Source organism: Haliotis rubra, unplaced genomic scaffold, assembly GCF_003918875.1.
Source record: "Haliotis rubra isolate DU_JTF1 unplaced genomic scaffold, ASM391887v1 Scf92, whole genome shotgun sequence".
Lineage (NCBI taxonomy): Eukaryota > Metazoa > Mollusca > Gastropoda > Lepetellida > Haliotidae > Haliotis > Haliotis rubra.
The window spans coordinates 2097203-2169291 of NW_025767657.1; the positions used below are offsets into that span (position 1 = coordinate 2097203).

General features: G+C 39.1%; 1 protein-coding gene across 1 annotated transcript; it reads left to right on the forward strand.

The window, feature by feature from the left end:
• Window positions 1–2953: 2953 nt before the first annotated feature.
• On the forward strand, window positions 2954–44572 carry LOC124264370 (opsin-5-like). Its single transcript, XM_046699122.1, has 5 exons — window positions 2954–3202; window positions 35979–36161; window positions 36784–36891; window positions 38503–38828; window positions 40434–44572. Exons 1-5 carry the CDS (start codon window positions 3070–3072, stop codon window positions 40725–40727), a joined length of 1044 nt encoding a protein of 347 aa, XP_046555078.1. The 5' UTR covers window positions 2954–3069; the 3' UTR covers window positions 40728–44572.
• The last annotated feature ends 27517 nt before the right edge of the window (window positions 44573–72089 follow it).

Consider the following 72089-nt stretch of genomic DNA (forward strand, 5'->3'; position numbering starts at 1 on the left):
CAGTCTGGTTTCTTTCTGAATGCTTAACTGCGGCATGTATCTCATTGGTGAGGTGAGGTGAGGTGAAATTGGGTTTAACATCGTGTTTGAGAATATTTCGCTCATATGACGACGTGCATGCGTGTGTATGTGTATGTGCGGCTGTCTGTACTAGCCCAGACTGAAGCTGGTTTTATAGTGCTAGCCCACTGAGATACCATGCCGCAGTGAAGCATGAATACCCCACTACTGACTCCCAGCCGACCAGCCCCTGTTGTACCCATTAAAGTCTTTTGGTATGACCCGGCCGGGGATCGAACCTGCGACCTTCCGCTCTCCGGGCGGACGCCGTTCTGAATGTCGTTACAGATAGTTGCAAATATTGTGTATACAATTTCGATGCTTATGATGTAAGTCACGGGATTGTCTGGTCCAGACTAGATTACTTACAGAACACATAACTGGATTTTTTTTTAATGCGGCGTCAAAAACACAACTAAACAAACCGTATACAAGTACTGAGTAGAGTTAAGCAATGAGATTGGTTCCAACCTTCAAGTACTCGTTTAATCTCTCCTGGTGTATATGAACCGCCTTCATCAACCCATGCTTGTTGTAAGAGGCGCCTATCAGGATCGGGTGGTCAGGCCCGCTGAATTGGTTCACATATGTCATCGTCTCCTTATTGCATAGATCGATGCTCATCCTGTCAGGCTCGTTGACTGGTTGGCGTGGATCGATGCTTATGATGTAAATCACTGGACTGTCTGGTTCAGACTAGATTATTTACAGACTGCCGCCATAGAGCTGGAATATTGCTGAGAGCGACATCACCAACCTGATGTATGGTAATCTCTGCTGACGGCCTATTGATGGGATTTTGTTCCTGGGAATACAATCTTCAGTTTTTCCATATAAGAACCCTAACAGGTCCCTGTCATCAGTACCAGCATTGGCATCGTCATCATCATTCTCATTGTTTTCATTGTCGAGGCCAATTTTATTTAATTTATCTTCCGATTCTATGACTTTTTTTCCATTTAATATGAGTACTTACTAATCTTGGTTATCATTTAATTCCATTAGAATTAAATCAAATGTCACTCATTGTAAGTTTCAGCTCTGTTCCCGCCAGCTTGTTGAGGTTTTGAGTGTGTATGATCCTCAATACACCTTAATTGCTATTTGATCAGTTCTCAACTGATTCTGTACAAAATTCATTGTGCGAAACGATGTAAAAGATCTTTTCAAATGGCCAATATCTCATGCTACTTTACAGGGAACCGATAGGGTAATCGTTGACCGATAGTATGTTGTCTAATCTTTCAGTGGTCTTCTCTTCGCCATACCAGAAAGGCCATAGGCCCATGATACGTTTCTTACAATATATTTGTGCAGATGCTGTACATACAGATTACTTGAAATGAAATAAAATGATATGTATGATATGAGATATGATATGATATGATATGATATGATATGATATGATATGATATGAGATATAGTCAGGGCTAGGTGTACCCGTGGTATCGCTTGAATATTGCTAAAAGCGGCGTAAAACCCAACTCACTCACTCACTCATCAGACACTCATTACACCAAGACTAGGCCTTTTGTGGAAGCTTGACCGGCGATGTTACTAAGTGAATTCAACTGTCAATGCCTTCATTACTTTCATCACCGCCATAACGTGCCGTTCTGTCAATTAATCAACGCCGTATTGCCAGTCTGACATTGGCATCACTAAGCAAAAGTTTGTATTCACACCAACAGTAGTTGCAGCTTGTGTCATTAACACATCGTACGTTATCCACACCACCGATGCACACAGACGGGGATCCAGTAACAGTCTTTGTTCGTTCAACCGTTCGTGCTGTTACCCAGTTCTGTGCTGTACCTCACAAACTACAACGTACACGACAGTCGTGGTTTGCAGGGTATTGGTGAGTGAGTTTGGGTTTACTTTTAGCAATATTCCAGCAAAATCACGGCTGGGGACACCAGAAATGGGCTTCACACATTGTACCCATTGTACACATGTTGCGTCATACCAAAAGACGTTAAAATATGGTACTTGTTGGTCCCGGCCTGGCATTCGGCATTAATGGGTACAACAAGGACTGGTCGGCACGGTGTTTGTATAATGTGTCTGAGTGGGGTATTCATGCCTAACACTTGTATCTCAGTGTGCTAGCACTATAAAACCAGCTTCAGTCTGGGCTAGTACAAGCAGCCCCACATACACACGCATGCACGTCGTCATATGAGCGAAATATTCTTAAGTGCGACGTCAAACCCCACATTTATAAGCTCACTGTCACGTGATTTATTTGACGAATGCAAGAAAACAATGTTGACCGATTACTTCAATCATTTCAGAATTATTTGATGAATGCTAAAAAAACAATGTTGACCGATTACTTCAATCATTTCAGAATTATTTGATGAATGCTAAAAAAACAATGTTGACCGATTACTTCAATCGTTTCAGAAAAAAATCATTCGTTTGTAGAGAGCAAAATACGTTTAAACACGTTGACAACAATGGATAGATCTTTCTTCAGCTGATTAAACATGTCGCCACAGATCACGTAAACTAATTATCTTGAACAGGATAATCCATAAGGGTAATCGATAATCATTACCATCATCCGCTTCTGCCTTTCCAGTTGCCGTCCATAGCTCCATGGCTGACGATGATTTAGTCATTTATGTGCGCAATGAAACAATCCATTTCGTTTACTTAAATACATTTGAAATCTCTCTGTAGATAAGCGTAATTGAAGCTAATACCAATATTCGACGCATCTTGTAATGTATCATAATAGCGTCTAATCCTTTTTGAAGACATTAATCAAATTAACATAGAGAAAGATGATATAATGGAGACTGGCATGATTCCTTTGCATGACACGATCAAAGAGACAAATCCAAACAAATGATTTCATCGTCAATCTATATTTCCAGATTAACCGCCGATAGAGATCATTTTCGGGGATACCGGAAGTCACGTGATACAAATTGACATCCTTCCTCTGCATATTAAAGAGTGCAGCGCCAGTCTTGGAATTAGTGTTGGAGGTCTACTGAAATGGAAGAACCAATCTGCGGTACACCGCCATTGGAAAACAATTCTTTACCTGTCAACTGGACTCGTCATAAATATTGCTCTGGTTTGGAACCTTGGGAGGACCAAATTGTCGGGACATATCTTATACTTGCAGGTACGTGTGATTTTATCACCATGTTTTATTCTTGTATGTGTTTGTATATTTTTTTAGTCCTTAACGTGTTTTAATTTTTTTATTCTTGTACGTGTTTCAACTTTTAAATTAGTTTTACGTGGTTTAATTCTGTTTTTGCTGGAGCAGTAGGGTAGCCTAGTTTTAAAACGTTCGCTCGTCACACTGAAAACCAGGGTTCGATTCCCTACATGGGTACAATGTGTGAAGTCCATTTCTGGTGTCCCCCGCTGTGATATTGCTGGAATATTGCTAAAAGCCGCGTAAAACTAAACTCAATCACTCTGTTTTTGCTTCAACATGCAACCAAAAATCAAACATACTTAATACACAATTATCACTTATTCATGACATATAATGTACATTGTTGATTATGAAAAACATATAAACGAAATTATAAGCATACAATCGCAAATCAAAAGTGCAATATTGTGTACTTGGGTTTACTTCCCAAGAAACGTAGCAGGTGTCAATAAAACAAGAGATTGAGTTTTGTCTGTGACAACGACATATCTATATCACAGTTAGAAATTCTGTCAACGCTAAATAATGACATTGCTTTTAAGTATCGAACTGAGAAAGTGACTCGGTCAGAAGAACGTGTGGTGAAATAGACAAATGAAATTATATAAACAGTTGATTTACTGTCATAACATATAAATACTCGCGCCTGTGAGATATCAACAAAACATTAGAAAAATAGCTCACACCAAAGCCTTCACCGAGTATTCACCGGACAACCCGCTTCCAAGCTGTGCGAACCTATTCACTGCGCACGTGCTATGGGCGCAGCCCACCTGTTGAAACCACTTGAATTCCCCCCAAACGCTGGGGGAAAATTAGTGAATCGTTTGAACTACGATTTCGCGGGGTTTTTTTCATCGTGTTATTTTTCAACTTTATAAGTTGAATTTGCATTTTTGACGATTTGTTTCGGTAAGTCCATACGAAAGGTATTAGAATCTGCAAAGTTGTGTTTTACGTTGCATGTGACCTTTCACATAACCATTGAAGGTGAAGTTGAGATGAACGCTTATTTTTATTTCTATAAGTATAATGTACAGATTCAAACTGTTTTTTCTAGTCTCATAGCATTTGCAATCCACTGCAGTTAATGGGCAATGTACATCTTGAAATTGCCCTTTGGTGAGTATGGTTTTTGCTACCATACGTCTGATTGCTCATTTTAACTAATGTGATTTACGTATGTCTTGAGGGAAGCGTTATTGACGGTGTGGTTGGGTTTATTGTCACGTTCAACATTGTTGCGCTCATATAGCGAGGTTCATACATGAATGTGTTTTTGTAGCTAGACTTATGCTTGCTTTTCATATGTTTTATGATTTATTGGTGTGCTATCCCACTCAGACAGTATACTGACTCAAATCTAACAGCTTTAACCCTTAGGCAGGAAAACAACAAGTACCATGCATTATGAAGTCGGGCTAGAATCCCCAAACCTCTGCATTCCAGGCAGGCGCTTTATTCATTATAGCACTATCTGCTGAAATTCCCGCTCTAACACTAATTTAAAATGTTGATGCATGGAGAGACACGAGACGCTGAATACAGTGAGTAGCGAGTAACCCTCCTATGAATATTGCCTAGCATAAGTCAATCTCGCAAATTCGGTGTGTCGTACATTGTGTAAAGGCATGCAGCATATTACAGAATGCACAATGCAATCCACAAGTGATGGGGTGTTTGATTTTGGATTGCATATTCATGTCACTTCCTGTAAACCGTGAAGATCCGGGTGAGAATTCGTCTTCAGTAACCAATGCTTGTCGTAAGATGCAACTAACGGCATCGGATGGTCAAGCTCGCTTGCTTGCATTGGTTGACACATGTCATCGGTTCCCAATTGCGTAGATCAATGTTCATGCTGTTGATTACTGATTGTCTGGTCCAGACTCTATTATTTACAAACCGCCGCTATATAGCTGGAATATTTCAGAATGCGGCGTAAAACATCAAACCAACCAACACTTTCTGCATGGTCAGCCTTGTCGTTTTGACGTGAGGCGAGGAGGGCTCTGGCAGATCTTGGAGGATGAAATGTAAGAAAAAGTTTAATTAATGAAACAAGGCCACATAGCCAAGCGTTCCTTTACATGACCAATATATAGTGATGTGCACGTGGATTGGGACTTGACAAACATAACTTTTTTTCTGTATAATTACAAAGGTAAACAATGTCTTTTTGGACATAATGACAATTTTGTAATGATAGATTTATGGTAGGTAGAAAGAAGATTTGGACACTTGGAAACTCCCACTCCCACTTAATAATAATAAGGGATTAACTGTTTTTACATTTTTAGAACAATGGACAAAGAAACAAGGAATGATATTCCTTTTAGCTTTCAAAAAGATTACATTTTGTATATAAACTAGATAAACTGTATTCAACTAAAACTTCCGTACAGTCGGTCTATAAGCTAAACAGACGCATTTACATAGGTAAGAAAACGCTTTCACAAATACAGACAGATATTTCACAGGTCCAAGCAGCAATTTATAAGATGAAAACACATATGCGAAAGAAATATTATATGGAAATATTATTATGGCTTGTTATATTACAATGATAATTGTGGAATTCGATGTCCTTGTACCTTTGTTTAAATCAAGAATGCATGATTCTTCTAAAACATCGGATGATTCTATTGCTATATGGCTGAAAGTATGCCGGTAAGACATAAAATGTAAAACTCACTCCATTGCAGGCATCAGAATGTGATACCAGTCCTTTTACAAGTGACACACAGCAATCGTGGGACACCAATCTGTTGTGCAGGCCAAGGTTGTTTCGTTTCTGAAGGATAACCCGTTTCCCCTACTTCGTAATGCTATATTCTCATATTTTTTAACAGCAAAATGGCATTTAATTGGAAACACAATCCGAGAAAACACACATTAACCCAATATTTCATTCTTGAAGACTCGCGCTTGGGCTTCATCCTATAATACATTGACATATCCGCACTAAGATGGATTCTCGGAACAATTAAATGAGACACTAATGGGGTTATATGTTAACTCACTGAATCAGCTAATGTGACTTCACTCCAGTGTTTGTTAATTATTTTGAATTATACATGAGACACTGGACAGCTGAACAAAGACTGACGTGACCACGTGTACAGTTTTCCTAGTGTGTCCTTGGTATGGCTTTAATCAATACAGTGACAACTCGTTGAAACGGATTTTTTCTTTCTGGCTCTCTTGAGACCACGGAGAGTGTCTGTCCTAGTGACCTGTTGTTTACTGTAGGAGACGACCAATTGGCTTGAGCTATAAGTCATAACCGTTGGGCCTCGTTAAGATCCGGGTTAGAATTGGTCTTCAGCAACTTCAGCTTGTAAAAGGCGACTTATGGGATCGGATTGTCAGGCTCGCTGTCTTGGTTGCCAAATGTCAACATATATCAACAGCGTAGATCGATGCTCATGCTGTTGATCACTGGATTGTTCAGATTCGATTATTTGGGGAGTACAGTTCCAAATTTGGGCCATCAGTGACCAAGATGATTCCCGATGCAATTCCCAATAGCGACTTTTGCTGTATGCCCCTGCGTGTATTCAGGCGCGACTTATCGTGTGTTTCCGAGGCAGAATAGGCCCACTTTTTCCCGAACACCTGGTTTAATAAAAAAATTGATAATAATTAATAAACAAATAATCATAGTGTTATCAAATACTGTGACTCTTATTTGCTGTTACAGTGAGTGAAGCTGAAGCAATGTGGTTTCAAAGAATGATCCTTATTCCGCTATACATCGACATTCCCTGATGTGTCCACATAAATCAACGCGTTTAAATGATTGATGATCCCACGCACGATCAAGTCTCATTTGTGGTGTCAAGGCAAAATGTCCTTCATTTACTGGATTAATTAAAATTAGTTTAATTTTTAAGTCAGCAATATTGCACAAAATATAACGATAGACAGAAGGTTATCGGAAAATCTAGCCATTCTCGTAAGCTACATCCAAAAGCCTTACCTTCTCATGACGAAAATCCTGGTTCGATTCTACACATTGCTAAAAGCTGTAAAATGAGTGACTTAGTATAGTTTTACGCCGCTTTTAGCAATATTCCAGCAATATCACGGCGGGGGACACCAGAAATGGGCCTCGCACATTTTACCCATGTGGGGAATCGAACCCGGGTCTTCGGCGTGAATAGCGAACACTTTAACCACTTGGCTACCTCCCCGCCCCTACAAGCTGTGAAGCCTACCATGTAATTCCAACACCATGATATGGTTTGCCTTTTACTAAGCGAGTCTATATAACCTTTCTCGCTCTCACATAAACGCTCTGAGGCATCTATGTACTTTTCCCATTTTTTAGACATGATCCTGAACGCTATATTTTATTACTAAGACAATAAAACAACTTCACCGCTCTCACATTTACACATTCCTCCACTGATTACACTTCTCATGTTCGATGAGACAGGATCATGAAACACATGAAACGCATTGCTATATGTATTTTATTACTCCATTTTATGAGACAGGATCATGACACAACCAAAGTAATTTTCGCCTATCATTATTTCACAACACACCATCGATATAGAGTGTCCAAAGCAGGAGCATCATAGTCACCAATATCTTTTTCTTCTTCTTAATCTTTGAAATTTAGCATCGCTCGTATAGATTTCAACACGGAATCTATTTTCATGAACAGATTAAAAGGCGCTGTGGCCTCAGTGGCGCCCTCGAAGATGTTGTTATCTAACTGATTACATGTACAATTGATTTATGCACTGATATGCATGGTCACTGACATTGTGTAGCTGTGTGTTTCATTAGCTCCTCAGAATAGAAAGCATGAATATATGCATAGAAGGTGGTTTGTCGTTGGGGGGCGATTAACCTGATTTGGTGGTGAAGCTTGTTGACTTGGTTGCTGAACATCACCGTATCAAAACAGATGGTGAGGTGAGGTGAAATTGGGTTTAACGTCGTGCTTGAGAATATTTCGCTCATATGACGACGTGCATGCGTGTGTATGTGTATGTGCGGCTGCTTGTACTAGCCCAGACTTAAGCTGGTTTTATAGTGCTAGCCCACTGAGATACCATGCCGCAGTGAAGCATGAATACCCCACTCAGACACATTATACTGACTCTGAGCCGACCAGTCCTTGTTGTACCCATTAATGCCGAACGCCAGGCAGGGACCAACAAGTACCATATTTTAACGTCTTTCGGTATGACCCGGTCGGGGATCGAACCCGCGACCTCCCGCTCTCCGGGCGGACGCTCTAACCACTACACCACGGAGTCAAAACAGATGGATGTTCATGGTGTCAATTGCGTGGACTGATGCTCATGCTGTTGATCACTGGACTGTCTGGTCCCCACTCTATTTTAATAGACCGAAGAAATATAGCTGGAATATTGCCGAGTACGCTGTTAAACAACAACCAGCCCACCAACCTTCCAGGTACAACCGTATATGCTCTTCCTGATATTGAAAACTACACGCACGACCTTTGCTCAAAAGTTGTTGGATCCGGGGTAGACAGGTGGTGGGTGGGGGTGGGGGGTGTTTGGTAGTTCCGGCGTTAAATGAATGCGGCGTTGAACAACATTAAAACCAACCAAGATCATGGTGTCAAACACTGGTGTGTCTGGTGTGGTTTACAGGCTGGTGACATATAGCCGGAATATCACTGAGGGCAGCAATATCAGTAAGGCTTGATATGTGTGTCTTAATATATTGTGCGCATGGTAAAACAGAATATGATCTCCACTTCGTTTGGTTTTGTTGTTTAACGCCGCACTCCAGCTATATGACGGCGCTCTGTAAATACTTGAGTCTGGTCCAGACCATCCAGTGATTAAAAGCATGAGCATCGATATACGCAATTGAGATAAATGACATGTATCAGCCAAGTCAGCGAGCCTGACCACCCGATTCCCTTAGTCGCCTCTTACGACAATTATGGGTTGCTGAAGATGGTATGATATGGAGACGAATATAATATTCTGTTTATTACCGAAGTCGTCAAATTGAGGAAAATAAACCCAAATCTACTTTCAAACACAAGCTGGCTACCAGCCGTCACCGCATGTAGAACGCAACGTCACAGAAGAAACGTGACATCATAGCATTGTTCATCACTTAATTCAGTGATATTTTCCCTGGTATGGACATATTTGCCACCCCGATATGGGCAGGATCGGCATGGTCATATCTGGCCCCGGGCAAGAAATCGATATCTTGCCCGCTGAGAGGAGGGAAGATATCGATATCTTCCCCGTCAATTTTGTATACGACGTCACGGAACGTTAATGAATCGAATGACGTCACATCAAGAATGACGTCATAGATGACGTCATGTTAGATCATCCTTTGATCATGGTCGGGGAAAGGACGCTAGCGTCTTTATCACGACGATTGCTTCAACTGGAAGATTTAGTGGAGAGGGAGGAGGAAGTAAATATGGAAATCAAAACGAAGCAGTATGTTGAAAGTATGATACTAGCTTTGCCCCTGGAACAGGAAGCTACTGCGTCGATGACACAGATGTTATTGTCTTGTCCTTAGCAAAGAGCAGTGATATTGCAACCAATATTTACATCAAAGCTGGTACAAAACATCGCCAAAGATTCACTGATATCAAGAAAGTTACTGCGGTATTTGTTCAAAGCGTTTGCAATGTCCTTCCTGCAGAAGGAAGGTCAATGCATTGTAACTTTTTGTCAACAGCAAGGAATATCAAGATCAAGAAGCTTTTCAACAACTGGTGACTGAGTGATCAGTGCCGTCGACTCACTTCAAGCATTCACATGCCACCTGTGTGCCTCGGGTTTTCCATAAGGGATGTCAATCAATTGCGCTACCACTTATTTGAAGTGAGAAAAGGGTCAACTGAATAAGAACTATTGTCACCCTGCTTTGATTGTCTATCTATGTATGTCCCGAGAGCAAATTATCAAGCTGCAATATGGAGCAAATGTCTGGAAGCTGAATATCCAACTCCACGGGCAACAGATGGTCATGGATTCATGGAAGAAAATGGTCACGTAGAATTTGCTGGATGACAGGAGCTCTTGCTCCAGATGCTGTTCTTGAGTTCATTTCTTGCAAGTACACAACAGTCTGTAAACCGTTAAATTGTCAGTGCCTTATCAATGAACTGAAATGCAGTGTGTCGGGACAAGACTTGTGTCAACATGGTATGCGAGGACCATGACATGCCGAAGAGTGACACTGATGAAGCTGATGTTTATGATGCGGAACAGTGACTATCACTACACAAATTAAGGAACTTGAAGGTGCTTTCACTCTTTGAAATCAAAGACCTGTCTTCAGAATGATAATGAATTAAAGAAGTTTTTAAAAACGTTCTTTGAACTTACAATTTTGACTCTTACAAAATCAGGAAAAAATATGATTTAAAGATATCAAATAACAAAACTTAATATCAATTAAATCCTTTTAATCATGTTGGCACCAATTTACCTCCCTTTTTCATTTCCAACCTAATTGCTGAATTTTGCTCATGATTAAAGCTTGGAATTGACATTTTTCTGAAAATTTTGGGTTTTTGGCGGCCATCTTGGATTTAGCCTCCTTCTGAGTCTGAGCTACCAAATTGAGATTTCCATCATACTTTTCTGATATATAGAGACATAAAAGAATATATAAAACACTAAAACTTTTGGTCCATCTGAGTGGTACCAATATGTCAATTTTCAGATAGGAAGATTATTGAGATGCAACCCAAACATTTGGATATATATCTGGCACGTTCATGACAGTAACTGTCGTGGATTTACCGATCGCTGTCGACGATAAAGGTGTTGTATCATTCAATCAGGGCATGTCTATGCAACAGACAACACCCTGGAACTTCTTCACCGGCTCTAGTTTTCATGCTCCGGTACAATGTAGTTAATGTAGTTCACGGCGCCGCCAGGAAATACAAACGCATAATGCGTCCAATTATTGAAAGTGACTGATATGAACCGACAAAAGCATCTGACATACCTGAAAGTGTTTACCCTGTGTATTTCTATGTTTTCTGAGTTTATTAAATTCATTGAACGGAATATTTGTCGTTGTTGTTTGTATCAGTTATTTTTCAATAACCAACGTGTATTTGGACAAAGAGATGCAAAAAAGACATGTAACTGAAACAAATCTTAATTAAGCCAGGTATTAATTAATAAAAAGATTATTATACTTATATTTAATATCTTGTCCGATATCATCCCTCAACCCACTACGGGTATTTGTATATAAGATGTTGCGTTGACCTCGCATTGAGTAAACCTTTATTTCTTTCATATACATTCGAAAACAATTGACAAAAGGTGAGAACAAAATGTCCATGGTATGACATAGTTTCAAGATACAGTAAACTCCGGTTATAACGAATCATTAAAGTTTCGGTCAAAGTTGGTTATAAGCAACTAAAACATGCAAATGCCCGAGACCGAAAAACTGTTCGTTATATAAGTCAGTTCGTCCTAAACGTAGTTTGATGTATGTAAAGAAAACTAAGGTTATATCGAATGCAAAGGATCTACTGATCTTAGTTCGCTATGACCGTAGTTCGTTTGCATTTCGACTAAAATATACAGTGACAGGGATCAAACTGTTTGCTGTATCAGACATCTCGTTATAAGCGGGTTCGAGATAGGCATATTTTGCTGTAGTTCATTTGGTGCTTATATATTGACGGCACAGATAATACTACCACCGAACCACGGTAGTCCATCACTATCACTAAGTGAAAGGCCCAGGGCTACATTTGTCCAGATGTTTGACCTTTTCGAAATGACACACTTACATAAGTCCATCTTCTTCATCCTTGACACAGTTGTAATTGTAGATGACCAGGTCGTGGACATCACAAGGTGACGGTGACCTGAGAATATTGAGGGACCTTTAAGTGACCAGTGACATTTTACAGGAAATATTACTCCGATCATGTGAAAGTGATTGAAGTTTATAATTACCTCGACTGTCTTGACTTTATTGCTGCACAGGTTTTCAGTTTAATAATTGCTACAAAAACAAACAAGTCACGATACAAATTGTCATTTTCTCCGATAATGATGTACTTCGATAACGATGAACGATAACTCCCAGACATTCCACATATATAAAAACGGAAACATTTGCATTAAAAAGCAATAATAAAGTAATAATACTGTGATTTAAGGGACATAAGGTAAAGTTTCTTAACAAACCTACTGTGAGCAAATACCATAAATTAAATGTCCCGGAAGATGAATACCATGTTCTACTAATTTGTGATCAATATAGTAACATTAGAAGCATAAAATATACGCAGTTATTTTACGAAATAACCTTCAAAACATATATTTATCTAGCTATTGTCAATATAACCGTATATTAATTGAATATATTGCTTAAGTTTATTTATCATGCTATTATGAAGGGAAATTCCCTTTGCTGTTGAACATTGTATATACTTGCACTATGGGCCTGTGGCCTTCAGTTCTAAATAGAGATTGATATCCCCTGATAATACAATTCCCTAATCATAAGGTGTCTCTTTCTGCTAAGTGCTATTCATTGTACGACTGGGGCCATTTCATGAGTGAGTGAGTGAGTGAGTGAGTTGGGTTTTACGCCTCTTTTAGCAATATTCCAGCAATATTCTGGGACACTGGAGATAGGTTTAACATATTGCACCCATGTGGGGAATCGAACCCGGATCTTCAGCGTAACGTGCGGCCACGTTAACCATTAGGCTACACCACCGCCCCTATATCATAAGCACGTGTTTTTTAATCAGTTTATAATAGAGAAGATAAATTGTTCGCGAAAGCTTTTCAAAAGTTTTGAAAATTGTAATCTGATAAAAGTTATTTTTTAAAATATGTCAACAGGTTCAAATTCATTACAAGACAATAAACGCTACATTTTAAAGGTTGTACGGAGATGCTGTGAGCTATCTAAATATAACAATATGATGAATAAAAAGATTGTCTGTCAGCATGGTACATGTGTTACATGATATATCAAACTATTTTCATTTTAAAAGAGAAAATTACTTGATAACACGTGGACATAAATGTGAAGTTGAATATCAACGTGACACAATACCTTCAGTCAACCTCCGACATCTGTAAGTACTCCTCATGCTCGAGAATTAAAACACTGATTCATTTTTTAAATTCATCGCGTTCTTGTATAGGTATGACGCTATTGTGAAAAAACCCATGAATTTTCACAATCGTTATATGTTTTGAAAATCAGGAATATACTGACATCCGGAAATGTACCTGTAATAAGATCCCATCACAAAAGAAGATGTCAGGACATTCAATTAACCCCTTTTTACGAGACAAAGAGGCTGCACAGAATGTTTGAAGTCGTATTACTTGATAGTTTTCCTGTCCCAATTCTCACAATACCGTTTTGCCAAAAGGTACCAAAATTAAAACTAGTGGTTGATGATATGAGCACCGCCCGATGTCGTGAGGGTAGCATTACACAAAGTCACCTTACAAATCATTTTAGTTTGTTTGCAGGAGTATGTTACTGTGGACCAATTCTGTTTCAGAATGCCTAACAATGCTTAACAACCCGTGCAGATCCGGTTTAGAGTGTCGCGTTAAACCTAAACCAGTTAACCAAGTTAGTGAACGTGATCCTTCATTGCTTGAAGGATTCAGTGGTAACAGCAATGTCTTCCTTTCCTTGTGTGAACGAGTACAGTCAGATAATCCTTTTTCTCTTTATCGCATTAAGGAAGCTTTTACCTCCAAGAAGCATGCCGATCTTCAGCTCACATCCAGGCAATACGAGTGTCTATTACACACAGGATACGAGAACATTGAAGCTCTATAAAAATTACTCCGCATTTAGTGGCGATATATGTCATAGGCTACTCTCGTTCTTGGTTTAACAGTTACCTTTTCAGACCTTGATGCTTAATCTGAGTCCTTAGGTAAGTGATCAGATGAATTTATTTGAGAATGCTTTGGACTTTCAACAGAACCCAACGCAAAGGAAAAGGTTATACATCTGGACCTCCTTTTACAAAGCACTAAGGTGATCGTAAGTCATTAAGGTAACCTTAGTGCAATGTTAAAGAATAGGAGTTAAGGTTAACCTTAGTAAAGGTTGCTTCGTGAAAGAAGCCCCAGATATTTAAACTTTAAGGTTTCGAGAAGCGTTTTCATGTTTCTGAATAAGAGCACTTTTTGAACGCAAAGATGGTTCAAACAGTTGAAATACATGCTGAAATATTTTTCTTGGCCCACTGACATTTCTATAGATGTGCTTCAGTTCTTTGATTAAACACTTTTATGCATAAGAACCTTTCAGTGGATTCAACCGGATTATTATCAGCAGGATAAGGAGATTCCACACGACAGTATCTTGTCTGTTGTGGTTAAGTGTTGGCATCAGTAGATTTGCTAAGGTTTTTAACGATTTAGTTCATGGATTTCTTTCGTGGATTTTTTTTTATCATTTTGTCAACGCGTATGTCGATCCAGCTCAGAATAACAAATGGTTATGCAATGTCCGCTTGTTATGCTTATTGTTTAACGCCAGACTCAGCGATGTTTCAGCTGTATGACCCCGATCTGTGAATAAACATGTCTGGGCAAGACAACTGAGTGATTGACATCATGAGAGTTGATCTACGCAATTGGGATACGATGACATATGTCCACCGATCTCGTTAGTCGCCTCATACGACAAACATGTGTTGCTGAAGACGGTTGACATACACCAGACGACTGGATTGTCTGGTACATTCTCCATCAGTCACAGACCACATATCGCTGGCCTTAAACAAGAAACAAATGATACACTTTGATATATGAGACACAATTTTATGAAATTTACACCTTGCATTAGAACAAAATTATAAGACTTTCTGAAATAGAATTGACATGTATCCACCAAGTTAGTAAGCCTCACCACCCGATCCCGTTACTCTCCTTTACAGACAAGCATTGGTTGCTGAAGACCAGTTCTAACCCGGATCTTCACGGGTTGTTAAGCAAACCGATAGGCATTCTAAAATAGAATTGGGATACGATGACATGTGTCCACCAAGTTAGTAAGCCTGGCCGCTCGATCCCGTTACTCTCCTTTAACGACATGCATGAGTTGCTGAAGACCCATTCTAAGTCGGATCTTCACCAGTTTGGTTATGCAATGAAAGAATACAATTGCTGACTAGAAATAAGTCGAGGATTGAATTTCAAACTGTACTTCAAATAAAGTACAGGAAACAAGTGTATCCTACTCGCGGCTGTAAACACAGGTACACTCGGAATACCAGGACACTACAGTACTGATGTAAACATCAATGTAATAAACAACAGTGGACAGAAGAGACAACAATGGGCACACTAAAAGACAACAATGGGCAGACGAAGCCACAACACTAAGACACAACAGTGGATAGACAAGGAGACAACAATGGACACACTAAAAGACAACAATGGACATACGAACAGACAGAAATTTGCAGACGAAGTGAGGACTGTGAAAAGACTAAGTGACAACAGTGGACAGACTAAGAGACAACAGTGGACAGACAAGGATACAACAATGGGCTAACGACGAGACTACTATGGGCAGACTAAGAGACAACAGTGGACAGACGAAGGGATACCAATGGACTGACAAGGATACAACAATGGGCAGACGACGAGACTAAAATGGACAGACTAAGAGACAACAGTGGACAGACGAAGGGACAACAGTGGACAGACTAAGAGGTAACAGTGGACAGAGAAGGATACAACAATGGACAGACGAAGAGACAAAAATTGCAGACGAAGTGACGACTGTGGACAGACGAATAGACAACAATGGGCAGACAAGGAGACAGCAATGGACAGCCGAAGAGACAATAGTGGACAGAAGAGGACACGACTGTTGACAGACGAAGAAACAATAGCGTTGCCCTGCACATGGGGCATTTTGATGTTATGATACATACGTCTCTGTGGATAATAAGTTATATACGTCATGATATGAATTGCTGTAATCAACATTGGCACAGTCGAAGCACTTGCCTTTAGTAAATTCCAGTATGGCAACTAGTCTAGGTTCCCTTAACAACCCGTAAGTCAATGCTGTACAAAAGTGAAACAGCAAAGAAGCTATAATTCATATGAGACAATAGGTTGTTAAAACAGAGCACTCATAATCGCCAGCACACAAAGTCAGCCACCTAACTAAGTCAGCCAACGCGATTAGATGCCTGATTCTCAGAGTGTCGGCTTGGAGCTCAAATCAACAAAAGTACAGGAATCTGCACATTTCCGAGAAAGTGGAATCCTAAATGTAGGGTGTTACGTATTCAGAACTCCATGCGGTTTGCAAGTCGGTCAATGTAAAGGGTGAAAGATAAGTTCGAATCACGCTATGTATCAACAAGTCATATAATTTATGACTCTCCTGTTGCCAATGATCGAATGGAGTGTTCACTCTAACATCAGTACTCTATGGAATCCCAGTAGGGACATTGTCCCGTGTTATAATGTTTTGAGGCACATGTTAGACAGGGCGTGAACGCGACAACATCATATAATTTGACCTTGGGAACAGTTCCGTTTCCGCATTGTTGACCTTTTTGTGGAATATAAAATATAAATCAAAGCTCGACAATGCAACAGATGTCCAAATTATCGCATGTTGGTTAATTGTGACAGCTTTTGCTTGTTTTTGTACGGGCGAAATCGCAAGAATGTACCATAGGATAGGATGCCACACCCTTCACCGCTGATCATCATGGAAGTACGCGGTCCACAAATACTTGATTTATCTGCTTCTCTTTATACAACGAGAGACCATTCCTATAACCTTCCATTGAGTTTTCACACCTCAGTAGTAACCGTCACTTAATTTGATGGATGGTGTGGTCCTTCTAGTTCGTGTCATACTGTCATTGAAATGGGAGACTGTAGTGATTTGAATTGATTAGTGGCAAGTCTGGCAACCCACAAACACATTTCAACTGTAAATGTGTCAATGATGGATGCAACGGAAGAACAGTTCAAGCCTACCCTTTCGTGAACACATGATGTCATCAGACATAATCATCTTTCATACAATATTTTCATCACTATTCTGACTGGCTTGAGGCTGACATGATTTGACTTTAATCCTTGAAAAATCAAGGGCCGTAAGTGAAGGTTTGCGCGGTTTATTGTGGAGTCTTCTTAGGCAAGGAACCTTTTCGAAATTCTACCCCTCATAAGATGGTAATGATAACCTTGCAGCTTATGGTGTATACTGTCCAGGAAGGTGAAAATGAAATAACGATTGTACAGTGATCCATTGGTCTATGTCAAACGCAGGATCAACTTCAGTCAGACAAAAAAATTGTCATCAATTTTCACCATGTTATTTTTAATGTTGTTTCCTGCGACCAAAGCCTAGAAAAAAGAGGTACATAAATAGGCTCGCTTTCATGCTTATTATGCCTGTCGCAAGAGGCGACTAACGGGATCGGGTGATCAGACTCGCTGACTTGGTTGACCCGCATGTCAGCGCATCCCAATTGCGTAGAACGATGTTCATCATGTTGATCACTGGTTTGTCGAGATGCAGACTCGATTATGTACATACCGCCGCCATATAGCTGGAATATTGCTGAGTGCGGCGTAAAACAAACAACCAAACCAAACCAATCATGCCTATCGCATAAATATTTATACAAATATGTATCTAGTAATCTCTTGATTGATCAAGCATTCAGTGCCATTCAGCGCCATTGGTTGTATACTCCCCGGGGAGATGATAATGAATCGATGGATAGTGCTTTATTTACCGGGAAAGAAAAAATGTAGCATCCTGACTATTCACTTGGTGAATAGAAAGCTGCTCTCTGTGAATTGCTATATGATATATTATGTTAGTGTATACCTACTGTCTTCCCAACATGGGTACAATGTGTGAAGCCCATTTCTGGTGCCCCCTGCCGTGATGTTGCTGGAATATTGCTAAAAGCGGCGTTAAACCAAACTCAGTCAGTCAGTCAGTATACCTACTTTCACAATTGGGCGCCTTGTGGGTAAAGCGTCCGCTCGTCACACCGAAGACCCGGATTCGATTCCCCACATGGGTACATTGTGTGAAGCCCATTTCTGGTGTCCCCTGCCATGATATTGCTGGAATATTGCTTAACGCTAACCTTTACTGTTTTCCAAGGAAAAGTTTTCCATACCTGAGAATTGCGAGTTTCTACTGTAGGTACTTAAAGAAGCTCGGGCTGTATACTGATAGATGCAAGATCCTTGAGATTTTTAAACCACTCAGTTTCTGTGTAACCCTCCACGTTATGATCTGAGAAGGTTTCGAAAGGCGTCAGACGACTCTTGCTTTGGTCAACGTTTGTTCAGTGTTACAACATTCAAGGCCGCAGAAAACCTTTCTAAACGTCATATGCTAGACATGTGGGTGACATTTATATCTGAAATGTAAGATATGCGCTCGTGTTTTAGATGAACACTTGCCTTGCACTTGCATGTGTTTAAGATGTGCTGTTGGTGGGGAAGGATTGGGTAACTTTTTGAATACATCTCGCATCATCACTATTTGGTGGTGATTAACAAACGCATGCTCTTGAAAGAATGAATCCTTCAAAGAAGAGAATTCATATATTTATGGACATGACTATGTATATTTAGAGATTGTATTTATTTTATGGAGGAATTTGGGTTTATACAGCTGATGCAACAACTGTGACAAACACCTTAAAGGTTTCCTTAAGGATAATAAGATGTAACAAGATAAACAGAACAGCGTCATTTTGTGACAGCATCCAACAGTTTATGCATGAATTATATGAAGATGCAGCACAGTAATGTTTGCTGTTGAAGGTCGTTTTCCAGTATGTTCAACGACCCACGAGGATTCGTGTTACAATTGGTCATCAGCAACCCATGCTTGCCTTTAGATGCAGCTAACTGTTTCGAGTGGTCAGGCAAGCTGACTTGTTTGATGCATGTCATCGTGTCCCAGTTGCGTAGATTGATGCTCATGATGTCAGTCACTGGATTGTCTGGTCCAGATTCGATTATTTACAGACCCCATCATATAGCTCGAATATTGCTGAGTCAATCACGAATATGAACTCGCATGTGCACTACCACGAATGAAACCGTTCGTTCAGTCGTAGCACCACACCTTTAACTGACTTGCCACAGAGTGGACCATAGACTCTACAGGAAAATCCATTCTGGTAATATGGAACAACTAACGAAATAAGAAAGGAAAGACACTTTACGGATGAATACCTTTCTTATTTTTCATCAACTTCTAAAAACACCAGTCACACAGAACTAACGGAATGTATGTCCATGAACATACGAGTGTTAGTTTATTTGTTAGTTTGTTTACCGCCCTCATAGCGAGGGTTACAGTGGTGGAGTAATATTCCTTTTGAAACATCACGTTTACGTAAGACGCCAACATTGATCTGTTGCAATGCATTACTTGGTAAAGGTGCTCTCGTGTTTGTTGAAACAATTTGAAGATTAACAATATTACTGCGGGGAAAATGATAAATTGGACCTGATAAAATAATTAATTTGGACCCGAAGTGAAAACAATCATGATTGATATCAAAATCGTAAATCAACGTCGTTTTGAACAAAACTGCCAAAGTAATCGAAACTGGCTTCCCGATCCATTCCTTGACCTCGATCTAAGAAGTGTCATCTGGGACCTTGACTGCCCGGGGAAATAGGATACACCGACGACTCTACCGAGGGCTAATCGTGACCATCGTTGATACCAACGTAGCGTGACATTTGTCGAGACATGGCAAGTGTAAAAGATCTTCCGGGAAAGGACGATGTCTATATAACGCTATCAAGGTCATATGCCAGCGGCGTTTGTGACCTGTAGTTATACAACTACACGGTCGTTCCATTGAAATTGGAATCAATGTTACTTGAGATGGGTACAGGGTATCTCATCAAGAGGATCATATTGTGAAATGTTTGGTTTTTTGTTATAAAGAAGCTTCTTGTAGCAATGTTTAAGTTTAACTTTAACTTTAAGTTAAGAGTACTGTCTATCGTTTGGGATATAGCCTGAGGAGGAACTATTTTGAGATGAGGATTCCTTTGTCCTGAAGGTTGTCCTTACATATACTGAAGGAAACAAATAAGGGAAAATACAAATATATTCGTTTCCAGGCGTCTTCTCATATTTTATAGGCCTGTTACACTGTGGGTAAAAATCTAAAATATGTAAGGGAACACTTGTATTTACATGTGTCTCCTTATGCCTTTCTACATTATATTTTATCTGTCTAAATGGAGGCGGATGGTCGGAAAAGTTGTTCTCTAAAGTCGACATTTATGTTTCATTGCTAATATTATTGTTGTACTGCTGAACGTTAAAAAATATCTTTAATAGAGAAAATAAGAAAAATATTGTCTTACCGTATCTCTCTTGTATCTAGTAGTCTGTTAGTAGACTTGGGAAGCATTGATCCCCTTAGACCTGGGTATGAATGTGTCTTCCTAAAGTCATGGTAGTCTTAACATGCGATTAACGGGATTCACTGGTTTTGCTCAGTGACGTAACAGATGCATACTATTGTATCCCCATTGTGTCTCAATTATTTCCAGACCGAAGTGAAATAGCTGGCGTAACACCACATACAATTATACACAATGAATTTTCAGTAATAACCGCAATATACATGAGTAAAGTCAGGATGTCCTTTGGGTAGCCTAGCGGTTAAAGCGTTCGCTCGTCACAACGAAGACCCGTGTTCGATTCCCCACATGGGTATTGTGTGAAGCCCATTTTTGGTATCCACCGCCGTGATATTGCAGGAATATTGCCAAAAGCGGCGTAAAACCATACTCACTCACTCACAGACTCACCTATTTATGCGTCCGTACGAGTGTCGTATTGATGGTCGTAACCCGGTTAGACTCAGAAAAACCCAAACTCATCATTAGACATCAAATACGAAAGAAAAGCCATGACCTAAATCAATCTATCATTCCAACAGCTGCAATATCAGTCCTTGCGAAAGAATCTCGAAAAGGTCACATTAATACTATATTGTCCTTGATACCAATTGCTCGAGGGCCATGCTACGTAACCACCTACAATCACACCAGTGACCTTTCCGTGATATTCTCAGTTAACCTATATATACCACTGCAAGACACAGAAATACAAACCACGCAGAAACCTTTTGCATTGCTAGTAATACTGGTGGACTGTGATGGATGAGAGTGGTCTACATATACTGGACACATTTCCTCCGGCCAGTGACATTAACCTTCAACACTATTTCCACATCCCAGAAGCCCCACTATGTTTCTTACATAACTGGCATTTTCCATAGTGCAAAGACCTGCAAAATCAGTTATCTTGACACCAGGGCGGTGTCATCACGGCTTAATTATCAGATACAATATACTATATCAATACATCACGGTAGTTTGGCGTTTGAGAACATTTCATATTGTTTATTGCTGCGCGACTGTGAGATGATTAATTTTCTGGCGATGGGAGGTTGATTAAGTCATTTTGTTTGAGACAGAAAGTTCTTATTCAAAGCATTCATATGTACATATTTTTTTAAAAACAACTCATTTGTCTCCTTCCAAGAATATCAGGAATTAAACTGAGACGATTCCTTGGGTTTTTTATATATTATTTTTTTTTACCATCTCGCTTGCTGGCGTTGAGTTATTGAATCTGCTGCATGTTTTGTCAAATTCAACTTTTTTCGGAACAGATATGCTGCCTATATCATTCAAGTATATGTTGTGGAATCTTTGTCAAATAGTGAATACATTGTATATCAAATGATGTCACCGGATTTCACTTGTCGCAAGCACATGCAAAGACAGGTGATATGGCATTAATCAGAATCGGGAACTGTAATCGGTGAGGTGTCAATTTTGGAAGAGTCCTTCACATGTCAACCTTAAACGTTTTGAAACCTTTCCTGAGACTTGATTGCTGCAACCTTGATCACACAACTCGTATAGGGCTCTTCTTAGAAAAAGCAAGTTCGACTGCACTTGTGACACAAATATCTGTAAAAACGTAGACATCATAGGTTTGACTTGATGGAATATAGCTCGACATAATGTGATAGATGACTTCTGGAACGTATCAATAGTCGTCCGTCTTGTCAACCAATATTGTGGACATATTTCTCCCAGAATCTTAATACTGATTTTTGACAAGAAACAGATGCGGTGATTTAACGTGCCCTAGAAGGAAATTGGTTAATTGACCATTTTTGAACGACATTAGATCACTGACATAACTTTACATTTTGTTATACTTGGAGGACAAATGCCCTTGATTTAGCCAGCCAGTCCGATGCAAACATTTCACTCATAAGTTTAAAGAAGGGAGTCGTATTATGCCCGTGGGGAGGACTACTTCATGCATAAATATCTTATACCCCAAAACTGATAGATGATAGATGTTATTGATCAGGAAGTGTACATTTCATATACTTTCATGGTCAACTTAAGTTGGCATTTGGTGTCATTTTACAAATGTGTCCTCAACATCCGAATTAGCTATTTGACATTGACAATTGATGAAGGAATGGTAACAACATATATTGGCGAAAGAAAACAGTATCCTTCCCGAACGGTGTCATCCGTGTTCTGGTGATTAGGAGAATGTTATGAATGAGGAAGTGCACATGTCATGTACTTTCACAGTAAACTTAAGATGACATTTGCCGTCATTTTGCACAACATTTGAAAGTAGATATTCAACTAGCACGTTTAGTAACAAATGGATCTTTGAACAAAGAATAAAGGTAACAAATATTCTTGAAAGATAAACGCCCCCTGCCCCACTAGTGGCATCCGTTAGAAAGAAACTCAAATGCTTGAAACATTTAGGCCAAAACATTAAGTTATTAAATGCGTATTATGAGCATTTATCATCCAAAACTGTGTTCCACAGGAGATATTGCTTGTGTGAGACCATCTCCTAGGAGATATCGGTTTGACAGTAGATTTTATGCAATGCCCTAACAATGCTATGACGCCATGAACTTGATGACGTCACAATGTTATGACATCGCTGCACTGCAAGTCTAATGACAGTACGGTGTTCAGAGATGTACATTTTTCATTGAAAACTAATGAAGAGTGATTTTTTTATGATAAATAGAATCTCCCCCTCGTGTCTACTGATATCAATTATATCAACACTCGTTGATAAAGGTAAAAATATCCTCGGCAAGCCTCGGATATTTGTAACCTTATCAAATCGTGTTGATATAATTGATATCAGTCGACACTTGGGTGAGATACTCTATATAACACACAGTCGGGATCAAGCCCAATTACCCTTGGTGACCCCTCCACTCCAGTAACAGAGTTGTAAGACTGTTAATACGACTTTCAGAAAGTTTTTAAATGCATTTTATGTTTTACTTGGATTACACTTTGCCAGTAAAGTACAGACACTAGCACATAGATTCGCCATCACACAAACTCAGTGATCTAACCCATTAACCCTATAGGGCTTCCACAAACTATCGGTCTGACAACTGGTAGTCTAGATCACGCATCTTGTGTACCCTCTGCCACACTGAAATTGGCGCGGCTCTCATGAAGCTATGAATAGACAATGCCTTATGGAAATAAGACAAAGCAACATATGTTACCTTTGGGATTTTCGGAAGAAAATCTCATTTACCTCCTGCCAATCTTTAATTGAAATGCCCTGTGAACAGTATGGTTAAAAGAATTAGTTTCTGTATTTGAGCAAAGTCCAGCGAATTTGACCTTTTCGTATTGATTGGACATTTGTATGTCTCCATTTTCTTTAAATTACTTACTCGTTAAAATTGGTGAAATAGTACATTTACTGAACATACTATGGCTCCGTAATATAAAGACCTTTTCTGTCAAACATGAAAATAAAGCATATATTACATTCAACAAATTTACCACTTCGATGACTTTAATTATTCCTATGAAATCATGCTTCAAACTGAAATCGATGAGCATGGTGGTTAATTCCATCGAAACAGAAAAGGGTGTTCATGACTATTGTGCTTCTGTTTTTCACATTGGTAATAGATGGCACTTGTCTGAAGAAAAGGTGTTCAGCAAAATATGTTTGATCGTACTTATGGTAAATATATATATATGCATAGGAATTTATCAACATGCTCGTCTTGTGTCATACTAAATGAGCCTGCTGTATTTTACGCTATCTTGAAAAGTGTTCCAGTTATATCACGCATAACGTTGGAGGACATTCCGAAGTGAATCCCCAAATTAGTAAACCCACGCTGAAGGTACTGACAATCTTAGAAACCTAATCGGAGTGAACCGCGTTTGGAACCCACGATCTTAGGTTCCTGGAGGACAAAAGGGGCGCAACTAACTAATGTTGACAACAGCGAATGTTGGCTATATACCTCTGCTGAAAACAATGCCTTCAGCGTCAACGTCCACGATGTCCCTTGACGTGGCCGTGTTGAACCTGATATAATTAATCAAGTTGTTTTTCTTTGGTCCTCAAATAGAAATATTAACCTTCTAGGATTTGCAGATGTTTCTATCTTGAAACATAGTCTTCATTTAATATTCTCCTTCTGTAAAGGGATTTTGCGTTTTGCTGTTTACAAAGAAGCGATGCTATATCACCTCTCCATAAATGTATGCTGTACAGAAAGTATCAAGTTCTCGATGTGCACGGTCTGAGATGAGCAGATACGTCTACTACAGATTCATAGTTTTGTCTCATTGTTTATCATCACACATAATTTCTTGTGCCAAGGTTTGGCTAGGAATAATGCCTTGTTTGAGCACGGAAAATCGATATGTCGCTAAATGACGATATCGTAAAACCTAAACATTAACTTGCCTGACAGTACTGAGCTTGTTAATCGATTTCTCCTGAAGTCATATTCACTGATTGATACTTTAAGATACTTCGTATTATCAGTGTCAGAGAACATACAACGATAAATCGGATTTTTTTTAAAAGGGTATTATGTTCACACAAAATCAATATCTATATCAACAAAAGGAGTATCCTTGTCAACGAAAAGGAATATCCATATTTAGTGAGTGAGTGAGGGAGTGTGGTTTTACGCCGCTTTTAGCAATATTCCAGCAATATCACGGCGGGGGACACCAGAAATGGGCTTCACACAATGTACCCGTGTGGGGAATCAAACTCGGGTCTTCGGCGTGACGAGCGGACGCTTTAACCACTGGGCTACCCCACCGCCCCAATATCCATATTAACGAACAGGAACATCTTAACTCACAATGAGAAATAGCAATATTAACAAAGAGGAATATTTTTATTGACAAATGTGCATATTAGTATTCTCATAGAAGAATAGCTATATTTACAATAAGGAATTTCTATATTTACAACAGGAATACCTTTATTTACAAAGAGGAACAGCTCTTTTCACAAAGAATAATATGTTCAATGGAAAAGAGGAATATCTGTATTCACAATTGCAAAGAGGAAAATCTTTATTAGCAAAGAGGAATATCTTGTTTACAAAGACGAATATCTTGTTTACAAAGAGGAATAATTTCATTGACAAAGAGGACTATTTGTATTCACAAAGAGGGAGATATATATTCACAAAGAAGAATAGCTATCTTCACAAAGAGGAATATATGTAATCACAAAGAGGTAATGTTCTTAAATAAGTTCATTATCAGTGACTCTTGGGTCACAATATGTCTGTATACAATGACTGAAGCTACAACATATGGTCAACCTGATTACATATATCACCCCGGGGTGTGTGTATTTAATCAAGGGACGGTGGGGTAGACTAGTGTTTCGCTCGTGAAGCCGAAGACCCGGGTTCGATTCCCTACATTGGTACAAAATATGTGAAGCCCATTTCTGGTGTCCCCCACAGTACTGTTGCTGGAATATTGCCAACAACGGTGTAAAACCATACTCACTGACTATTTAATCAAACGATGTCAGCTTTATCCTATTAAAGCCAGATAAGAAACTTGTTACTTCGGATCAGTCAGATCAGCTTACTCTTAAAGCCTCCCTGACTTCGCGTTAATATGATGATATGAAGCATTCGACCAATACTCCGAGCACGTATTGCATATTTAATAATGTTGACAATTTCATTGATATAACGGCGTCGGTAGAAAAAAGTAAGAAGTGCAGTGTGCCGAATTCTGTCACTTTGGTAAAACATCGGAAATGACTCTCTATTAACTGACATGAGCTTGTATGTATTTTTATTACATCACAATGTCTATTATGTAATTATCAATTACCTTTTTGTCTTTGTCCATCTTGTAACTTTTATTTTTATGATAATAGTATTATAACTCATGCACCATGTTTTTGGTGGCGTTTTTGAGTTGAATGAAGAACTTCAAATGGAGTATTTTCATGTCTTTATAACATGCCTATATGCCTGAAGACACACAAAGTTTAATCGTTTTTGATCACATTCACTGATGTGTTCATTGGCAACGCCTATGCTGGTTTGAACATGTGCTATTCACGGGCATTGTCTGAGTGCGGGGCACTACCGGGTAGAACAAACGGGCGGATGCATGGCGTCTTCACTCAGATGTCCTGTGATCGATGCATATATTGATCTTCGATATTTTGACTTTTATTCCCAGTGGAATTTCCTTCGTCATAGAATCCAAACCGGTTTTTCTTGCGTTAAAGTTATATATTATCAGTATGTTTAGTTCTGGTTGTGAAATATGCTGTTGCATGTGTAAAAATAACCACGATTGACAAATCTAACCAAAACTCCATGTACTATTTTGGATATTTCAATCAAAATTTCATATCCACTAGCACTAAATTTAAGGTAAAAGGGAATTAAAATCGTACATGTGAATGATATTCTGCGTTTGGACGTTTGAATTTTCAAAAATATGTGATATGGGATTGATTTGTTGGTTGGTTTGTTGTTTAAAGCAGCACTCAGCAATATTCCAGCAATATTGCGGCGGTCTGTAAATAGTCGAGTCTGGCAATCCAGTGATGAACAGCATGAAATCGATCTACACAATTGGGATACAATGACATGAGTCAACCAAGTCAGTGAGCCTGACCACCCGATCCCGATAGTCGTCATTAACGACAAGCATGGGTTGCTGAAGACCAATTCTAACCTGGATCCTGTGATATGGGAAACACTATTGCAACAGATGGTCGATAATGGTCATTTTTCAGCAGTTAAGTTGTTGTGTCAGGTTAGCAGTAACTGTTTAAACTTTATTCAACACTCATCTGGGTTATGTTCTCTGTCATGTTAGCCTCTGGACTTGAAGATAGTTAAAGCACGATAAACATGGTGGGCGAGCTGTCTCTGGCGCCGCGCTAGAAAATGACAGATCCCCACTTGTGACCGGGTGTAAAAAAGCCTTGGAGCTAACATTACTTGCAGGCTCTTTCAGTTCTGTGACAACCCCAAGTGTGCAGTACATAACCTTGCGCACTTAAAAGAACCCACTCATCCGATGGTAGGTGACCAGATGGTGGACACAAGAACACGTGCAGAGACCTAGTTGCGGGTATAGTAACGTGCAGTATCATTACAATATACTGTGACTATGTGTCCCAGTTCACCCAGCTGCAAATGGGTACCTTGTGAGGATGAAGCTGTGTAATATCTCGCTGGGCCTAACAGGCTGCATGAGTTGAATACTCCCCAGGGAGTTGAGTTGGTTGAAAGAATGTCAGAAAAAACACATACGTTGATCAAGGGAACATTCCAGCGCCTTGAGCATGTACTAGTTACGTGGACATGTGCGCTATATCCTGTAATTATAAACACTGTTAGAGTAGGTTACGATTTCTCATTGAAACTCAACAATGGAGGATTGGCTTATTAATGGCTCACCCTAGAATTTATATACATTTAAAAATATGTCTGTTGTATAAGTCTTATTCTGAGATGACATTGGCCTTTATGACGTCACAGAATGTATATTATTAAACACATAGACATATATACTTTGTGCTTGTTATGAGACACCTTTGTTCCTGGCAAGGTGTACTCGACTACTTTGCACTCGACAATTCTTTTCTGGGGTTCTAACGACACCGTATTTTAATATCTGTGCTTTGATGGATTGAAATAACACACAATTTGTAGGGAATGCGATGCATGACGTCAAAGATGACCAGAAATAGCCGTGAACAAGTCTTGTCATTAGGAAAAATTGATCTTGCTTCGGATATTCATATGACACTGGCAACGACGGTCAATTGACTACGAATATAGATGGTATAGTATAGCAGTGACATTAATAGAAGGAAATCGTAATTCAGATCGGAGGTGAAATAGTGGTGGAATGATAAGTGATGATATAAGCAATATGATAAAGTGTATAAAAAAGTGTATGTGAGAGAAGTTTGGTAATAGGAGTTTAGGGATTCAAATTTTAATGTGTTGTTTACTGTAAAGCACACTTTGGTCGATAAGCAACGTTGATGGCGGAGAGGGAGTGGATGGGTTGCTGTCTTCTTTAGTTTGACTTCTGAGAGTTTCTTAGGCTTAGATCCTGCGGCTTAAGCAGGAATAATGTGGTGCCACTTAAGGCAAGTGACATTCTCCGACATATGCTTTTGTTTACCAAGCAGTGAGTGGGGATAAGACGGTAATGGGACTGTTAATCTTCCATCCAGTCACAGTTTATGCTGCATGATCCCCATGGAGCTGAGAATGAAATACGAATGCACACTGTAATTTGGCGTATTATGAATGGACTTATTTCTTTTATAATTATTTCTGAGTGAGTGAGTTTGGTATTACGCCGCTTTTAGCAATGTTCCGCGGGGACACCAGAAATGGATTCACACATTGTACCCATGTGGGGAATCGAACCTGGGTCTTTGGCGTGATGAGCGAACGCTTTAACCACGGGGCTTCCCTACCGCCCACCGTCCCAACAATTTCTTGGAGGTATTAATTGGAACCACATATGAACATCACTATTTGTGACAGCGTATGTGATAGAACTGTGAAAGCCATTACATCAACGTGTACTCAAGGTCGAGTGGGGCGATGTTGCAGGTTTGTGTCTGGAAAAGGGTTCATAAATACAATCGGCTGAGTGAGTGAGTGAGTGAGGTTTTACGCCACTTCCCAACATTTCAGCAACATCACCAGAACAAGAAATGGACTTCGCATATTGTACACTCGTCGGTGCATTGACCACTAAGCTTCCCCCACTGACCACAGCTGGGATTTTGACACAGATCCCTTACGAAACTATGTGGACTGTAAGATCAGCAATTTAACACGCATTCAGACAGGATCGAGGACGTGTCTCGTTAGCCTAACAGTTGTAAACGTTGTAACGAGTTTACTTCACGGAGGGCAGTGTTTAAGGCATATTCAGTTATTCCTGAAAGGTCGACGTTACCAGGGTCTATTAGGGAGTAAAGTAATGTACAACTTTTGTTGTAAAATCGATGTCAGATGTGAATCAGCATTACCCAAACAAATAAAATGTTGCCCTACATGTACTTCGTCTCAAAGATCACCCTGCTTCACTAGAGTGAGTGAGTTAATATACAGCGTCACATCGGCAATATTTCAGCCATATCGTGACGAGAACACTTCCATTGCTTCACTAGAGATTGTTGTACAAGTTTTGATATTATTGAATATAAAGATGTATAGTACTGCTTGGTAACTGATGCAAAAAAATAGTACCAAGTCAAACGTAATTAACACTGAAGAATGAAACGTATTTGTATTTAAACACTAAAGATGAATAACAGTCAAATACCTTTGTGTCGACGTTAAAGGGACAGAAGTAAATACTTCGAGACATCCGATGCTCAATACAACCGCGAAATAATGCTCAATGAGGAATACGCAGACACCCAGTGTTTAGACTACAGTAAGTTCGACGCAACTGGTTTGACTGTGTAACAATTTAAACAGACTTCAAGACATTTGGTTATCCAGAGTGAGTGAGTTTAGTTTTACGCCGCACTCAGCAATATTCCAGCTATATGGTGGTGGTGTGAAATTAATCGAGTCGGGACCAGACAATCTAGTGATCAACAGCATGGGCATTAATCTACGCAATTGGGATACGGTGACATGTGCCAACCAAGTCAACAAGCCTGACCACCCGATCCCGGTTATCCAGAATTGAACTGATTGAGTTACGATTACTTTACGCCGTTTGGAAGAATAACTTTCCATTAAAGCGGGAAACACAAGAAATATGCTTTCCTGCAAAATGGAAGATTTGGACATAATAAAGTTATAGGTCAAGGGAGCTGATGTGACGGATTACTTCATTTTAACGTATGATGCTACTCCCGACATATTCACCATAATATTCCTCATATTTCTAACTTTTTTCACATTACTCATATTTGTGATATTGTCACTTTTGGCATATTTCTCACATATATCATATGATTTATTTTTTCACATATCACAGATTTGTCATATTCTCTCATTTTCACGTTTCTCATATTTTTCATACTTGTCACATTTCTCGTATTCTCACACTGCTCGTTTTCTCACATTTCACATAATTTCCATATTCTCACATTTTTACTATTTGTCACATTTCTCATATTTTTCATGTTTCACATTTCACATATTTTCTCACACTCTCCTATTCTCACATTTCACATATTTGTCACATTTCTACTATTCTCACATTTCACATATTTGTCACATTTCTCGTATTCTCACATTTCACATATTTGTCACATTTCTCACATTTCTCACATTTTGTCACATTTCTCGTATTGTTACATTTATCGTTTTTTTCTCACATTTCTCATAGTTTCACATTTCCCATATTTCTCGCATTTCTCATATACTCACTGTGGTAACCCACTTATTCTGTGTTTATCTTACATTATTTGTGTAAAGAAATCTTACAACACCCAAACGCTTAAATATCACATTGTGGACAAACTGAGTCAGACATTTGTCACTGATCCATAGGAAATATTCAGCACCGATGTATAAAGATAAGTTAAATATAATCTACCGTTCAATATATTAAGACCCTCCATATGATTGACACTCCATTTCTAATATAATTTCCCACATGTCTCACATGTCTCATGTTTCTCGCATTTCTCACATTTATCATGTATGTTACGGAGACGTATTGCAAAAGAAATTTATTTGTCTCCAAATGAACAACTTTAAATCATGTTAAAGGAACGAACAAGAAAAGAACGCTAAATATGGATAAGAACTTTAATACTTTTAGAAGTGGGATGAAAATGAAAATGAACCATACATAACTACATGTATATAACCAAAAACATTAATCAAACTATGACTAAATCTGAAATAGTCAATTCTTCTCAGTAGTAGTCTACAAATGCACTGTCCGAAGTTCAAACGAAATTAAGAACAGGAAAATCCTATTACAGGTAACGCTGTATGGTCATATAGAAATTCAAAAATCGAAAATGAAACTTTGATAGCAACAAAAAAGATTATGAACCCGTTTTCTCGTTGAGATGAAAATATTCAATATCAGGGCGTTATATTTATAGAACTGTAAATTAGTGTGAACGAGAAATGTGTCTAGGGAAACACAACACATTTCAAATATCAAAATATTTATTCATTAATTTGTCTAAGCAAAGTCAGTTGAAGCTATTTGAGCTTTTGTGATTATGGAGCTATGAAGACCTTTCTAAGAACATTTTCATTTTCGTTTATTAGAAAATACTCACTGTCAAACAAGCACCCCTTCTATATACTTTAAAACACGACAGACATCCCTGTACATTGCATTAATGAAAATAGTTATTCCTCGGCAAGACTTTAATATTGACAATACTGAAAATAGACACTTCTGATTCATAATATTTTGTTTTATTATTTCACTATGACCAATGTGTACCTGAAGGTAGAAAAGTATGATACTTTTCCATTATGGATCAACTTCTAAAATGCCAATCAACAGATCGTGTACCTGAGGTGTTAATGTTTGCCAGACATATTCTAAGTCTAGCTGGATTGAACAGTTATTTCTGTCAGAAGTTTTCATAAACATCTGACCATAAAGACCATTTTGTACAAACATTGATCTTTGGCATACAAATTGAAACATTGAGAGATTATGTATGTTTATAAGGAATAACTATATATTGGAAATAGAATTGATTAACCTCAACAAATCTCTGCAAATGTTTCTTATTGTTTGGAACATCTAATCGTTATTAAAGGATGAGGAATACTATTTGCCGACCGGAGGTAGAACATGGAACAATTCGTCCTTAGTTAACAGGTAATGCACGTTATTCAATAGTCCGAGCATTACAATCACAAACTTTATATTTCAAAAGTATGAAGATTTTTTTTCAATATGTTTTCCTGAATTTCAGACCCGTGAAGATCCGGGGTAGAATAGGTCTTCAGCAACCCATGCTTGCCATAAAAGGCGACTATGCTTGTCGTAAGAGGCGACTAACGGGATCGGGTGGTCAGGCTCGATGACTTGGTTGACACATGTCATCGGTTCCCAATTGCGCAGATCGATGCTCATGCTGTTGATCACTGGATTGTCTGGTCCAGGCTCGATTATGTACAGACCGCCGCCATATAGCTGGAATATTGCTGAGTGCGGCGTAAAAATAAACTCACTCACTCACTCGCTCCTGAATTTCAAACCGTCATGATCAACCGATTATAAAATTTAGTCTCATAACATTTATCAGTTATACATATCTGTGAATGTCAACTTGCTCGCACGATATTTATCAACAAATAATAGCAAAACTGTCAGGAATAGTAATCCGACAAAACACAATGCACAATGCACCCATGGCCATATAACCACTAGAAGATATAAACCAAAGAATGTTTTTCTCCTAATTTACTGTCAAGGAAATTATATACTGCCCAGCCTTACAGATTTGTATCGATTTGCTGTCAGTGAAAACATAAAATATTCTTTTGCGGAAATAAACCATTCTTTTCGAAATTGAAATTTATTGTATTATATCGAACTATAAACACTATCTTCACTTTCCAGCACTTTCCCACTAGGGTGTATGTATTGAGCACCCTTTACTCCAGTACCATTCTATAAATGTTAGTTGATCATTTTTATTGAGACACGGCCACTTCTGTCGTATAAAGCGACTCAACGTAATGTGCGTCCCTTTGGTACAATAGAATCATATGACTGTGGGTTCGAATACCGGTTCGTCCGATTATGTGTGTAGGTTGGCATACCCGTCCTTCTGGGTTTCAGCAAAGTGGCAAACGTCGGGCTTGTCCCAACACCATGCTAACACACAGGAACAATTGATTTGCTTGTTATTCAAAGACATGAATAACATATTACGTTGAACTGTATACTATAGCTGTTTGTTTGAGTGGTGTTTCACGCCGCACCCAGCAATATTCAAGCTATAAGTCTGAAAATAATCGCGCCTGGACCAGACGATCCAGTGATCAACAACATGAGCATCGATCAATTGGGATATGATGACATGTGTCAACAAAGTCAGCGAGCCTGACCACCCGACCTCGTTAAACGCGTCGTACGACAAGCGTGGGTTGCTAAAGATCAATTCTAACGCGAGTCTCGTTAAACAACCGATAGCCATTCTGAAGTAGAATTGGTCCAAAGTAGCACATTCCTGAGAAGAAAGTGAAAGGATTTTTTCAGGTGATTGCGTGATATGCTACCCTCACGACATCGGGCGGTGTTCACTACATCAACCACTGGTTTGGTTTTGACAGACTAAATTATTTACAGGTTGGCGCGTCTCGATGGACGGAAGATACTTTTATCTGCAGGTTCAGTGAATAAGACAGCTGAATAAATGCTGAGGAAACTTGCAGCAAATGTCTCGATGAACGACAAGTCCCAGAAGCCAGCACGATGTCATGGTCTCCTAATTGGATGAGCTTAATCTGCAACACAAATACCACCGGAGGCGGTTTTTACTTCATCGACCTTCATCCCGGAAAGGAAGCGATACAATCATCTTCATGGTTCCGCCGACGGCCAATTATTATCGACCTTGGCATTGGTCCTATCAGAACGCGGTTAATGTGACAAACGCCACATTGCTCTAAAATTCCCTACCTGTGTCCATTGCTGTATCAATCACAGAGGCTTTCAGTGTCAACGGGTCATGAGTAATGCGTTCCAATAAATCCATGAATGTTTTTCATTGTCAGTAGAATGACAACATATATTTACCTGAATACATGAATACGGAAGTTGTAAGTTGATACTGCGTGTCTATTTTGGGCACCTGAATGTATGAACGGAGACACTTTGTGTAGTATATTATTGTTCATTGGACGCCGCATGCAGCATTAATCCAGATGTCTAACGGCGGTCTGCTAAGAACGAATCTGTATCAAACAATGCAGTGATTGACTTCATGAGCAATTCTACTCAATTTGGATACGATAACATGACCAATTGAGCAGGCCTGACCACCTGGCCACCTGATCCCTTTCTTACTCCAAGTACAGCTCCTTCTCGTGTAAGCATGGGTTCTTGAAGGTCAAATCTACCCTGAATCTTCACAGTTGTCAATGTACAACAAAACGTAAATAGAAGAAGTGTATATTTACCAAAATAATGCTTGCATCTTATACTTTAAATTGTACCTGGCACCTGGACCTATTAACTATATTGATGATTTATTGATTTGTTTAAAAAGGAATTGAAAAAAGTCCCCGCGACCTTCTTCATGGCACAGTGCGTCACTGGGTCCGGATATGTCAGTGTTGTTTGACGCCGCAAAATTTCAGCTATATACTGAAGGAAACGAATAAAGGAACACATGGAAGTACAAGTGTTCCTTGATTCTTATTGCACAGTTGGTGAAATTCTGGAAATAAATAAAGGAACATGTGTACTTTCATGTGTTCCCTTATTTGTTTCCATGAGTATATATGAAGATGCACTTTACTTAAGGAATTTGGGCCAGTGAGTGAGTGAGTTTAGTTTTACGCCGCACTCAGCAATATTCCAGCAATATTCCAGCGGTCTGTAAATAATCGAGTCGGGACCAGACAATCCAGTGATCAACAGCATGAGCATCGATCTACGCAATTGTGAACCGATGAAATGTGTCAACCAAGACAGCGAGACTGACCACCCGATCCCGTTGGTCGCCTCTTACGACAAGCATGGGTTACTGAAGATCAATATTTTAACCCGGACATTCACGGGTATTTTGGCCAGTGGGTGATAGCATGAGAGTAAGGTGATACACAAATAGCACCGGGGATGACCACACTATGTGGTTCAGTGACCTCGTAGGTCAAGTATTGCTATCTGAATGTCTATACCGGATATCCAAGATGATTTGACGACATCGAAATCTTTCTCGAGAACACCCGGTGTCATGAGTAGGAGAATGCGTTGTCGACTGAGCTTGTTGAGTTTGTCGCTTCCTTTCAGCACGGAAGAGTTTCACCTCTTTTTCACAGGGATGGATCTGGGTTGGTCCAGTCGTCACAGAGCTGCGTCCCATAGGCGGGCCGGAGTCCTATAGCATTGGGTTCGAATCCCGGCTGATTATGTTTCTAGGCTTGTGATTTGGTTTAACTTCCGAATCCATCTACGGCATGACATAACTGAAATATTACTAATAGCGAAGTTTAGATTCAATGACACGTACGGCGAAAAAACCCAATGAATGTCCCCAATACGTTTTGAATCAATGTAAAATGTTGCCAAAAAGAAGTGCACATTTGTAATAAGGTTTTCAAAAATGACTATCGAAAAGTCAAATATACATTTTTTATCTGTTTCAGACCTCATAGCCATTCCTCTCAACACACTCGTCATATGCCTTGCATACCGGCTCCGGAGGTCATTTACTGCCTGTGATTATTACATAGTCAATCTAGCCATCTCGGACCTCGGACATCCGCTGATGGGGTACCCGATGACCATCGCTGCCACCTTTTCACATAGGTGGACATTTGGAAAAATAGGTAAGACACACACAGAAACATTTCCGTCCAAGGCGAATTGCTTTACGTCATGAAATGGACGATCTGAAACTGGGTTCCACAGTGTGGAAGGAAGGAGGACAAGGTGTTCTCCAGTCACTACTAAGAACCAGGTTCAATTCCAAAACAAAGGGCTTGATGTTTAACGCAGTACTCGGCAATATTGCAGTTACATGGCGGTCGTCTAGGCCAGACAATCCAATCATCATGAGCATCGATGTACGCAATTGGTATACGATGACATGTGTCATCCAAGTCAGTGAGCCTGACCACCCTATCCGGTTAGTCGCCTGTTACAACAAGCATGGGTCGTATTCCATTTGCGTAGATCAATGTTCCTGCTGCTGATCACTTGATAGTCTGGTCCAGTCTCGATTATTTATCGACAGCCGCCAAATAGCTGGAATATTGCCAAACAACACACAGTATTCCACATCTTTGTACATTATACATTTGCAAAATTATAACTATAAACTCTTTCCTATTCTTTTTGTAATATCATAATATACATTATGTAATGGCATTGTTATCGATTTTGGCAGCAATATTTCTCTTCAAGACTTGATGTGTACCATATCCTCTAGTATATGTATCTCTGCTGCAGGTTGTGATATAAATGGGTTTCTTGGCTTCTACTTCGGTGTAAACAGCATGACAACCCTCGGGGTGATGAGCCTTGTACGTTACGTCTCAGTGAAGAGGCCAGCATTAGGTCAGTATGTTATGTCCCTGTGGAATGCAGACAACTAGGTTTGGTCCCATCGCTCTGATTCTTCTTGTTACTGGCTTGATAATTAGATCGGAGTCTCTGGCCTGGTTAACTGATGTAATTAAATACTTGCTTGTCTGTCCCACATTCCTGTGTACATACCGCTGTGATACTGTAACGTGAAAACGTGCGGAGTTTGACGTGCCTTTGCATGTGTTTGTGATAATTAGCACCTCTGTGGCAGGATACGCTGTGCACGAAATCGTCAATTCATACAGAGTTGTAATGGTAACGTGCAATGGACTCTGCTTTTATTCAAGCTTGAAATTCGTAAGATTATGGAAACGTTTGTAGTCGCTTGATACTTGCACTTCTTTCATATGCACCCGTGAAGACCTGGGTCAGAATTGGTCTTCAGCAACCCATGCTTGTCGTAAGAGGCGACTAACACGATCAAATGTCAGGCTTGATGGCTTTGTTGACACATGTCATCGTATTCCAATTGAATAGACAGATGCTCGTGTTGTTGATCACTCTCAGGTCCGGACTCGATTATTTACAGCCCGCTGCCATATAGCTGGAATATTGCTGAGTGCGGCGTTAAACAACAAACAAACAAACTATATATGTATCTCGTATCAAGTTCCGCGTTTACCTCATCGCACGGTCCGGCTCGGAAATGGCCAACACAATAAAACAATACGTACTCAATGTATGTCTGGCACAGGGGAAACAGGACGGTGGGGTAGTCCAGTGATTAGCATTCGCCCGTCACCAGAGACCCGGATTCGATGCCTCACATGGGTACAATGTGTGAAGCCCATTTCTGGTGTCCCCCGCCGTGATGTTGCTGGAATATTGCTAGAAGACTCACTCACTCAAAGGGGGAACATTCTTGTCGTGTGATCACTTGTATCCTCCTACAAGTCCTGTCTACTGTGGACTACTTATCGTCTTCATGTCTACGTCATAAGTCGATCAGGAACGTAAACAATATACTGACTCACTCAAGGTGGTATATCCTTTCCACATTCAAGCGTTTCTTCCGCTTATTTAATTCCTTCAAAAGAGATATGATTTGCATGAAGGCTATGACAAACATAACACACAATGGTTCACACATGGATGTTTACAGAGAGTTATTTCAGTCTTCAGGTAACACAAGAGAATGAATGACCTTACTGTGAAGAATTCCTGAACCAGGAAAAGTTTAACATGACATTAACATTTGATGACTGATATCATCTTTTCAATGCATAATAAGTATCATTTACGGATCCGTGAATTGAATATTTCCGCTCACAAGACCATATGTCACTTATTTCTCTTTCATACTGCTTGCACGGAACAGTTTGACCAGCATAGTTTCTAAACCTGTACGAAAAAGAATGATTCCAAATGGTTTTCTTGAAACGATAATTGGGTTATCCGGGGTAAAAATGTGCTGTGCCTTGATTATTAGCGCTATGATCATACCTAGTGTGGAGTTTGGCGCTATATAAATGGACACATTATTATTATTATTAATAACCGACTCGGACTACGAAAATTGTTCTTGTACGCAATTTCTTTTTGGTTAGTGTTTAATTAATTATTTATTTTCTTCTGTTTCAGTTCAAGTACACAACCGATGGAAAGTCATCACCAGTCTCCTTGCCATTCATTCTTATGCGTTCTTTTGGGCCATAACTCCATTGGCCGGTTGGGGCATGTACGATGTAGAACGATATGGCCTCTCTTGTACCCTTCTGTGGAGTCACCCAAACAAATCTTACCTTTTAAGCAGTTTCGTGTTTTGCCTAGCGCTGCCTATTTCTGCCATGGCCTTCAGTTACATCTCCATAACAAGCATAAGCACGGCAACCAGGCAGAAAATGTTACGGTGGAAGCAAAACACACGTTGGAAACAGTGGTCATTACAGGAGCTGCGTCTGCTAAAAGTACGGTATTCCTGCATTGTCTTCTTTCTTGAATGTTAGCCCAACCTTGTAGTGGAGAATTTGTGGATGCCAACTTCTCTGTTATAAGGAGCACAACTTTTCGGAAGGTGTTCTTACCCCTTCATCACTTAACCTGGTGAAGGAGTAAGAATATACCCCCAAACCTTGTATTACTCATAAGTTACATGTATATAGACCCATGAAGAACCGGGCTAGAATCAGTCGACAGCAACCTACGTTTGTCGTAAGAGGCCACTAAAGGGTGGTCATGTTTGCTGACTTGGTTGACACATGTCATCGTATCGCAATTGCGTATATCCATGCGTATGCTGTTGATCACTGGATTGTCTGGTCCAGACTATTATTTACAGACCGCCATAAAGTTGGGAAGTTACTGCATTAACAAACAAACATAAATTATATAACTAATGAAAATGACATCCACAAATGCTCCCCGTTAAGTATATTACTTTTCAGCGCCATTCAAGCACAAGCCCATAATTCGTAATACACGACAGTCCATACACACAGTACATTATTCCTGCCTTCTGAGTGAGTGAGTTTAGTTTTACGCCGCACTCAGCAATATTCCAGCTATATGGCAGCGGTCTGTAAATAATCGAGTCTGGACCAGACAATCCAGTGATCAACAGCATGAACCATCGATCTGCGCAATTGGGAACCGATGACATGTGTCAACCAAGCCAGCGAGCCTGACCACCTGATCCCGTTAGACGCCTCTTCCGACAAGCATGGGTTGCTGAAGGTTCATTCTAACCCGGACCTTTACGGTTCCTGCCTTCTGTGTTCCATACTTTTTGGTAAAGACACTTTTGTGAAATGTCACTGACACGTGTTATTTAAAAAAACGCATACAAACACTTTGGTTGTTAGTCGTATGAAGAAGAGGTTGTCTATTTGCTCCTAAACATAAAAGGGGCGGTGGGGTAGCCCAGTGGTTAAAGCGTTCGCTTGTCACGCCGAAGATCCTGGTTCGATTCCCCACATGGGTACAATGTATGAAGCCCATTTCTGGTGTCCTCCGCCGTGACATTGCTGGAATATTGCTAACAGCGGCGTAAAACTAAACTCACTAATTCACTAAACATAAAAAAGATCATCACAGCGACCAATGTCTAACTTAAGTTTATCCCAACTGCAAAGCTATATTACACATTATAATCCTGTCTAATAGTCCTTTTAAGATGTGTATCAGTTGTGTAACTGTTCATAAAACACTGGAATCGAAGGAAAATCCAAACAATTACAAACTATGTTTAATAGGGAAGGATAACAATATATTGATTAACAACTTGTATAACAGAGTGAGGGCGACGTTTCGATGTAGGTTCTAACGCCGTTATCAAGCACTTGCTTGATAGAACCTTCACCGTCGCTCTCACTGTAGTTGTGAAATTGTCCCTCCACATATTGTTATCCTTCCTTACTGCTCCAACTTCTAAATGCCTCTAGAATATGTTAGGTAGTAACAGTTCGCTTGATGTTGATTTTGACTTTTATACCACGAAAGTAATAATGTTTCATTTTATATATTATGTGATAATTATGCATTGTTTACAATGTAGCAACATTTTGTCTTTCCAGGTAACAATTCTAATGCTATCGGTGTTTGTCCTTGCCTGGACGCCCTACGCTATCGTGAGTATGATCGAAGCCTTTGCTTCCAACGTCACAATTCCCATGTATGTTTCCCTTGTGCCAGCCCTATGTGCCAAAGCATCTCACATCCTAGATCCACTTATATATTTCGGAATGAATAAAAAGTTCAAGCGGTTGATGCCGTCGCTGTTCAACCTTTCAACGCTCCAGGACGGTGAGCGCACTCCCAGCAGCGTTGGACAATCAGCAACGCCAAGGAAGATGCTGTTTTCAATGTAATGTCTCCGTGTGCCCATCATTCGTGCTCAATGGTTATGCAGTACAACGAATGCCTTTCAGGAGACCATGTTCAATGTGTGATAACGTGAACAGAAGAAGCTGAAGTTGTGAAATTTCTCATTTATAGACATCTATGTGCAGGGATGCGTGCAGTATTACCGTTATGTGATGATGACGAGTACCATGAACACCTACTAATGCCTCTGTATTTCTACCGTGCGATCCATTGTTCATGCCTTTGCGTGACACTTTCGAAATTTCAGTTGGATGTGAATAACCGTGTGTGTTTTATGTGGAAATATGATTCAGGGAAAAGTGAAGGGAAGAGATTTCGGAATATTTGTTCAAACGCAATGTGTTTAACGTTGTTGTAAACTATTTGTTCACTGAATCAAAGTGTGTGGTTATTTTTTACTCTTAACAATCATGCTGCTGACATGAGAATCATTTTGTGCCAGTCTCCATATTCAAAAAGTGTGTTCAGTTAAGTAACTCTTCATTGTATGCTTACTGAGACGTTCATGGCAATCCCTAATGAAATCCTCCATTGAACCGTTCATGGAATCCTACATTTGATTCTTCATGAACTTCTTCATTTAACGGTTTATGGATCCTTCATTAATTCTTCATTTCATTCTTCCTGGGATCCTTTATTGACATGCATGGAACCTTCATTTAATCATTCATGGATGTTTTTCGCGGAGTTATTTACAGAATTCCAACTGGAATCCTCCTTGGAATCCTTTTATTAATCCTTATTAATGATTGGAGGATTTCTTTGAGATGAATTGTATACAACAACATATATACATACAGGGATTATGATGACAGTGCCTATATGCACATGATGTTTGCCCTTCACTTTATGACATATACCTCTTTAAAAAATCAAGTGTTCTTCAAACTGCTCTCAGAATATTTGTAAATATGTAACTACTGTTTAACTATCCATCCAATTACATTATGTTACACTTGAGATAACTTCCCACAGTACATATGACTAAGTTGAGCCATTGTTTAAGTCAGACATGTGTCAAGTATATTCTTGCAAATTTTACACCAGGCAAAACCAAATTGAGTCTTCATATTTTCTTAGGAATATTTTGTTGAAGGTAAAGTCAATAGCAAGATCCTAACTAAGCTAGTCCTGTTGTCTTGATTATAGTTTTTAAGACTCTGAATCTTTATGCGGTGATCTTACTAAGTATAGTTGTTGCTTGCTTGTGATACGATGACATGACTGTCAACCAAGTCAACGAGCCTGTCGTTGCTGAAGACCAGTTCTTACCAGGATCGTTACGGATAAGATCTTAGTATGCAACAGATTAGGCCGTTCAGCTATTCTTATATATATTCCCCGGTGGAAAATTAGTTGGGAAATAATTGGTTATTTAAACGATATTAGGCCATCATGGCAAATGCAATCAAAAGGAGACCCAATTGGTCACTTTGATTCCAACGACAAGCATTGGTGACTTGGGATATGTCCTACAAAGAATGTCCAAGGGATTGAAAGCGATTGTTTTCGCGGTAACATCATTCTGTAATAAGGATTCATAAATGTGCACATAATAAAATCAGAGTCCTCTAATCTACTCTACTTTCGGCGCAGCTTTCGTATTAAGATGTACATGATTTTAGTGCTTCTATTTAATAAACCCATGAACACTTGTTCGGGCATGAAGGCGCTGAATGTAACAATGTCTAGTAAACGTCCTTTTTGTACGGAAATTCATTAATCAATTTCAGGAATCAAAATATACTGAGGTAATGAAAGAACCCTTCTTTGTATGTGAACATGTGTTTGTATTAATTTGTTATTCACGATTTGTTAAGGCTGGAAAACGTTCGGGAACATCTGCCACGTAATTGTCCTATCATTGCATTCAACATCATGTGTTTATACATTATGACACTAATATACTATGTACAAATGTGTATTTACCGGTGCATGTGTCCTTACACATCTAATGGTCTGGGACCCGTTTTACAATCCGATCTGAGCGCTAAGGCGACCGTTACTCCTATTTCTGAATTAGGACTCACGATGATCGTAGCTCTGATCTCTCTTTTCAGAATAGGACCAGAACATTGCCACAGCATGTGATGAGACATTAAGAATATAAAGAAACACTGAGATATTGTTGATTGTTTAAAGGGTTTGTGTAACTTGAAAGGTACATGTAGTTATAAACAACTAAAATAGTAAAAGACATGATATATAAAGTTTCGTTTGATGCATGTTGTTATCTTTTTTAAGAAAACAATATTTAACATTGAACCGAACGCAAAGAGATAAATATAACCTTGATTACTTCAATATTATTAAAATGGTTTTGAAAAGAATTTGACGAGTATATATACAGTCTGAATGATATTCTGCGCACAATTGACACACCTTTTATGATTTGCACTATCATACTTATCTTCCTTTGTGTTACTGATTTTTTTCACTTTCATTATATACAGGGATCGTGAATATTTTTGCTGGATAATTTTATATTGTGACCAAACACACCGCATTATATCATATATTATCTCCCAAAATCTTCATGATCTATCATTTATGAGTTTTCCAGTTGAAGTATCTTTCTAGATACGTACTTTTTTCTGGTCTACTATGTATGGTTTGTACTTTTTTACATAACTAATATATCTTCAGTGTATGATCATATGAAATGTGACAATGAATTCAGATTCTGTTTTCATCATCGTCTTGAAGCACATTTCTGTGGGCAGTTTACTTCAGTTTGTAATATAGGGAAATGCATATAGTGGAACGGTAGGTATTCAGTAGCAAGACATGGAATAGTGATAAACTCTTCAGTATTCAGGTGATTACAAATACATGTTGTTATACAGAGAAATAAATGGGACTCCTACCGAATTGTTGGATGGCTGAGTAGAGAGACTACGTATATAGACTGGCTTGGCGGATAGGCACATACACCCTAGACATAGAAGTAATGTTGTGTTTGAATCCATGTTGCTACACGGAATTAAGTCGGATCGAGGCCTTGACGTCAGAACAGGGACACCATACTGCATACATCCCATTGTTTTGCTCTTTATGCTATATATGATATGCAATGTATGACGAAAATGAACTTCTTTGTTTAATGTGTATAAGAAATGAACGATATCCAGTTCTAAGGAAGATCAGATAGAGAACCGTTTATCATCAACGTTGGATCAAGATCTTAAAAGAAGATCGTTGTTCTACGAAACTTCGTTTTATGTCAGTGTTGGATGTGTATGGACAAGAATCCGCCAAAAACATCGCAAACACCGCCTTTGTACATCACTGATTTGCCTTGTCAGCAGAACTTTCAGTGAATCTAATTCAGTTCCGAATTTATGACAACGACGTTGTAAAAATATATATGTGAGCCATGATTGCCCATATAACAATTTTCACATTTGTCACATGTAAATACATGCCAGTGTAAGATAATCTGTTATTATTTTTCATTATCGTTCACCATCATTTACTGATTTTCCTGATTTCTTACTGTAAGAGACGTACTTTCCAGATGTACTTCGGCTGATTCGGGTGACTATGTTGCCTTTTCGTTTGTCAGACAACGAAAACAGTACACTCTGGGAATGTCTGTTGTCCATAAACCGATGTCTCTCTGTAAACATACTTTTGCCGTCAGTAAGTGTGGTTGACAACGATTATTGAGAAGCGTTGGGTTTGTTTTCAAATGGGGCAGTAAAATATAACTTATTGGATATTTTGCCGACAAACAAGATGTATACATTAGGGGTGTTCATCCTCGTGGTTTTGCATTCATTATTTATACCTGTGATGTATTTGACATGAATTAAAATGTTTCTATCTCTCCTGTTTGTCATTCTGCTTTGCACGTAACTGACTTTTAAAATGCAGTCTTTATTAATGTACACGCAACACCATCAACCCTAACAAACTTTTTGTGTATTCTATTATGTCTGCGATAGACGGCATTAGAATGTGGTGACGATCCGGGTAAAAACTGGTCTTCAACCCATGCTTGTTGTAAGAGGTGACAAAAGGGAGGTCAGGGTTGCTGGTGCATATCGTGGCCAAATTGCGTAGTTCGATGCTCATGATGTCAATCACTGGATTGTCTGTTCTAGACTCGACATTTTACAGATCGACGCCAAATAGCTGGACAATTGCTGAGTCTGGCGTTAAACAACAAGCAAACAAACAAAACAACGCCCTTAGAGGGATCACATTTGTGACGTACAGTGAATAGTATTCGACATTATACTTTATATCAAGAAGCATCACATCGCTTTAAAAGTATGGACCATGATATGGTGGTTTGTTTTAAATAAAGAAAAACACTTACTATTAATTCAAAATCAATATAATTAACAACAGACAAACAAATCAAGGCACCATTGTCAAAGCAATGACCATTCTTAAAGGACTCATGGCCTTGGCAATAAATACATGTTCAGTTTGATGTTTGAGGGAAGTCCCTTGGGTAAAACCCACGAGTGCGAGTATGTCGCTAACAGACACAATCACAGCGAACCAACGATCATATTTCTGGGCAGAAACGTCAGAAGTTACCATACCAACGAAATTGTCATATCCACATACGGAATGGGATTAAATGCGTTCTTAGATACTATAAGATAGATAAGATAAGATAAGATAATGCTTTATTATCCCGAAGGACATTGCTTTACACGGTTAACATGGAAAACACATACAAAACAAGAAAAGATACATATGCATAATACCACAAAAACACCCATATATATGTCAAATATCACTAAAATAGCTGGCAACAACGCCCAATATATGAGGTAACGCTACATGATGAATAAATTATAATATATTTAAGATTTAGAGCTATAGTGGCAACATTAATTTTTTTGCTGAGGTACATTAGCACTAAAAGTATATGAATATAACAGTTTGAAACAATTGATAAAGTATTATAAAATGATTATCAAAAACTAAAATAATTCATTTAAAACACTGATGTTTGCTGGGATGAAAGAATTTCGAGCCCTGTTTGTTCTGAATATCGGCGTGCGCAGTCGTTGGCCAGAAGGAAGAAGTTGAAATTCTGGAAATAGGACATGAGTGCTGTCATTTAAAATTTTACGTGCTCTTTTCAATTTGCAGCTTGTAAATAGTGCCGATATCTTGCATTTTAAGTCCAGAAATTTACTTGCTGTGTTAACAATTTTGTAAAGTTTACATCGATTTTGAACAGACAGAACCAGACAAAACGCCGTATCAGCAATGTACATTGAAAACTAAAACACTTTGAATAAATATGGTTGTGTCAGTCTTAAAATAACGAAGACAACGTAAGAAGTATGGCCGCTTTAGTCCTTTCTTGTATATGTTATCAATATTGCTGTTCCAGGTGAGCTTAGAATCTCTCACTGTGCCAAGATACTTATATTCCTCAACTCTACTTATGGTTTCGTTATCAATGGCAATTGGCAACAGCTCACGTTTACTTTTCAGAAAATCAATAACCATCTCTTTTGTTTTCTTAACATTTAATTTAAGGAAGTTGATTTTACACCAGTCATTTTGTGATTTCAGAGCGATAGTCATTCTCCGAGTGCCTTATAAATCCAGCGAGTGCGGCGTAATCTGCAAACTTTACAGTTAAACATTGTGAAAACCTACTGATACAGCTGAATACCTTCAAAACGAATCAATAGTCTATTGTATTAAACCTCTCAATGAGTGAGGGGGGGTTAACTGGACTTTAAACATGAACTCGATTCTTACTGTTAAACATAAAATATTCCTGTACTTTGTAAAATACCCTCACGCAATATGAATGAAGCATCCACGGAATTGATACTGTTAATTTGCTAGCCAGTCAACTAAAAGACCTTTTATCAATAAGATATTTCTTTCTATCGATTCATCCATAAACTATTTTCAGATATGTTATCCTTTGAAAATTACATTCTTCGTTAAATTGATTTATATGTCAAATATAATTTCCTAATCAGTAAACTCATTAACTTTGGTATATTGATATCACAGAGAACAATTCCTCTAAATAAACATGAATGCGTCAGTTTCAGGGAATATGCCTAAACACGTGTTGTTAAATCACGGAATATGTGGAGTACCTAAACAATTATAAGATTATACTTATTCCCTGAATGATTCAGACTTTATATATGTTGCCTGAAAATTTCAGAGATTATATGTTCCCTTATTTCACATGTACATATATTCCCTGTAGCTGTTCTGTAATAAACACCAAGTGTCATTGTTCTTGTGGAATGCAGCTGATTTAGATGCATATTGTTACATGATGGTTCCCAAGTTAAATCTAAAATCCGTAGGAGAAGTGCATATGGATTCCTGACATCTTTAATGTAATTTGCTAAATGTTTAAAAGAACTTACATTGAGCGACTCATTCATTGTTTCCAAACTATCTTATCCTCGAACATTGAAAAATAGCAAATATTTTGAACGGATATTAACATATGAATTGCATTACACAATGAATTGCATTTATGGGCACATTTATCCACATTTAACACGGGTTTGGGTTGTTCGTGGATTCATCAATGAATAGTGTACAATCGACTCACTTTTAGCACAGCGATGAGCATGACCGGAGCGAAGGGTCATGTGGTACTTGAATACCACCACCATGTATTCTGTGTTTAGGCAAAATTGTGTGTGTGAAAATTACCAACCCTGTGTTGGTGTGAAGACAGTGCAACTATGGTAGTATGTTGTATCGATTTTTGTTTCAGATATATATTTTCATTGTTGTATTTACCACAGAGGACTACACTTGAAACCAATATCACTTGACACCACTTAAACTGCCTTTGCCTTCATTCACGAATATCATTTAAACTCTAATGTTCCCAAACAACATAGAACTCGTATTCAATACTGCCTTGTATATGTGTATCTACCACTTTGTATTATACCTAGCCATCTCATGCCGAAAGTTACGTATAACTATGTGAGGACGACATTTCTTAAATATACTCTTCAAAAAAAAATATTGACATAGGAAGAATTTGAATTTTAGAAACATATTTGACGCAAACCATTCCATGCTGAATCCCAACATGTGTGGGAATGGTTGCCGACGACAAAACGTTTGAAAAAAGAAACGTTGAACAAAAACTTAACGTTACACTCACGTCTGTAGTGAATCGCTAAAACGCACCCTACATGAAATTGTCTATCACTCTGAGCTGAAGCCTATGACTGTAGGCTTTAAAAAGCCACATCAATCGTACTCCACATGCATTGCGTTAAGCCACTATAGACGACAAGAGAGTGAAAAGACTGACAGAAGCTCAGCGACATAACGCCATCGGCTGTTTACAAGGACGGGAATCGCAGCATAAGGTGGCAAGGCACTTCAGCGTGTCCAGACAGACCATCTTAAACCTATGGACCCGACACGACAATACTGGGAGTGTTAATGGTAGATCCAGGTCAGGTCGACCTAGAGTTACCACCGCCGCCCTGAATCGCTACATCCGGTTGAGACATATTCGTTCAAACACCACGGCCGCATCATCCACAACAATCAAAATTCCTGGACTGCGTCGTATCTCCGACCAGACAGTGCGCAATTGGCTATGGGAAGCCAGACCTTTTGCCAGAAGACCAGTTCAACGTCACGTCGTTCCCTTCATCAACGTCAACGGTTGATCTTTGGAGCATGACAATGTTCGACCTCACGTTGCACGTGTTTGACAGGACTTTCTCCAGCAAAACAATGTTCAGGTGTTTCCTTGGCCTTCTAGATCACCGGATTTGTCCCCCATTGAACATCTATGGGGTACTCTGGATCGACGCTTGCGCTAGCGTAATCCGCCACCTCAGACACTTCAAGAACTGCACACAGCACTTCAGCAAGAGTATCAAAACATTCCTCAAGACAGCATTCGCATCTTTCTTTCGTCACCGCTGCCAAACTGTTATCGATGCTCATGGTGGTCACACAAGATACTGACATTATAATCTGACGAAGTGGCTTTAATAGCCCTCTGTGGTTTTACCAAACACTTTCTGGATAATCATGTTTTGGAAATTTGTAACGTGATGATTTTACTGTAATTTAGCAATGTTTAAATCAGTTTGAATCAGTTATATGCACTCAGTAAGTAAACTCAAAACAACATGTCAAGTTTCGTTTTTTGAAGAGTATATATATATTTCAGGGTACATTCAATCACTCCGGTTTCCAGCACATCAACGGCTCACACGCTTTAAATGCCACGACCATGTTCCAAATTACATTGTTTTCAACGAAGTTTAACCAATCAATCAAAATCAAGACATCACACACAACCATGGTTTTGACCACCATTGTTAATTATTTAAGAGTTACTTTCCATTCGTTTCATAAATAGCTTGTGCGAGCTCTCGTTAGAATGATTCTAAAATGACAACCCTTTGTAGCAGCACTGAAGTTCGAGAAAGGTTTAGGATTTATGTGATCAATGGTTCCTGACGTTTTATAGCCACAGACAAAAGAAATGTTGAAGCCTATTCTTCATTATCGTCATTTAAAACAAGTGAAATGTTATAGAGACAACGATACTGTGTCCTAATTTCCCTGCGCTCGGTCCTAATGAAGTTTAAGTGATACATTGCAATTACATCTGAAACTGACAATAAATGGACTGCAACGAAACGTGATTACTTTCCAATTCAAGCGATCGTTCTGTAATCATGTCACGATGTCAAAGTGCCACTGGACTAGTTTTGTACACAGTCCTGATATCATTTCAGTGATATTGGTTGTGTATACATTATCGTGACAGCATGCCATTGTTCCGAGAAATGTTGAAATGGTCGTGAAATCATGTAAAGTACCAAGGAAAGGTTGTGTACACGCGAGTGATATGTGATGTACAAAGGGGAAGTGGTGTACACACAAGTGATATCAGGTGAATGTACCAAGTGAGTGAGTGAGTTTGGTTTCACGCCGCTTTTAGCAAGTTTCCAGCAATATCACGGCGGGGGACGCCGATGGTCACGCTCAAGACCCGGGTTCGATTCCCCACATCGGTACATTGTGTGAAGCCCATTTCGGGTATCCCCCGCCGTGATATTGCTGGAATATTTCTAACAGTGGCGTAAAACCATCCTTACTCACCCACTGTAACAGAAAATGCAACAAACGTTTCCATAGGCATATTGTTCATTTCCTATTGTACAATCCCATCCATCACACCGATGTGTCCATGAAGCACCTTGAAATTTTGATATCAGATGTTCGCGAAAAAGTAAGACATGATATATTATATTTCAATACAGCATTGCCATTTGTTAATGAAACAGTGCTTTGATTATATTACATTGTATCTGTAAACATTCAGTTGACGTTTACAACACTGTGTTTTAAACAACAATTGGTTGTCGAGAATATATTACTATCTGATAAAAGCAGTGCCCGTGGTTGGAAGCTACTATATTAAATGCTTTGAGAGTTCTGTTTCTCCCACCTTCTGGAACTGCTAATACTAATCCAATATGGTAGAAAGCATTCAGGAAGTTATCTGAACTATAGAAGTTGACAAGCGCATATCTCTCTCCTCTTACATCGCATCAACACCAACCGTTAAGCTGGGCCCCGTCTCGCATATCGCAATATACGAGCCGGTACAGGCCAAAGAGACGATGGCTGAGAATGCCTACGAAAAGCCAACATTGACAATGTTATGTCATTATCCATTGGTTGCTATTTTTAGACGGCCGCGCTGTCCTTTATCGGAAGACGTCCAAAACACATTTTGTATCGTTTTCAAAAATCGGCCATGCAGGCGCTTGGAAGACCTTTGAAAATATAAATTGTTCTTATTTTTGGAAACTTCTTTTTCAAAATTCTTACTTTCTGTTATTGTTCATATTTGATATCAATATTCACGAGAAATAATAGTAAACGCAAATATTGGTTTTGTTTGCGCGAAAGGATCGTCGCCTTTTAAATACATACCCTAATGCCGTATGCGACAAAGATTAGAAAGGTATACATGTTTTAGAGTGGGTAGGTGTGCCAACAGGCCCAACACTGGCACAAAATCAGTAGTAAGTCGAAAAATGAATTTATAATATTTTGTGGCGATATATAAGTATTATTCAGTTAGAAAATGCTGAATGTGTCCTGAAGACACTTTAGTACAGCAGCAAAAAAACTTTTGAGACGATGCATCAACACCGTGGCAAACTCTTTGTTCATCCTTTTCACCAAAAATAAAATCAACATGGGTAGGCTTTTTAAGCAATATGGTCTTGTCACCAATACAAACTGGTTACATGAAATTGAGCAATATAGATAAGGTGTGAAAACGAAGGCGGAGCAAACTCTACTTGTTTAAAATGTAAACAAATCATCACAATTCAGATCTTACACTGTGTAGTTTATAGATTTATGAACGTTTGATAATTAGTTGGTTTGAACATACTTTTAATAGGAAATTGACAATGTTAGTTTGTATACAAAATCTCGTACCTTTAGACAAGTTGCAGCAGATCTAAATATATTCTACATCTGAACATAATGTAATAGTCGCAGGAGCGTAGATCCAGTGCAACGTTCACTTTTCAGATCCTATGAAACTGCGTCACAAAATATTTCCGCACACAGTGATATTATTTTCAGTAATTTCATTACATTTGAAGATATGGCTAGCACTCTATTAATAAAGATGCAAAATTAGTCAAAATACATCTACACTAACAGAAGAATATGGGAATCTAAGAACTAAATTATATATCAGATAGGGCCATCCAAATCGCTATTACGTGCTTTCTCATGTAGTGCTTTGTCATCTTTTCTTATGAACTACCAAAACATATCCGCTCACATTGTGGAACTTTTTATTAGTATAGTTTGGCTCATGGTGAACAAACCATAACGAAAATATAGCGTCTGTATCCACAACAGATTCTCTCTAAGTATTCTGAGTTACATTGACCTAGGGTTAAGCATGTCGGAGTTATGACGGCTTATCTTTATACGTGTATGGCCTCTCTGTTGTCGTTTGACGTCATAGAACAAAATCCTTTTTCGTCATTTCTTGCGGGTCATTTTTAAGATTGAGCGTATAACGTTATGCATAAGCACACAAACCCATTTCATATATACTTATGTCGTTCAGATATCAGGCTGTATTTTCTTCGCTCACACTTTCCGTAACTATGCCAAATTCAAAAATTCGTAGCACAGTGCTTTCATCAATACACAATCAAAAGCGGAGATATTTACTGCTTTTTAACTGATAACAAAAATTTGGACAACATTTAACAGTGTCTATTTCTCAAATTTCTCAAACCGCTGAGGTAGGTGCACCTATATTTATACCAACGGATAGGAAATTTAATATTCTACATTTCTATGTAATTTTATAGCCATGCGCAGATCCAGGACCATGTAAGCGCAATTCTCGCACAACGTTCACTTTTCAAGTCTTATGGTTCCAAGATCTTTCATCGCGACGGAATCCAGTTTGACCAATCCGGATGTGACGTCAAATAAACGAGCAGAGCGTTTTAAATGGCAGCCTATTCCGGCTCCTAGCTTTGGCGAACGTTAGCGCGAGCAAACGGAGCCGGGAACCAGCTTACACCAACCGTTCTCTGAAGATCATATTTTCCCCCTGGTTATTAGGACTGATTTTAATATCTTGAGTGAGTGGGTTATTATTTAACGTCACATCGGCAATATTTCAGCCATATCGTGACTCACTATCTTGAGCACCGTTGCCAAGGTGAATATACTGTGACTTAACTGATGTTACCACTGTTGTTGTATCTTAACTTTAAAGCCTAGTGTTTTTAGTACAAACATATTTGTAATCGTATAATCCTTGTTCTTGTTCCCTTGCTTGATACTGATTTTTCTGCATACAGATAGATTACTGGCTAAGTTGTTGGCAGGGACGTAGCTACCATTATGAAAAAACGCCCGAGCTTGCACATGATTTTTGCTAAAACAATGTTTTTTCCTAATTCTTGCCACAAATACCTACAAACACGTTTTAATAAATGGTAATCCCTCTATGAATCATACAATATTCTTTGATAACAGAGCATTACCAATACAGTCACCATGTACAGTAAACGTTTCATGAATTTGAAAGGTATCTTCCTTTCAGTGATACAAAATTAAAGTTAGGGCGAACCCTCAATTACACTATCTAAATATATAGCTTTGCAACCTATCAGGCTTACACCCAAAAAAAAGGCTGGTTACGCGCCTGGCTGGTTTCAATATTGTAAGTTGACAAGTACTCCATCATGTGTACTTTTATATCTTTGTTATATAAGCCCTGTTCTTTGGTATCACTTTAGCATATATTAGCCGTTTGCTGGGTCAGTTATGAAACCTTTTCTTTTGTAGAGTGGCTTAGTGAATACCAGTCCAAAATTAGATTTCCGTTACTGTCTGTCGACCGTTAGATCGTAATGTCCCAGAAATCAATAGTCAAATATATTCCATACTGGAAATAGCATCCTGAATGTCATGTGTAGTGTGTGACGTCCAAGACTTCCAGGAATAGTCATTCCGCTCAATAGTTATATAATCTATATAAAAGGAAAATAATGCTAATTTTACAAGCGTTGATAGCAATGTCCTTCGGAATATCGATTTCTCTTCGTGTTGAGTGACGCTTAAGTGGTTCTTATTTGCAGCCTTAAGGGAATTGGTATCCAGAGAAATATCTCTTGAAATGTTTCTTTTATGAATGAATACAAGGTGAATGAGCGAGTGAATGTTGTTTTACGATTTATTTAGCAGCAATTCAACTGAATTAGACTGTAAATAATCATTTTAGGAGTATTTAAAATCAATGAAGCAATTAGCTTGGCCACACATTATAAACACTTGATTAAATAAATGCTTAAGTGCATTACAAGTGTATCTTCAGGCGTATTCATAACATTACTTTCGTAAGGTTTCGAATGTTTTTCTTTCAAACCTATTTTGGTTCATATTCAAGTTAGGTGAATCGGGGTGAAGTGAATGGGCCTCTTTGCGGTGTGTTCAAGTTATTGAATTGGGATAACGAAGTGATGCACATGTTGAACTTTGTGTCTGTTTAAGCGTGTAACAGTGGCTCGCCCACTGAGATTTGTAGTGGAGCGGCTAAGCAGATAAAATGTGCATTAAATGATAAAAGCATGAAACTTTGCACATTTATAAACTGATGCATAGTGAACATTTTAGGATATGGAGGCACTCAAAATAATATAATTTGCGCATGCGCAGTAGATAAATAATAGTGGGTCTTTCAGCAACACATGCTTCGCGTGAGAGCCGACTAACGGGATCGGGGGGTCAAGCTCACTGACTTGATGCATGTTATCGTATTCGAATTTGGGATCGATGCTATGATGTTGATCACTGGATTGTCTGATCCAGATTCGATTATTATTATTCACCGCCCTCATATAGCTGGAATATTGACGAGTGCGGCGTTAAACAACAAACAAACAATCTAGTTACTGTTGCTTCTTGTACAGTTCTAAGCCAAACTTTTCCCACAGCTTTTATTGGTACTCGTTTCTTTCTGATTAAACCTGGTCAATAAATGATCCTGTCCAAGGATCCACAATCACACATAAGTTGGTGTGACATTGACCGTCCACCTTCCATACACAGGGCAGAAGCTCTGTCCACTACAACAAGGTATCGAAATCCCATGAAAAAGCAGTGAACACTCAGTGGACAAGTGAGGTCAAATGGGATTTAACGTCGCACTTAAGTGTATTTCATATGACGACGTGCATGCGTGTGTATGTGTAGCTGCTTGTACTAGCCAAGACTTAAACTGGTTTTATAGTGCTAGCCCACTGAGATACCATGCCGCAGTTAAGCATGGATACCCTACCCAGACACATTATACTGACTCCGACCCGACCGGTTCTTGTTGAAACCAATAATGCCGAGCGCCAGTCAGGGACCAACAAGTATCATATTATAACGTCTTTTGGTGTGACGCGGTCGGGGATCGACCCGCGATCTCCCGCTCTCCGGGCGAACGCTCTACACTCAGTGGGCAGTCTTATGACTTGGTGCTGCACAGCTCAAACGGAATCGGTCAGTTCTAGCTCCTTGGTAACGCGCCATGTCACGATCAGACCATGTACACCTATCGTTCAACATATATTGTCCACGCCAGAGATTCATCAGTCCTGAGGGGTGGTGGGGTAGCCTAGTGAGTGAGTGAGTTGGGTTTTACGCGTCTTTTAGAAATATTCCAGCAAAATCACGGCGGGGGATACCAGAATGGGCTTTACACCTTGTACCCATTTGGGGAATAGAACCCGGGTCTTCGGTGTGACAAGCGAACGCTTTAACCACTAGGCTACTCCACTGCCCCGTGTTCGCGAAGAGGTTAAATCAATTTGTCGGTATTACATCAGTGCGTTAGCTTGGCATTAGTGCGGACTAGAACACACACACGCTCGCATACGCACACGCACACACATTCACATAACTATACTAATAATCATGAACATTTGTTTCAGACTCACGACCGAAACCTACTTGGGCAAACCTAACTCTCTGACCTCTATAACAAATATGAGTGGCAAGGTTTGTTGTGAAGAAATTACACACACATACGGGTATGAGACACAGGGTATTGTACAAGTCTTTTAACATTTGAAACCTCGCGCTGGGTTGGCGGTTTAAATGTAATTTAGCGCTGTTAAATCTACAAGTAATCTCCATCAACTGGAAAACACAATATCTTTCTCGTGTAATAAACTAGCGTCGTGTAACGATATTATTCAGTAGGAGTTAACTGTATTTATTCAAGACATTAGCCAAGCAGAACGCGCTGTTCATCCTGCGAGACCATTCAGACAGACGGTGAAAATATATCTCCACACCTCTAGCCCCCGTCCCCCTAGCGCCCTAGTGTTACAAGCCACAAATTAGTTCCTCTAGCCCCTCGCCTGGCTGTTCTGTCAGCTGTACTCACTCCCCTAGGCCTGTAGCTGGATTAACTACTCACTCCCCTGTAGCTGGATTACCTGCTTCTATTAATTAACTCGTAAGCTCATTAGATTAGGTGCTGGTAGTGAGTAGGTGAGATAATAGAGAATCACAGCTCAGTGATCATTATTGATCAATAGATGGTCACTGTAGCTAAGAATTGACAAAACAAATATGAAGATTCTACATTTATTTACATTCACAAATGTATCTCTATTCGTTAAAGGTCACAGGCAACGTAAAACACAACTTTGCAGATTTTGATACCTTTCGGTATGGACTTACAGTAACAAATGATCACAAAATGCAAATTCAACTTATAAAGCTGAAAAATAACGCGACGAAAAAAACCCCGCGAAATCGGAGTTCAAACTATTCACTAAATTTACCCCAGCTGGGGTGAAAAGTGGTTTCAACAGCTGTGCTGCGCTGCACTGCGCTCATGGCGCATGCGCAGTGAATAGGTTCGCGCAGCTTGGAAGCGACATTTCAAGACGGAAAACCCTCGCTGGCGGTGAATACTCGGAGTAGGCTTTGATGTGAGCTATTTTTCTAATGTTTTGTTGATATTTCACAGGCGCGAGATTTTAATATGTTATGACAGTAGATTGCCGATTTAACTGTTTATATAATTTCATTTGACTATTTCACCACACGTTCTTCTTACCGAGTCACTTTCTCAGTTCGATACTTAAAAGCAATGTCATTATTTAGCATTGTCAGAATGTCTAACTGTGATATAGATGTGCCTCTGTCACAGACAAAACTCAATTTTATTGACACCTATGTGTCTGCCTGCCTGTCTGCTAATGACAATACGCAATACACAACTTCGATCACTGACCACATTTGAACTTAACACCAATCAGGCTAACGCATTGATTTATGGCTCGTGCACCCGCGTTCTGTCTCTGTCACATTATGTACTTACACAGACTCGCAGGTGTGATTGTTGTACACATGACATGTTATGACACAAAAAATGAGCATGCATTTACAAAACCCAACATCTCTATACACACACAAAGAGCACTCAGTGTATCGGCAAATGAACCAGCCAATGAAAGTTTTCGTTACACTTACGTGGACGCCAACCCGCTCTGACTGGGTTCGGTATCCCGGGTGCTTCGTTTCGACGACAAAATATTGCACTTTTGATTTGTGATTGTACGCTTATAATTTTGTTTAATTGATTTTTCATAACCAGCAATGTATATTATATGTCATGAATAAGTGATAATTGTGTTTTAATTATGTGTTTTTTTGGTTGCATGTGACCTTTAAGTGATATTTTCATAAGCAGGTTTTGCTCTTTAACCGATCCAGATTTCTTTGAAATAAAAAAACCCATGTTTAACCCAATCTATAGGTTGTTTATTGCAACGGCAGTGTTAGGGCAAACAGGAGAGGTGGATGAATGAATCATTATGACTGGAATATTTTCAAACAATTTAACACGATATCTTGTACGAATCCCCGGGGTGACTTACATCATTTTTAAAAAATCAGATCGTTTTTTATTCCTAGCCATTGTTTGAAAAAGATATAACTGGTAATGAGACGGCTGTACACTGGAACACTGATAAAACACCATGTTCGAGCTAACAGTGACAACAACCAAACGATTAGAATTATAGAATGGTGTGACAAACATCATGTACTTGATGAACAAGGGGTAGATCATTGGATGAGACCATGTGGGAAGTAAGAACAACAAATAGCACAGCCATGAAGCCAATAAGCAGGAGGGATTAAGTTGTAAAAACAGTAATAAACAAACGGGTGCTGATTGATAAAGTCTATAGCTTGGTCAGCTCTTCGAAGGCTATGGTATATAGTACCCTTCGTCTGCCACTACATTCACAGCACTCCTTACACGTTGCTTTATGCAGGGATACTCTACACCAGACTACACCACAGGACTCATAAACAGAGTAAAACCTTTTGTAAAATGAATCACGTTTTATTTCATTGCTACATGAAATTGCTATTTTCATGATGCGTTTCTTTTTTGGGAGAGTATACTAACGAACGAAACCCGTGAAGATCCGGGTTAAAATTGATCTTCAGTAAACCATGTTTGTCCTAAGAGGCGACTAACGGGATCAGGTGGTCAGGCTCGGTGACTGGGTTGACACATGTCATCGTATCCGGATTGTGTTGATTGTTTTTCATGCTGTTGATGACTGAATAGTCTGGTCCAGATCCGATTATTTACAGACCGCCGCCATATAGCTGGAATATTGCTGAATGCAGCGTGAAACTCACTCACTCACTCACTACAACAATATCTGGTTACATGTCTCAATACCGAATCTTTGCTTTTCGTATATAAATGCGTCTCTTGATACGTACAGGTGGGATCCACTACGCCTACTGAATAAACAGATTGCAGGTTTCGCATTCTTTTTAAAAAATCTAAGTCTGAAGTAGTTTTTGTGTTCAACACAGTAAATGCATATATCAAATATTCTTCCTGATCAAATATTCTTCCTGATTTCCTGAACTCACTCACTACTAACGAACGAGAATTAAGGATTGAAACAAAGAAAGGCCTACATTCCTAAGAAATATTTATGTTTCATGTGACAAAGAATCAAGCATTTCCACACGTGCATTTGCATGTGGGTTTTCATTTTACACATAATTTACAAAATACAAACGTACTTGATTCCAAACAATTCAATTATTATACTTTTTATACTCGTAGCATGTGTCACACACAAGTGTCCTTTCAACACCACTAACGCACGTCTCGAATCGAGCATGGCAAACAGTAGGGCTGCGCAATATAACCGGTTTACCGGTATTTACCGGTTCAGACATGAAAACGATACGTATTACGATACGCTGATCGAAAACCGGTATTTTGACATGCATTCGGAAAACTTCGTAACACTCGGAAATCTTCGGATATTTCCGTTTTTTTAAATTATTCCTTTCCTTGTTTCATTTGTGTCAAACATTATTTACATTTATATTTTGTCATGATTAAAAGTTTTTATTAACGCCTAATCAAGCATTGTGATTTTGTTGTGTTTTTACTTTATAAATCAAGCATTAACTCGATTATACGTATTTTTTGTTAAAGAAAACTTCTTGCAATATATTGCAATACATATCGCATTACATGCTTTCGCATCGCAATTTATCGCAATATGAAAATTCCTTGCAATACCCACCCCTAACAAACAGTATGTAACCACAGCTTCTCATGGAAACGTCCATGTAGAATTAAGATATTTATTAAGTTCAGATACCCTCTTCACCGGTGCACCACAAACAAACGCCAGTATACCCTTCCAACGGAACGAAACGAGTGGCGAAGCAGTTAAGAACGTGTTACCGCTGGGGCTATTTCCCTGACGTGACAGTACAGTGGATATGTTTCATGTCCAATATCCAGACATTTTGGTCAGTGACAACTTTCCTTGCTCGTCAATCAAATACAATAACCTTTGCTTTGAGGAAAACGATTCCCATAGCTCTCATTGCCATCAACAAAAGAAGGATATTACCATACTCCTGAAAGTCCTTAAATGTTCAACAATACCTTAATGAGTCTCTCTAACGACGTTACATGAAGGTATACAGATTGGACTTCCAAGAGCTATTGTCTAGACTTGAATCCATCCTTGAGTATCCTACCCAATGGCATTAATTTGATGGTGTTGTGTAACTGTGGTGACCATGACGTGAACTGATCTAGTAGTTCCTTTCATTCTCATTTGAGTAAGATTCGTTTGTGACTAGGAAGTAATTATATGCTTATAGTAATACATGAAACTAACTGGGATGTTTTGCTAGCGCCATGGAGAGTGCAAAGTACACGGCTCTGAAGCCCCGCTAATTGCACCTCTTAAAGGAGTACAGACGGTATTGGATCTAGAATACCAATTGTTGGACGTTCATTTTTGTGGAGCCCGTGGTGGCTGAGTGGGTCTGATCGCTGACTTTCGCTGATGGTAGTTAGGAGCCTCACTCTAAAAGAGTAAGTTAGAATCAACAATAGATGTACTGGAGTCGGTACATTTTTGATGAAATGTTATCGAAAATGAAACATGCTACATTTGAACACTTTCTGAAAGGCATTGTAATAATATGGAGGAGTGGACGGAAGTTATTTGTAAACATTCCAGTCACGTGCACAGCTATGATGCTGACAAACCTTGAAACCTGATCAGGGAATTAAACCCACTAGTACATAGGTTCCTGGTGCCTTAAGTACACATTGTTGTGGAAGTTAACTTAATATGAAATATGAATTTAATCATAAAGGCCAATTACTATTTAGTTAAAAAATCACCGACTAAGTCGACTGGAAAACGTTGATCTAAGACAAGCAAAAACCATATTGTCATTTCAGGATAATCGTTAATATTTATTCCGATTTTATGGCTTCTACTATTTCAAAGGGAAAGAAAATATAACTCAGTTTATGATGTTTGTTAATTGATGTTGAAAAAGTGGGGACATAAATTGCCGTTTAAGATGTGGCATGTGGAGATTGTTCATATATCGGGTCGAATATCAGCCTCTGATCATGAGCAGGTCTAGATAAATGCCTGTCATAGTTCTAGATTATATTTCTAAAAAAAACCCACACAAGTCAGGAAGGCGAAAACAAAACACATTTTTCTTCAACGGAACAAAAGGTGAAACGTCAATATTACTAAGTGCAGTGTTAAACAACGAACAAAATAAAAATATTATCTGTAAAATTACTTATTGATCCGTGAGACAGGTATATTATTTCAACACGTTAATGCATACATGTTTTCACCAGGGCACGAATGCCACAGATGATAACAGAAATGGAAAACAATGAAAAAGGTGGTTTGTGAGAAACCCTGGTTCTTTCTTCATGCACAATGGGAGCGTAGTAAACTGGTGAATTTATGGAGAGTTCCTGAAACAGTAGCATTATTCAGCAACCGTAGCAAATTACGGTACTCCGGGGGTTTCTGTTTCCAGTTGCCATTAGCAAATGCATCGATACTGACTACAGATCAGACGCTGCTGCAGGCGAGTCTCCTTTCGATGGAGTTGTTCACGCGACTGGACTGTTGTATTATACATGATGATTGTACCGAACCACGATACAATTTACAGTCATAGTCGAATTACAGATTAGACAGACGCGCTCGGGGGTTGATGCTATTCTGCTTTAGAAAGAATCATATTTGAAACGAATAATACCATAAAATGAAAATATAACACAAACTTTGGCGAATGACAGCGGCAGTTATTAAGTGAGGGAATTAGTGCTTTCAGCAATATTCCAACAATAACAAGCAGGAGCATCATAAAAGGGCACCAGACGGTGTAACCATGAATCTAACCCAAGTCTTCAGCGTCACAAGCGAACGCTTTAACCACTTGGCCATCCAACGTCTTCGGTGAGACAGGATGCGCTAACCCTGTCGTGAACAGACGGTATCCTAAACGGTCGGAATTGTTCAATTAACCAGTTTTCTTCTGGACAGAGAATATGCCCTTTTATTTAGACAAACGACAACGTGTGCATATAGCATATGTCAGCTCATGAAAGTAAAATTGCATCCCTTATCAAAATATTTATTTCCCTAGTGACAGTTTAATATGTATTTGGTTCACTTCACGTTGAGTAGAAAATAGGAACTATAAACTAAGCGTAAGAGAATCTAAGGAAATGATAACAATTCTGGCTAATATGGAATACAGATATATATTATAACGGTGATATGGTTATTATGTGCATCCTGCATTCAGGCCAATCCACACAGTATGTCTTAAGCGCTTTTTTCTCGTATCAACCAAGGGATCATTAATTTCAGCCTCATCTCCCTGGAGGGCATGAGACACAAAACACCTGTGAGGGACTACAATGTAAAGAGTCACATCGTCATCATCTCACTGCTGGGTGAACAGAGGCATTTGTGAACAAGATCTCTAGCCAAGAAAACCTTATGGTCTATAGGTGCCTCAGTGTCGGGCAGGGCCGAAACCTATGAAACACTCAAATGCTGGCTGCAGAACGCGACACTCATCGAACTACACCCCGTAACTCCATATTACCTATATGCACCGCGCCACCACCAGTTATAAATTACTACTGAAGCACTTGTCCGAGTGGTCAGTGTCCAAAGAGATACCACACGTAGGTCAGAAAGTGTCCAGAAAGAGATATATCAATGTAAAATTACATCGAACTACACCCCGTAACTCCATATTACCTATATGCACCGCGCCACCACCAGTTATAAACTACTACTGAAGCACTTGTCCGAGTGGTCAATGTCCAAAGAGATACTCACACGCGTAGCGCAGAAAGAGACCAGATGCTCTCACACATCAATGTAAAATTACGGTGATGATGCTAGATGTTCTCGTGAAGGAGGAGAACATCCTCTCAGTAGCAGCCATCGTTCATTATGGCCATATCGAACAAATGGCTAACCTGAGAAAATAATTACATTTCATTTGAGAAATGTCTAACAAACGATGTCCCATGTCTGCGGGATATGTTGTGGTATTTCCACATCCTTCACATATATAGCCAGAAACAATTGGTCACACTCCAAACCAAAATGATGGAAAGATCAAGAGTTGGTTCTTCATAACATCTTCACCTTTTGATGAATACTGATTACAATCATAAAGCTTTGTCCTTCAGTGCCGGCAGTCACAGTTCTTCACTTCCCATGAAATATATATAGGCTTTAAAGGTCAACGTATGGCCTCGGTATATTACCAAACACTGACGATGAAATAATGATTGTGACGTCACGAAACCAATACCAATATCACCGTTAATCTGACGTGGACATCAAGACAATGAATCCCTTTGAAGGCAGAACATATTAAATTAACATGTGTGAATAATTTAATTATATGTATCCACCATGTACTTGAAGAATGTATTGTCTGAAGACACATGATGATGCCACTTGTTTGAAGAAGTTGTTGGAAGGTCTAACATGTTTGAATAAACGCAAAAACGTTTGCTGGTAGCCACTCACAAAAATACGGTGACGCAAAAATTTCTTGATTTACAGTACTCGATTAGACAACGTCTTGAAGCAGGTCATCTCCATCTTCTGTCGCAGCTGACAAATCGCCATATTGCCTATAGACGTCAATAGTGTACACAACGTTGAGACTGCGGGAATAGTCACTTGTCACGTTTTATGTGTTCAGTTGTGGCAGATTTGTCTGTGGATCGGTAATGGTGTAGGGAAACATCACTAATAAGGCAAAGTATATGGAAGGGTTTCTTCCTTTGAAAATTCATATTCGATTATTTACAGACCGCCGCCATATAGCTGGAATATTGCTGAGTGCGGCGTAAAACTAAACTCACTCACTTACTCCTTTGAAAATTAAGTGTTTTCAGCGTTTGTCTTCTGACACGGTAAGTTCGCCTGATGGAGCAATTTACATCTCACAAGTGTGGATGGCAGAGGCAGCGTGAACACTATTGGCAATTCATTGTAATCAGATTAATTATCATTATGTTTTACAGATTGAAAATAGTATGCAGCAGAGTGGGTTCGGGTGATCCTGGCACAGTCAGGTTGGTAAGGCTCATCATCAGCTCAGGGTCCTTGTCCCCTCTACACGCAGCCCATACAGCGAATGGGACTTCTCCCAGGAAACGCTGCCTAGTCGAACCCACCAAGAACTTTCCGGAGAACCCGGGCACTCTCCCGATCTGCGCAGGAGATCAGGAAGTACCAAACCAAGGGCACTAAGAACAATGGGGAGCCTGACGAGGTCCGTGTACTTGAGATACCAATCACGTTGCTAGACATTTCGACATCGCGGCGATAGTACGACACCGCATACGGCGACGAATGCTTTTACCTGAATCGATTGCGATAATCACGTTGCGATGTCAAACATGGCGACAGAGTTAATTATGGCGATTAACATTACTGCAATCAACATGGGACACAATCACAGACGTAATATTATCAAAAACTATTATTTCATTGTGCGATGAATTTAACTGCATCACACACCTCACATCTAATTCTGGAAACCTGTTTGTCCAGAAACTATCTGCACTGTGGCCAGTTTCTGATTTACAAGATTTAACATTCTATTATCATTCATTTAGATTAAGGAAGAAAATTGAAAATATTTATACCATAAACTGGCCCCTGGAATGTTTCAGCACTTAGCAATGTATGAAGGTGTTCTTTAAAATATCGAGACCACATCAAATAATCTAGTACCTTATACTATGAGCAATGATCCAAAACCGTCGGGGTACGTTAACCCCCTAAAGAATTCCCAAATTATTTCACACTTACGAAAGCCTAATGGTGCCACTTTTGTAACATAAATCATTTCTGTAAACCAAAATTTTGAGCATTTTCTTGTTGCTTGGACTTTTTCATCCTCAACAAGAAATTAATCAAAGCAACAACAAAAAAATACTTGAAATTGAAGTTTCGAGATTTGAAGTTACGAGAATCTGACTGAAATTTCGAGAGAAAAAACTCACTGAATAGACAATGTGTGCTACAAAAGTGTTTTCATTAAGCTTTCTATCTTAGAGGGAACTGGTTGCTGAACCTTAAAATGATTTGGTCTAGATTGATCATTTGATCAGTTCGTCATTTCGCTTGTTAGTCGTGGTTACTGTACAATACATGATCAAATGCGACATGAAACGTTTGTATATGCATGGAACTTAGTTACTTTGTATTGCAATATGATGTTTGTAGCATTGCATGTGTTGTACAATAGTTCAGTAGGCTTATTCTCTAGAAATCATAAACTTTCCATAACATTTGTCTATTAACAGATCACAGTACTGTCATCGCGTATTTAGACAGATGGACTACTTAGAAAGAATAGGAAGAATACGTTGAGTCCAAACGTCTTTAGTCGGTTGTAAATAAAAGACAATTTCCAACTGAAATTGGTTTTGTTCCAGTTCCAGTACAGTCGAGCAGTCGTTCATATTCCAGTACCATACCTCGAGATCAGCAAACAGGTGTTTCCTGTAAAAACAAGTGAATGATTTACTAGAATGATTAACATTAATATGACAATATATTGTTATAGACGACAACGGAGAGAGCATTATGCTGGACACTCGACTCTGATAGCAGACACGGCCTAGGGGATAATCAATACTGGCTATGATATGTTACAATAAGAATTTCGGTGTTAAATGACAAACTGACAGCTGCTACTCGTAAAGTAGTGAAGATGGACTTAACGATATGTAACTCAATGCTGTTCAAAAGTGTATTAGTCCAGCAGCTGTGATAGGAGATACTACATTGTCAAAACAGAGCGCTATTAAGTCACTCTGTGGCTGTGCTATCTTGAACCGCACTAGACCAACATATTCACCGAGACACCACAGGGTATACTGATACACTGACAACAAATACTATCATATTTATTTTATAATATCAAAAACGTCTTTTTCTATTTTGAACATTATTTGTCTTTGTATACATCGTTTCAAGCTGTAGTTACTTCAAGGGCGGTGGGGTAGCCTAATGGTTAAAGCGTTGGCTCGTCACGCCGAAGACCCGGGTTCGAATCCCCACATGGGTACAATGAGTGAAGCCCATTTCTGGTGTCCCCCGCCGTGATGTTGATGGAATATTGCTAAAAGCGGCGTAAAACCAAACTCAGTCAGTCAGTGTTGTTACTTCACACTTGCAATATGCGTAACTCTGGACATGGATGAACGTGAAAATGTCCCTTGAAGTGTATACATGTACGTTGTTTGCACAGGGCACGATCTCTGTGAAGCGATGATGTTCATGAAAATGTCCATATACACATTTGCAGAACGTTCTCAAGAATTATCATGTGCAGCATGTGGAGGTGAGGTGAAATTGGGTTTTACGTCGTGCTTGAGAATATTTCGCTCATATGACGACGTGCATGCGTGTGTATGTGTATGTGCGGCTGCTTGTACTAGCCCAGACTGAAGCTGGTTTTATAGTGCTAGCCCACTGAGATACCATGCCGCAGTGAAGCATGAATACCCCACTCAGACACATTATACTGACTCTGAGCCGACCAGTCCTTGTTCTACCCATTATTGCCGAGCGCCAGGCAGGGACCAACAAGTACCATATTTTAACGTCTTTTGGTATGACGCGGTCGGGGATCGAACCCGCGACCTTCCGCTCTCCGGCCGGACGCTCTAACCACTACACCACGGTCTGCAGCATATGGAATTCAGTTGAAGGCGCATTGGGCTGTCCAGGCTCAGCAGGATGAACATATATGTCATTACAAGAGTAGGCTATTAGTCGACGAAGAACAGCTTCAAAATAATCAATTAACTGAATGTATAAATCCGTGTATATGGTGGATATCACAGAATTACTGCAGTTTTTGTCATATTTCGTTTTGAAGTACTAAGAAATATATTTGATTAATGTTTAGTGGATTTATCCTTAGTGCAAATAAAAGATTACAGAACTAAAATGAAAGCTGGAAATACACATCCATGTGGTTCATGTTCAGTCGACTATGACACATTGGCTTTACTCTTAAAAGGAAATAAAATGGCAGCGCTGACCTGTCTGAACTCCCGCATGCATGAGCTGATTACTGCATCAGTGAACTGGCCGAATGGGTTTAATTTGGTCTTAAACGTTCTTAAGATCTGAAACACTGGGGCTTTCAGTCCAAGATCAACGACCCAAATGCTTTTCGTCCGGTGTCCATGCCAATTCCAGCCCAAATTCCCCACAGAAGAAAGCTACGTTTTGCATTATGCTCCTGCTTGAATATATGGATCAATTTCTTAAATTAATACTGTAAGTACAATTGAAAGTAGAAATCAACCTTCTTGAAACAAGAATGGGAAATGTTTCATACAAAACTTTCACAAAGTATTAAGCTTTGATGCGATTTGATCTTCGGTATTTTAACGCTCATATGAAATGACAAACATCCGGGTTGATCCTTAATCGTCCTTCTGGGTTTTCTTCGCTTGAATATGCATGGTCAGCTGGAGGCATCTGTTGGTCATTTATCATCAGCTGTGTAAATGGACCGTACTCTGGTTTCTTCACACACTTCAATCTCTCCTCAGGGCTGACTGATGGAGGCAATCCTACAATTTGACTTTTCCAACTTGAACTCATGTTGTTTGCCTTTGCATCCAAAACATAAGATCACTAAGTTAGAAATGCCTTACCGACACAGAAGTCCATGTCAAAAACAAATGGATCAAAGCTTTCTTAATGAAATACTTTTATTAACTAAAGTCTTATATTACGTTGAAATGTGTTCATCTTTGCTATTTAGACCAATAAGATTATAAATAAAGATACTGAGAACTATAATTCAATTCAACGATAGACAGCTTGATTGTTCAATTTGGTTATAATTCATTTGGTTTCTACAGAAAGATGCCTAGTGATTTCTCTCTCTGCCTCAAAGTCCCCGAACCAAATTATGTTCCCTTCCGCCAATCCCTTTCTGCAATGCTAATGCAAGTTATGAAGCAAGTCTAGATTTGTGGAGTGCAAAACTCCACGAGATGATGTAGGATGGCACAAAATAGACCACCAAACACTTACATATACTTTGAATGAAACTGTGCTCTGCATGTGAGGGACCCATTTGTTATGCATGTGTCATACATCTATAATTGGCATAATTAGTAAATCTCTTCGCGAACACCTGGTGTTACCTCTGATTGTCAAGAGCATATTCGTTATAATGTGCTATATATTTGCATAATTGACATTATTTGTAAGCCTCTTCGAGAACACATGATGTCGTCACTGATTTACATTGACCTATTCGTTATATGTGGGTCATATATATATTCATACGTAATATTATTATTTAGCTTTTTAATCTGTTTCGGCAGGAGATCGGACTGGGTTGGTATTCATATCAAAAAGGCTTCTTATGCGTGGCATTTTAGAAGTTGGTAAGTACAATACTGGCAAATGTATGAATAACATACTCACAAAATACATATAAATAAAACTAAAAGGGTTACCACTTCGTATTAGTGCGGACTAGACCACACACACACACTCGCGCGCGCGCACGCACGCACGCACGCACGCACGCAAACATCCACATGCTTATAATTATGCAATAAGATTGAACCTTTGATTCAGACCATCAACCTGCCCTCATACGGCGAACCTATCCGTCTGACCTCTACCACAAATATTGAAGACCGAGGTTCGATACCCCACATGGGTACAATGTGTGAAGCCCATTTCTGGTGTCCCCCGCCGTGATATTGCTGGAATATTGCTAAACACTTACTACCACAAATATGGGTGTCAATATATGTTGTGAAGAAATTACACGCACATACAGACACGCAGCGATATGTCAGTAATAACCTTGAACATGACGCTGAAACCCTATTTTACTTCAAACTAACAGTCCTGCCCTCACACGGCGAACCTAAGCATCGTACCTCCGGTGTCAATATCTGCTGTGAAGAAATTACGATTGATTTCGAGTGACGGAGTATCGTTCAAGTCTACCTAACATTTGAGACCTCACGCTGGGTTGTTTTATACCAAATGTAGTACAGCACTGTTAAACCTGCAAGTAATATCCAGCTCTACTAAATCGCAGCATGTTTCTCTTCTAATTCACTAGCGTCATGTAACTATACTATTCAATAAGAATTAACTGTATTTGTTCAATACATACAGTTTGGAGTCACTGTGTGGCTACTGTTTAAAGCCAGTTCAGCAATGAGGCAGACAGCTGCAGCAAGTAGATAACCTCTAATCTCGGTACTCATCTGACCGTTGGCCTTAGATATAATATAATCATGGAAGATCAACAGTTAGCCGAAACTATGTCCGTAAAAGAATTCGGGGTGAATGCACCAAGCAAGAAATACAACGACAAAACCCTTTAGACTAGTCAAGTGTGGTATCAAGCATTCTGGAATTGTATAGACAATATAAGTTGATAAGTGCATGTCTTTCTCCTCTTACATTACATCAACACCAGTGGTTTTGAGAAGATCATATACTGTATATTTCCACCCTGGTAAGTAAGCAAAGACCGACGCCACAAGCTTCAGCCACTGTTGCCGTCACATGGATATTAACGTATGCAGCCAACAAAAACAAAATAAAACGAATAACCCTGTCCAAATCCATAGGAAATCTCTGCTAAGATCAAGTCGATTGTACAATTCAGGCTATATTATAAGGGTAATGCTATTTTTGAGGGCATTATCATTTGCAGAAGCCCGATGTCTTCCATTAACTCCCCGACGAAGAAGGGCAGTTGAAAAAGACCGAGGGCTTCTGCAAATGATAATGCCCTCGAAAATAGCATAACCGTTATTATTGCTAAACTACATGGAATTTGTGTTGAAAAGAAAAATGAAACAAAGAAGGAATTTGACTGTAAGTTTACTCAAAACCAAATTCTGACTGGGTTAACTGCCCGAATGCAATTACGGCATCGAAAAAATTCGAGGACGTCACAACAGAAAGTGACGATATTCGACCTTGGCCTTTGAGCAGACCATAGTCTGCAACATGTCAAACTATGTCAGTGTTCGGTTTTGGTCCAACAACAACGTTAATAGTGCAATTGTTAAGGTTAGCACCAGCAAGAAAGCCAATATTACCGCTATTTATAGCGGGAATTCGGGTTGCTTTGACTTGTTTGACCCAGAATATCTGCCAGTCCAAAGCCAATGTCGAATGAACCATAAGCCCACGCACCCACTATGACGTCACTTGAAAAAACAGAACTGATAGTGGCCCGTCGTTAAGGTTGAGCGGTCCAATATCATTTGCAGCGGCCCGCAAATTTCTGATAATGGGAGGGCCGTTTCATGATAATTCCATGTATTTTAGCTATAAAATCAGCTTGTGACACACCCGACCTCCCCTGACCTCTAGTGAATCAATGTATTACAAATAGAACACTGTTCTACAGAGAACAATACTTCCACAGTAGTTTAATAGTGTCTGATGGTACCACTTTGGCCTCGTGCCATTATGTCGCTAGCCCACTAAGAGTTAAGGTTGCAGGTTAACATGGTTGCTCACCCAGACACATTATGTCGATTCCATGCCGACCATGCTATACACATTGAATGTCCAGGGGCTCCTTTCACGAAGCAACCTTTACTAAGGTTAACCTTAACTCCCATTCTTTAACATTGCGCTAAGGTTACCTTAGTGACTTACGATCACCTTAGTGCTTTGTGAATGGAGGCCCAGGAGGGGAACAACAATTATGACGCGGCCAGGGGATCAACTGTTGATCTCCTTGAAGAGGTCTCCAGATCAAGTAGGGAGTTTGCGTGTCAGTAGACTATATAAAGGCCGCTCTGAGCGGCAATATTTCTGTACGTTGCATGTAACGACGAATAAACATATCAATACTACCCTAAAAGCTGGCTTTATATACCTGCAAAAAGAATCAAGAATAGAAACAGAGAAATGCGTATATTCTTAAGAAACATGTATGTTTCATGTAAAAAAGAATCTGTGTATTTACATGTTGGTATTTGTTTTGCAACGAATTAATAAAATACCAACGTATTTTATGCCCAACAGTTAAGTTATTATACTTTTTTACGAGTAAATTGATAGTTACATACTTGTCACATGTGGTGCACACGTGCCCTTTCAACACCAACTACAGCTAGTCTCTAATGAGAAATGACAAACAGTATGTATTCAGGGCCTATTTTAGAAACATTTATTAAGAATTATTACTTTTTTAAGAAAAAGTACAAATACCCTCACAGCGTCTATAGTGATCACCTTAACCACAAACGAACGCCAGTATACTCTTTAACTGTAAAGAAAAAGAAAGGAGCTTTGCAGTTCAATCAAGCAATCAAAAATTTATTTCCGTACAAATGCCATCGAGCCGATATATATACAGCTTCATACATACAATACAATTTACATATATGTATACACGCCCACCCGCATACATGTATACAAATAATCAGAACATACAATACAGGTTAATACAGATAAAGTAGATAAAGGTATGATATGATAATACAAAAGTATAATATGGTATTTCATATTATCATTCTTGTACTCTTCGTTCATAACAATACATTATATATAGGCTGAGTATTTTCATACTGTGTACGTTATTTGTCATAAGTAGTTTATTAAAGTTATACATATTCGTTTTGAAGTCACTTGGTAAATATTTACGATGTAAGTCATCATATCGAGGACAAATGAAAGTAAAATGGTATTCGTCTTCTAGACCTCCGTAACAGATAGAACAGATTTGTTCTCAGATTTGTGTTAATTTTACACCATCGACTTTCATTAAATTTTAACCTTCGTAATCCAGCTCCAAATCTAACTAACAATTTATGTAATTTATAATCTGCAATTTGAAAAAGGTATTTTGTAGGGTTTAATAAGCTTTTGAATTCTGTGTACAAAACAGAACGTGTGCTATTGTCAAGCTTGGATCTCCAGTTTTGTTTAAAAACATCCGCGAAACGCGTTTCAAAGATTCCGATAAAACGTACAAGATTTCCAACAGTTTGTGACAACCAAACAAATCCAAATCAATAAGAAAAGAGCACATAGCGTATTTTTGAAGCCCATTTCTCATAGCCAAAGTTATCGAGATTAAGAAACATTTCATAGGCTTTCTTTGGTATGCAATCTTTAGGCATTGTTATTACTTTTATCAAGTAGTTAAGACAACGAACAGCTGCATTTACAAAAACAGGAAAACGGCCACATTCACCATACACAATACCGGTAGGAGTCTGAGATCCAACGTTTAGGTATAATTTATAAGCCGAAAGATATATTCTCTCAATACATTCACATTATTTATATCCCCTCATTTCTGAAGGATATATACTGTTCTTATAAGGTAGTGTTTTTATTATGATTGTACCGTTTTGTTAACATGTTTTCAATCCAAATTGACAGTACAAACATCAGTGTATTTACTGATGAAAAGCGCATATCTACCAAACGGACCTAAAAGGCAGACATGGTAAAAAGTTCCGTATGACATTCGTGAAAATGAAAATGCAGGTGACAAACGTGACAAATCCTCGCAATGAAAACGAGTCCCAAACTCGCCTGGAATCATTTTTGTTTTGACCCAATCGCTTGCAAGTTGGCCAAACTGCACGGAGGGTAGCCAATCATTTTAATGTTTATGTTATGACAATCTACAGACTGCAGGAGCGGTATCAGGCCACTAACAGCATCCAAGACCGTCCACGCAGTGGGAGACCTTCAGTAACATCACAACAGACAGATTGTGAGCAGCCATCTGCAGGATCGCTTCCCCAGAGCGACGGAAACAGCACGCCAGGCCATTGGGACTCACAACAGATCCATTAGTGCCGATACAGTCCATCGACGTTTGCGCGGAAGTAACCTCGCAGACAATATCGTGGTCCT

Bases quoted from the DNA above. Each gene is read 5' to 3' on its own strand.
- LOC124264370 (XM_046699122.1), top strand. From the start codon at position 3,070: ATGGAAGAACCAATCTGCGGTACACCGCCATTGGAAAACAATTCTTTA. The intron at 36,162-36,783 runs GTAAGACACACA...TCTCTGCTGCAG, and splicing joins GTGGACATTTGGAAAAATAG to GTTGTGATATAAATGGGTTT. The intron at 36,892-38,502 runs GTCAGTATGTTA...CTTCTGTTTCAG, and splicing joins AGTGAAGAGGCCAGCATTAG to TTCAAGTACACAACCGATGG.